Source organism: Berghia stephanieae, chromosome 2 (genome assembly GCF_034508935.2).
Source record: "Berghia stephanieae isolate SIO BIC M18660-M18661 chromosome 2, UCSD_Bste_1.3, whole genome shotgun sequence".
Lineage (NCBI taxonomy): Eukaryota > Metazoa > Mollusca > Gastropoda > Nudibranchia > Aeolidiidae > Berghia > Berghia stephanieae.
In genome coordinates this window covers 86,706,909-86,778,997 of record NC_088361.1, presented here as the reverse complement: position 1 = coordinate 86,778,997, position 72,089 = coordinate 86,706,909, and the positions used below count along the sequence as shown (strand labels likewise).

General features: G+C 34.3%; 3 protein-coding genes and 1 long non-coding RNA gene across 6 annotated transcripts; 3 read left to right on the top strand and 1 right to left on the bottom strand.

Annotated features, from left to right (window-relative positions):
* Window positions 1–6,030: 6,030 nt before the first annotated feature.
* LOC144963763 (uncharacterized) lies at window positions 6,031–8,583 on the bottom strand. Its single transcript, XR_013643701.1, has 3 exons — window positions 8,477–8,583; window positions 7,446–7,639; window positions 6,031–6,168 (listed from the first exon to the last, which is right to left on the bottom strand). It is a non-coding gene; the product is annotated as an uncharacterized LOC144963763 (long non-coding RNA).
* Window positions 8,584–12,468: 3,885 nt separating this feature from the next.
* On the top strand, window positions 12,469–35,504 carry LOC144965734 (dual specificity mitogen-activated protein kinase kinase 5-like). 2 transcript variants are annotated; one of them, XM_078901375.1, is made up of 19 exons: window positions 12,469–12,562; window positions 14,132–14,258; window positions 15,748–15,796; window positions 18,650–18,717; window positions 19,538–19,607; window positions 19,865–19,905; window positions 20,751–20,833; window positions 21,319–21,426; window positions 23,014–23,053; window positions 23,820–23,888; window positions 24,527–24,608; window positions 25,126–25,236; window positions 26,330–26,403; window positions 29,406–29,456; window positions 29,877–29,948; window positions 32,051–32,080; window positions 32,401–32,531; window positions 33,599–33,644; window positions 34,290–35,504. In XM_078901375.1, the coding sequence occupies exons 2-19, from the start codon at window positions 14,157–14,159 to the stop codon at window positions 34,371–34,373; spliced, it is 1,311 nt and encodes a 436-aa protein (XP_078757501.1). In that variant the 5' UTR covers window positions 12,469–12,562; window positions 14,132–14,156; the 3' UTR covers window positions 34,374–35,504. The 2 variants fall into 2 exon arrangements, with proteins under 2 accessions (XP_078757501.1, XP_078757500.1); XM_078901374.1 differs by having other exon boundaries at window positions 12,528–12,631; window positions 34,290–34,515.
* Window positions 35,505–40,448: 4,944 nt separating this feature from the next.
* On the top strand, window positions 40,449–52,109 carry LOC144965733 (snurportin-1-like). 2 transcript variants are annotated; one of them, XM_078901372.1, is made up of 10 exons: window positions 40,449–40,691; window positions 41,325–41,486; window positions 42,633–42,786; window positions 43,113–43,217; window positions 43,991–44,081; window positions 44,616–44,713; window positions 45,157–45,234; window positions 46,479–46,556; window positions 47,963–48,136; window positions 49,389–52,109. In XM_078901372.1, exons 2-10 carry the CDS (start codon window positions 41,329–41,331, stop codon window positions 49,674–49,676), a joined length of 1,224 nt encoding a protein of 407 aa, XP_078757498.1. In that variant the 5' UTR covers window positions 40,449–40,691; window positions 41,325–41,328; the 3' UTR covers window positions 49,677–52,109. The 2 variants fall into 2 exon arrangements, with proteins under 2 accessions (XP_078757498.1, XP_078757499.1); XM_078901373.1 differs by having other exon boundaries at window positions 40,465–40,691; window positions 42,633–42,747.
* A 12,036-nt stretch (window positions 52,110–64,145) lies between these two features.
* Window positions 64,146–67,519, top strand: LOC144965732 (uncharacterized). Its single transcript, XM_078901371.1, has 3 exons — window positions 64,146–64,407; window positions 64,730–64,851; window positions 65,192–67,519. Exons 1-3 carry the CDS (start codon window positions 64,256–64,258, stop codon window positions 65,320–65,322), a joined length of 405 nt encoding a protein of 134 aa, XP_078757497.1. The 5' UTR covers window positions 64,146–64,255; the 3' UTR covers window positions 65,323–67,519.
* The last annotated feature ends 4,570 nt before the right edge of the window (window positions 67,520–72,089 follow it).

The window sequence follows — 72,089 nt, the reverse complement described above, 5'->3', positions numbered from 1 at the left end:
ATTGTCCAGAGATTCCGTCCTATTAGATTTCATGAAAAGAGACTTTCTCAAAATTGTATTTGATACCGAATGCCAAAAATTTAGTGATTTAAATCATATTGGGTTTTTTAGTGAATAAAGTTGCACCAACAATCGTATAGGTGAAATTCTTTACAAGTAACTGTGGGATGTTGATATGTCAGGCATGACTGTGGCATTATTGAAGCAGTATTCGGGAACAGGATTAGATGGATTGCAACGGTAAGGAACGAGATGTCTTGTCGGTATTGATATGAATGTGTGATAAGTGGGAAAACACTCGGGTAGAATCATTGATGCGGAGATAGGAGTGAAAAGGTTAAGATGTCAGTCATGACTTTCACAATGTTGAAGCAGTGTTATTGTGACTAATAAAATTTGTCTTTTTAACTACAATCGGTTTAAATAAAACTTTATTTATTAGCAGAAATTCTTGTAAAACGGATATACATAGGACGATCACAATGAGATGAAGCTTGACACCACAAAAGGACAGATAGGTAGATTTAGGTGTAACCACCTGCGAGACGTTTGTGTCACAAGTGGCTTAGAAAAAGAAAGACAATAGAGAATAGGAAAAGATAGAGCAGAAATCTATCTGTGTCCAACTTACAACCGAGGTATAACATAAACAGGCCTGGGAAAAATCCCACTACTCTCATTCCAGGACACAGACAGAAATCCGCAAAGAAAGGGACAAGCGGGATAGAAAACAGACCCTACCAGCAGCCCCTCCAACCGCCCGCAAGCTGATGGTGATGAATAATATTGATGTCTAGGATAAATGTGGGAAAGTATTGTTGAATTATTGGTTAACTATGCAAATAACCAAAATTTATGCATTATGACATTTATTTGGTGCACCAATGAAAATGAAATGAGCACCAATGATAAAATAGGAAATCCAGCTGGATGCACCTTTTTGACAGACTTCCAATAAAAATCAAAACTACTTGCAAAAATAGGCAACGATTCAATGTAATACGGCAATGACGGGAGAAATAATGACATTAGTAGGAAAGTATTGTTGAATTATTGGTGAACTTTTCAATAACAAATTTATTTTGGTATAAATGCCGTATGACATTTAGCGCATCAATGAAATGGCAATGGGTATCAATGATTAGTACAGAGTGGAGTTACACCTTGGCATTGACATGACTGATACCGTATTTTGATAAAGGGTGTTCATAGGTCCGGAAAACTACATATTACAGTTTGTTTAGACACCGGCATTAATTTTTATACCTATTTCTTGTAGGCAATCAGTGAACTTTATTCCGAAAATACTATGCTGAGCGTCATTATACGCATTATAGTTATTGTAAGACTGTTAGATTAAGCAGAAGGAAATTAAAACAGATCATCGCAAAAATCAACCTTGCTCCATTGGGCATCGAACCTCAGATCTGATTAGTTGCTCATTCGCGTTACCATTACATCAAAGAGATAATCCAATAATTAAAATCCTTTTTCACAAAAAAAAGCAACGAGATTAAAGAATGAAACAATGGAAAGATGGAAAGTAGATCAAGAAAAGATCGACAAAAGAAAATATGCCAGAGAGAGAATACGAATTTATTCAAACGCCTTTGCAAAGGGAGATTTTTTATAACGACCATTTTTAAAGCCCTAACTGTGCAGTAACATTTAATGGATGCAGAAAAATCAGTAAATTGTTGAATAAAAGCCCAATCTAGGTAGCTTCCAGAACTGATCGATAACACTTTTACACATTTAACTAATGATTGTCCAGAGGTTCCGTCCTATGAGATTTCATGAAAAGAGACTTTCTCAAAATGTATTTAGATACCGAATGCCAAAAATTATGTACAGTAAATCGCATTGTTTTTTTAAAACCCCAATGCAAGATTGGTGGCAATGGATGTTGGTGTTGTTAAGGAGATGACGATAGACGCAAATTCAGCGACGGAGATCAAATAATGTTACAGTTTCAGACCTGGCCCTAAGGTCATTCGACAAGGAAGAGTCAAGCCAATCACATTCGTTCTTGTTACCAAAGTCACCGTTAGACAACATCCTATACAAATACAATCCGGTTATTCGTAGACCTCCGAGTAACTTTTATGTATGAGGTTCAATACTAAAAAAGCCAGTGCACTTCGACCGGTAGAAGTACGTTTCTCAGTATCTCACATGAATAATGATCACAATGACAGTGGAAAGAAATGCTTAGTTTGGACTCACTTGGTTTCAGAATGTCGAAGCATGAATTGGAATCCAAGTCCTAAAATATATCACCACAATTACTTCATCATCAATTCTACCTCCATCGTCACAATCCTTACCAACACCAGCCCCCACAACCATCTCCCTCATAAGCGATTTCATTATCAGTGTTCAGTAATATATAAATAGATGCAAATAAAATCCCTAAATTGGTGAATAAAAGCCGAATCTACGTAGCTTCCAGAACTGTTTAACACTATTTTAAATCACATTTAACTGATGATTGTCCAGAGATTCCGTCCTATTAGATTTCATGAAAAGAGACTTTCTCAAAATTGTATTTGATACCGAATGCCAAAAATTTAGTGTACTAAATCATATTGGGTTTTTTTTTTTGTTTGTTGCTTTAGGTCTCTTCCAACACAATTGAGGTTATATGAGAGACCGCTGAAACAAAAAAACAAGCAATCTAACAAAAATAGTACAAATGTAAATCAAAATCATAACCTAAAGATATCATAAGCTAAATTATAAATAACCAAGAACAAACAGGCAGAAGATTTACAGACAAAAATTATCCCCTGTCAAAAATACAATCACAAACCAAAGAAGCATGATAGGCTAGTAAAGAGAAGAAGAAACGACATCACTATCGGATCGTACACCCATGCGAACATCATAGGTATATGATTCAAGGGTGATGCTCCCATCCAACCACCCGCAATTGAAATATAACAAGATGCTCAAAACAAACCCAACTTGTAACCTTGGAGTATGAAAAAAATAAATATCGAATTATCCATTTTTAAAACCCAAGCTTGTATTTCATAATGCAACTATTTTAATATTTTTATCTGGGTTTCTGTTTCACATTTCTACTTAAAGTGTCATTGTTTTCAAAAGTAAGCAGCAATGTTCAGTGTAAAAATGGGGTTGTGTTTCATTTCAAGGGGTATGAAATTCTTAAGGTTGTAGTGATGCTGAATGACGCATAACGAATATTGATGAATATCGAGGTGAAAATTCAAGAGAAAATGGAAATGTCCTATCAAAAAAGGTTTTTAAATATCAATGCTGCCTTGTGATTGCTGTAAGAATGTCATTCCACAAACACAATGGCTTCCAAAAACAAAAACAAAAAAAAAAAAAAACAAAAAAAAAACTAGTTTTAAAGAGGATTCAACATGAAATAAAAAGTTATAAAATGATGTCCCTACAATATAACTGACATTGAATTTGACATAACCGGATGACCACTTGATTTTTCTTAGACAAATCTTGACAAATCTCCGACTTCAGTTGTCTAATTTTTTTCCACTTACTGACAGCTCTTTTCATTTATTTTTCAATCAATATTCCTTCAATTTTCACTTATTATTTTATTCATATTTCATTTATTTGTCTAGTTCTGCAATTATGTGTTTCATCATTTACTTCTAATTTATTCTTATCTATGTATTTCCCTTTCATTTCAATCATTTGGTGCTTTTCCCCTCTTAATTAAACTGTAAATATATTGAGTATTAAGCCAATAGCAAAACAAGCATGTGATTTATGATATGTAAAAGGATTTTTAAAGAGCGAAACAAAAATGATATTTAAATCGAAACTAAAACTAAAGAAGGTAAACTAACATAATGTCGACAAATGCATTATTCCTCAGGTTAAAGAAACAAATTTTTACTACGATTTTAACTACAACTACTACAAATATTTCAATTACTACATCTACCACTACTACTACTACTACTACTACCACGACACCACCACCATGATGACTATTATTATCACCAATGTCATCATTATCCACATTAACATTATTATCAGCATAATTTTATGATTTTCAGCATCGTCTTCATCATGCTTATTATCATTATCACAATCATTAATATCATTTTTAAGTTTTTCTTTTGTTTCAACTGCGCATACAAGACATTTGTTCATATAAGCACCAAGGATGAAGTAAGACAAGACTAGATGAAAGGGAGAAGAGAAATAGAAAGGAAGGAGTAATGTTCCTCTGCCTGTTTTCAGAATGAGAATCATAATGGCTTTGTTCAGATGAAGATGATTTACGAGAAATAGGTGCATGGTACCAGCAAACATCCTCAATCGTGTTCTGTGATGCCCACCCATTAATTCCACCACCCTATGTGTACAAATGTACTCAAGTCTATTGAGATAGTAAGAAACTGCAATAGTTTTGTCCCGCATCACACTGCAAGGAGGATGGTTACTGAATAAAAAAAAGTCTAAAAAACATGAACAAAGCCACGTCCCATTTTTGACAAAAACAGACAGATGTTATAATGTAGCCCTGGTTTCTACATCCCAGCCATGTTTAAACTGGGTGTACATGGGCATAATGTTCAATATCATAATCCTTATCAAATTTATCTACCCATCAGGCTATATTATTAAATCAAGTTCCCACTTCATAAAAATCGTCCTTTCAGTCACTGCTTGAGGCAAGTTTCATCTAGCATTGATGATTTACGAGGGAAAAATAGACTTTCATCTATGGTTTGTTGAAGACGAGTAAAAAGCAATAAATCTTGTTACAGGAGAACAGATAAATTGACAAATAAAAAGCCTACAAATTATGATAGGTAACCAGCATCAAGACGACCTCACCATACTTGAAACCGGAGTGCAACAATAAATTCAGATGTAAGATGAGAGATGACTTGGTCGCTTCTTGACAAATTTACTTGTTCGCTTCTTGACAAATTTTCATTTACATGATTTCTTGAAATGATACAATGTAGAAAAGATGATCTGCAATGAGAAGGAAAAAGGTAAAGTAACATAAGGACGACAAAGAAGTGGAAGGTATTCATTATCTATATTCATAATTATTAGTGCTTGGGTCAGAATAGAGCCATTGTGAAATTCTCATTTTGAACACATGATACCAACCCGACATGATCGACATATTTAATTTTTCACGAAGCATTAACAATTTTTAAAGCATTTGAATGTAACAATGTAATTTACAATGAATAAAATATATCTCCCGGCTCCCACTCCTCCCTTCCTCCCTAAAAAAAATCCCGACTACTTCCCTCTTGGCAAATGATCCAAGTCCAAGCTCGGTCAAAACAAGAGTAATCTCATTTTAAGAAAAAAGCAGCGTTGTTTAAGCTGTCAGTGGAAGGAGTAGGGGAGAGGAGTAAAAAAAAAAGACAGCTAGGTCTTCCCGGCCCACGGCTGGTGATTTTATATCCGATTTAAATAGATAATTTAAGACCAAATGCCGGAATCTACGGTATGAGTTTTTGAAACACGACAGGATGATAAATGTGACCCGAGGATTAAAGCGGTATTATTTCGATTATTAAGAAATTGAACTTTTATACAAAGGTCATACAATACGAGTAGAATAAGTATACCAATTTTTGGTGAGAACAAAATGAGCTTTTTTTCTATATAGCGCAATATCCACTAAACAAGCTCAAAGTTACAAGTAGAACGAGACACGACGTCTGTTAGGCGATACTACACTTTTTTTTCCGACAGGGAAGACAACGCTGCTAACGGCTAGGTACTCATTTTACACCCGATTACGGTGAGAGAATGTGAGTAAAGAGCCTTTTCCAGGGGACTCAACTGTGCGCCAAGTCAGACTCGAACCAGGACCTTCCGCTCCAAAAGCAAATGTCATACCACAAGACCACATAGCCTGACAATCTTGAAATTGAAATCTCTTAGTGGCATCTGGTTTACCCCAACATAATACCGTTTTTATGCGATGGGTTACAAATGTCAAAGTTGGACTTACTTGATCTTTATCCTTTCCACTGGACAATCGGGCTGTTCTGTATTGAGTAGAAATGAGAATGACAGCCTCTGTAAATCATTGACATTACTCCCTCTTTTCTGATGGATGCATTATTCAAATTCCCCCAGTATCTTTGGTGGTAAGGAACAAGATGTGCTGGTATGGTTTTTACAAGAGCGCTGCAAACCAAGAAAAACATGAATAAAATGAAAATAACTATGGGATTTCTATTGTGTAAAACCATCGTCTTATTATGCTGATTCCATCCATCCATCATCATCATCATCATCATCATCATCATCATCATCATCATCATCATCATCATCATCATCATCATCGTCGTCGTCGTCGTCGTCGTCGTCATCGCTACCACAAACTATCATCGCCGAATCAATTGTGTTGAAATTATATGCAATAGATTAACTTTATGCTATTATATATCTATTGTATAAAATCATTTCTCGTTTTTGCTTATTTAAAATACTTTTTAGACGCTTGCGACATTTGGGTCGTATCAGCGCCAATAAAAAAGATGCAAATTAAATAGTAAAAAAATATAAGTGCAATTATAAAAATCAAGACAAAAATAAGATGAAAGGAAATTGGTTCAAATGAACAGATGTAGACGGGTCTAGGTTCTAATTTTATTCCATTGATGTAAATAGTTTGAAATCATCTAAAAGTCTCTTCCAAAACCAACGCAGGACCCCACAGAGAGGAAAACTTTCAAATGTTAGCAAGATATGTTCAAAACAAAAATATAACTAACATCGCATGGAAAAACTATCACATACAATCTAACGCTATGCATTTGACTGTTACAAAACCAAGTTATCCTATTCCAAGAAAAAGACGGAAAGCAACTCCGAAAACATAGGGGGATTGAATACATAGCAAGTGACCCCCTGCCCACCATGCAAGGTCAAAAGACTCCACCCAGATTCTCATCTTTATTTGCCAAGATCTGCTGTACTCTGAAAAACCACTTTAAAAATTTGGCAAGAAAACTCGTTCCTTCAAATATCGGTCAATTCAATCGATCGATAATTGTAGGACGAGTTTTCTTGCCAAAATTTTTACTATTTTTTCAGAGCATGACGATAAAGCTCCCCCCCCCCCCCCCCCCCCCAAAAAAAAAAAAAAAAAAAAAAAGAAGTAGGCTAAAAAATTCAAAATACCAGTCGTTTGAATTTAAAAATCTAAAACTTTTAGGAGATAGCAATAGCAGCCCCCATATTTACCTTTATGGATCAACATTTTACCATCACAAGAATTAAATAACACTTCATAATCTAATTAAATTTTGCCGTCCGGCATCAAGTTCCATTTTAAATAAGTTTTAATGACTTAGATGCTTATGATGTTCTGAAATTTAAGCAAAGATATCGTAATTCACCAATAGTTTTTGTAGTATTAGTAGTTGGCAGGTCTGATAATGTCAATGTTGTAGACTTACCAATTTGTTTTATGACCCTCCGTTAGACAGTCGGGCTGTATTGTCTTGAACAGATGATATGAACATGACAGCCTCTGTACATCGTTGACGTTATACTTTCTTTCTTTTTTTTTGATGGATGCATTTTAAAAATGTCCCCAGTGTCTATGATGGCAAAGAGCAGGTGCTTCAGGTAGGGTTTTTGCAAGAGAGTGCTGTAAAAAATTTGGAAAAATTGAAAATGTCTGATCCCACTTCCATTTCTGTATTTCTTTAAGAGAATGTCCACACAACTAACACCGGATTTCATTTATGCATAACCATTGTCTTACGTTGATTTGTCTATACCACCACCACCACCATCATCACCACCATCACCATCATCATAGTCGTAACAATTTCGTAACATAGAAAATGATACAATCTTATTTTATGCTGTTTATATTGTGATATAAATCCATTCTAGTTTTTTTTTTCAACTAAATCGATTGCCCAGACCTGAAAAAGAACTCATCCTTCAAATACCGATTATTTTAATCCATCGATAATTGAAGTTTTCTGGTCATTTTTTTTCCCAGAACAAGGCATGATAGGTCCTCAGGATCTCATGGTTATGAAGGAATATTATTTATAGTAGAATGTAAATGTGAGCAAGGGGAGATGAGATCTGTTGCGTCTTCACGACTGTGCAGAGCATATTTTTAAAGTCAATAATAAAAACAAGGATATGTGATTCCACTGATTTTTAAAAAACACAAAATACCTCCTACTCAGAAAAATAATTGCAGCATACTCCACATAAATCAAAACGGGATCATTAATGAACAAAGACGAAGTACGTAGGTCCACTCCGTCTTTATTTTATTAATTTTTATAGTTTCAACATAATCGAATTCATGATGGGATTTTTGAAAATCAAAATTGTTGAAAACAAATTATGACGCGTCAGGTGTTGTAATTCTGATATTGTCCTTGTTTCGAGTTTAACTACTATTTTCTTTAGACAAAGATATTCATTGACAATGGCGATTTGAAATACAAAATGTTCTTACCCGCGATATATTTTCCTTTTTTGTGATGATCAAATTGATGTGGCTCTCAAGATGCATATTTGGCGGTTATGAAAGCATTACAGATGAAGGTGGGGGAGAATGTAAGTATTAAATTCTGACCTGTTTGAGACAAAAACAATATTTAATAGTAAATTTATTCGAAGTAAAGACATCATAATATAATTAGATATTTTAAAATAAAATGGGGCCATTATATTGTGAAATATTCACAAAACAAAGTGCTTTACAAGGGATCCCTAGCAGACGGCAGCACTTACATGTAGGACGAGACATGCCGCCTGTTAGGCGATAGTGCATTTTTTTCGACAAAGACAACGGTTTAACAGTCATGTGCTCATTCTGCATCCGCGTATGGTAAGAGAATGTGAGTAAAGAGCCTTGTCAAAGGACTTAAGGACTTCTCTGGGTACCTAGTCATGTGGGTATCCAGGGGAACGAAGAAGCGGATCGACTGGCAAAAGAGGCGGTGAGCCAAGAATTACAAGAGGGCATAAAATCCCACACACGGATTTAAAGATCAATATAAAAAAAAACACGTCCGAAAGGAATGGGAACGATCCTGGAGTCGAGATGTACATAACAAATTAAAACAAATTAAAAGTGACCTCGGCCCCAGACCCAACTCGGGGCTAAAAAGAAGAGACGAGGTCAAAATAACTCAACTCCGGATCGGACATACTGCCCTCACTCACCGTTTCCTTCTGGAGAGGGATGAAAAACCCCTCTGCAGAAGATGTAACTGTGACCTCACAGTTCAACACATTTTAATTGAATGTACAGAATTAGAACAGATAAGATCACAACATTATGAAAACAGGGACTTGAAGTCTTTGTTCCAGTCGGTCTATCCGCTTACAATTTTAAAGTATCTGCAGGAATGTGAACTCCTGCAGAAATTGTAAATAAATATTTTTACATAACAAACATGTAACTATTGTGATTTTATAAAGATTTTATTACAACAGTACACGTTTTGAGCAGCTATGGCCCCTCAAGGCCGATAAAAATTGATGAAAGACAGAAATGGGCGCTTAAATGACCTAAATAGTGTCGAAAGCGCCGTTAAACACCTAAAAACAAACAAACAAACAAACAAACAACAAACAACGTTTCGGCCCTTGGCCTTCGTCAGGAGACAAAAAACAGAAACACAAAATATGTAAATTTACAAAATATCACATTTCGTCAAATGTGGAAACATTGTAAATGTGAGGAAAGGGCGTCGACTGTGGATGCAAGAAGAGGCGCGAGATAAGGCAGGCGGGGAAAAAAAAAAAAGAGAGAGAGAGAAAGAGAGAGAGAGAGAGAGAGAGAGAGAGAGAGAGAGAGAGAGGGGAGAGTGAGAGAGAGAGAGAGAGAGAGGGAGAGAGAGAGAGAGAGAGAGAAAGAATGAGAGAGAGGGGATTGTGAGGATATGTGTGTGTCTGTGTGCGTATGTGTGTGTGTGTGTGTGTATGTGTGTATAGATAGTAATAGTAACTGCGAAAAGGTCTTTAAAATGGGGATGGCGGTGAGAGAGCGATTGATTGGGTGGTTAGTATATCATACCAAATATATAAATGAACAAAATGAGAGGAAGAGAGATAGATAGATAGAGGGAGAGAGAGAAATAGAGAGAGAGAGAGAGAGAGAGAGAGAGAGAGAGAGAGAGAGAGAGAGAGAGAGAGAGAGAGAGAGAGAGAGAGAGAGAGGTCATTTTAGGGCTAGTAGAAAGGAAAAATGGGATGCCAGTCAAAAAAAAAAAAAAAAAAATACAGTTTTAGAAGACATGATAGACGATGAACAACAGACCAGCCCTACAATTCAAAGGACAAGGGATGATTTTGAAAGAAAAGGATATTGGAAGAAGACAAAGTCAAGACTGCCCGGGGTGGGGGGGGGGGGGGGGGGGGGGGGCTTGAAGCACAGCCGTACTCGAGGCCAGTGATCGATGTGAAAAGTGACCAAATAGAACCTTATTTATGAAACCTAATGGTAGTGTTAGTGATTGTAGTACTGGTGGTAGTGAGGATGATGTGGTGTTGGTGGTGTTTGTAGTTGTAGTAGTAATACTGATGATGATGTGGTGGTGGTGATGATTGTAGTTGTAGTAGTAGTGGTAGTGATGATGTGGTGGTGGTTGTAGTTGTAGTAGTAGTGGTAATGGTAATGATATGGTGGTGGTGGTGGTTGTAGTAGTAGTGGTAATGATTCGGCTATGTGGTCTAGTAGTCATCATCATATCTTGTCGCGCCAGTGAGTCAGCCAGTCCCGGGCAGTCTGGTTGCATTCCTTCAGGTCAGCATTGGTGCAGTGAGGTCCCAGCGAGCATTCGGACAGGATGTGGTCCATGGTCTGTCTGGGGTGACCGCATGGGCATTCAGTGCCATGTGAGATTTTCCATTTAAAGAGGTTGGTGGCGGTGTTTCCCACCTTTGCTCTAGCTCTGTTCAACGCCATCCAGTCTTTTCTCTTGAGGTCTGTGCCTGCTGGGAGCTTTTCTGTTGGGGGCTGGAGGGCATCGTTTGCTGTCTTGTCCCATTCTACCCATTTGTCCAGGCGGGAGCATGCTGAGTGGTCTGGGTGAAGGCTCTCTACTGTGAGGAAGCTTTTCCTTGATTTGAGCCTGCTTTTGGGGCAATTGTGGTCATGAAGGGGGTGTCTCTGGTCCATTTCCTGTTTGTATTTTTGTATTTGGGCATGAGTTTCCCTCCTGATGTGTGGTGGGGCTATTCCTGTTGCACGGTAGACCAGTGGTAATGGTGTTGCTCTCAGCTGGCCCGTTACGATCCGACAGGTCTAGTAGTATGACACTTGCTTACAGATCGGAAGGTCCTGGGTTCGAGCCTAGCGCTCGGCGCATAGTTGAGTCCTTGGAAAAGGCTCTTTACTCACATTCTCTCACCATACTCAGGTGTAAAATGAATACCTGGCCGTTAACAGACTTGTCTTTGTCCGAAAAATTGTAATATCGCCTAGCAGGCGTCATGTCCCGTCCTACATGTTAAATGTTGACCAGGGACCCCTTTTAAAGCGCTTTGAGCACATTTAGTAGATATTGCACTATATAAAGCTCAATTTTTTATAAAAATATTTCAATGATGATGATGATGATATGGTGGTGGTGGTTGCAGTAGTAGTGGTAGTGATGATAATGTGGTGGTGGTTGTAGTTGTAGTAGTAGCGGTAGTGATGATGATGTGCTGGTGGTGTAGTAGTGGTAGTGATAATGATGTGGTGCTGGTGGTTGTGGTAGTAGTGGTAGTGATGATATTGTGGTGGTGATTGTAGAAGTTGAGGTAGTGATGATGATGTGGTGTTGGTTGTAGTAGTAGTGGTGGTGGTGGTTGTAGTAGTAATGGTAATGATGATGATATGGTGGTGGTGGTGGTTGCAGTAGTAGTGGTAGTGATGACGATGTGGTGGTGGCGGCTGTAATAGTGGTGGTAGTGATAGTGTAGTAGTAGTGGTAGTGATGATGATGGAGTGGTAGTCGTTGTAGTGGTGATGATGATGTGGTGGTGGTGTAGTGGTAGTGATAATGATGCAGTGGTGGTGGTTGTAGTAATTGTGGTAGTGATGAAGTGGTAATGGTGGTAGTAGTAGCAGTGACAGTGATGATGTGGTGGTTGGAATACACATTATAGGTTATTATAATACATGATTACACACATTCTCTAACTTCATTTTTTGACAGCTTCATTGTGGCATAAATATACGCAACAGTTCTGAACCATTTTATTGTGGATTTTGATATTGTTTGTTGTTTTTCTTGTGTCGTTATGTTGACATAGAGACCGAATGAATGGTAATGCTTACATTCCCAGCCCAAGATATAATGGCGCTGAATGCTTTCATTGGTGGACACTTTTTAGGCTTTGTATGTATTCTCATTCGTTTAATTCTATGGTTCCTTATAAATCTATGAAGGTTACTCTTTTTGATGTAAGTTCAAAATCTGTGGAGCTCTCCGACGCTGGTGGCAATTTAGAGTTGAATTAAAGAAATAAGAAAAGAAACTAGATCCTACTTAGGACAAACAAACACGCAAAATTAAGGAAAATGCCCCCAATCCACGGATGAACGGTATGATCAGAGGTTATAAAGTAAAATAAGTCAATAACAAAAGAGTCACGGTTGCTGCCGATTTTCTAGGTAATCCTAGCTGTCGCGTTTGTGTCAGTTTGGATTCATGAAAGTGAATGGAGTGACATTCGTCAGCAGATGCCTAGGCCTAAGACTAAGACATAAAACTAAAAGTAAAAGGACATCGAGTTCGATACATAAGAAGTCTGCTGCTGATGATGATGAGTATTGTGTAAAAGTAAAGTAAAGTTCCACAGATTATAATCACACACTTCAAGGAGTTTGTCATAACTTCTGCTTCTTATTCTTATAACTTATTCTTCTTATTTCTGACTGCACAGCAAAATACCTAATTCCAGTTCTCAGTTTCTAAGTAAGGGATGAAACATCATTTTTTCTTGGCTGTCATTATCCCCAGACACCTGTCTATAATAATGAAAATTCGTTATTCCCTGACACATATTTGAAACTCCGCTCTTTTAAAAAATTATCCACATTCCAAAATGTGGAATGTTTCCAAAATGCACATCATAGAAAAAAAGGAAAGTTTATAAAATATCTATAAAAACATAAAATTAACCAACATTAAATCAGTTGTTAATCCATATACACAATATGCGTCGACTTCGAAGTGGGTGTCATGGCCGAATGGTGTAGTCGTCTGCCCGGAAGTTTTACCAGAATCGACGTTGCGGGTTCAAATCCTGGTTCCGCCACTTTTTAAAAAAAAAATAAATTCCGTCTTCTTTTTACAGAACGTTGCAAGGGATAAATGTCCCATCCATCCTCCCCCCACCTCTTTTTTTTTTATCTCTCTCTCTCTCTCTCTTTCTCTCTCTCTCTCTCTCTCTCTCTCTCTCTCTCTCTCTCTCTCTCTCTCTCTCTCTCTCTCTCTTGGTTCCTTTCTAGTTTCTAGCAAATTGTCATATTCGTCGTCACTCCGATCTCAAAAAGTGTCTAAATAGAATAAATAATTAAAAAGCAATTAAACAGAAATATTCAAAGAGCGACCAAATGGTCAGATAGAGGAAGAAAAAAACAAACAATAATGTTTTTTAAAAATAAAAACAATTTTAAGAAATTCATGCTCAGAAACGGAACAAAAGGCCGAAAAAAAAAGGAGAAAAGAATAGACTCGCTCAAAAAAAAAAAAAAAAAAAGGATGGATGGGACATTTATCCCTTGAAACGTTCTATACGAAGAAGACGGAATTAAAAAAAAAAAAAAGTGGCGGAACCAGGATTCTAACCCACAACGTCGATTCCTGTAAAACTTCCAGGGCAGACGACTAAACCATTCGGCCATGACACCCACTTCGAAGTCGACGCATATTGTGTATATGTAGTAACAACTGATTTAATGTTGGTTAATTTTATGTTTTTATAGATATTTTATTAACTTTCCTTATTTCTATGTGCATTTGGAAACATTCCATATTCTGGAATGTGGATAATTGTTTAAAAGAGCGGAGTTTCAAATATGTGTCTGGGGATAACGAATTTTCATTATTATAGACAGGTGTCTGGGGATAATCACAGCGTTTTTTCTTCAACTTCAACTCCATTACAGTTTCAGAGACTTTGTCACAAAATCAATGATGGATGAGACACCAATGACGATCCGCATTCACTCTGACAGCGGTGAAGATATGGACTGGACTGTTAGGCCCAATGAAGTCACTTTCTTGCAGACCTTGGTAGGTTATGATTAGGTCGTCAGATTTTTCACTGTTTATTTTGGAAAATAAAAAAAAAATGTTTTGGTTGATTGTATGTATGCATCTTCTTCTGTATCCATGACATCCATAACTTGCTTTTCAATTTAGAGGGTTTAGTTAGGTTTTCAAATGCTCAAAAAAATTTTTTGGATTAATTAAGGGTGGTCAAAAAGTGACCAAATCAAATCAATTGGTGTAAATGTTGGAAATTATTTTTAACAAGAAATTTTGTATAAATAAAATAACTAAAATATTAAATGACCAGTATCATCCACTAAGACCATCAATTATTATGTCAGAAAGAAGTGGTCGCCCTTTCTCTATTTCAACGAAAACAGAGAGACACCGAAAATCTTTTCTGCCGTCCAGTATTAGGCTTTATAACAACAAGCAATAATCATTTTATATAATTATTTCTCATTTTTACTTTTTTAAAATATAAATATTAATTTATTAATTTATTTGTTTTGCAATCTTTTCAATTTTCAATTTAGAGTGACAGTTTTAACTATTTTACAGTGTTGAAATTATTCATATTAAAAAGCGCAGCTCTGGTTATAGAGCTGCTCCTTTTTTATATATATACATCCTATTTCCATTGTATTTTTATCTTATTGTGTAAATTATAACACGTCTGTACAAAAAATTTCCTTTTTGGGATGCAATAAAGTATTATTATTATTATTATTATATTATTATTATTATTATTATTATTATTATTATATATTATTATTATTATTATTATTATTATTATTATTATTATTATTATTATTATTAATTTATGGTATTTTTGATTTGATTTCTCGTATTATTTATTATTTTAGTATCCGTGCATGAGGGGTTGGTGTTTTGATCATAGTTTGTTAAAGAAATGAAAATGCCAAGACACTGAATATGATCTGACTCTAACGTTGCAAGTCGATAAAATGGTACTAACAAATAGGTGAAAATTTTGAAAGGCTTGGAATGGAAACAGTACAAACAATGGATGTTTTAGGTATAAACCCAGCAAAAGCCACCAAAACAATAAACAAAGGAACGTTGAAATCAAAACAAAAAATGTAGTGAGAATTGTAGTGTAGTGTATTTCTTGGTGATTGGAGTATGAATGAAACAATAGTGTGGTGTCAATGTGTGAGTAGAGAGTCCCTAATGTATGATAGGAATAATATGGCAGGTCATCGTATTGAGAAATGGAATATTTCTAGAAATTAATGGGAAATAAAAGAGATGATAGAAATGTAATAGACGTAGTAGTAGAAGTAGTTGTAATACAAGTTATACCGCTCCCTAAAAAATGGTAGCAGTTTTACAAAGATTGAATAGTATAAAAGTAAAAGTGTGATCAATTAACCAATGTCAATGGGCTAAATCTTAAAAAGGTAAAAAGTATAACGAGAAACGAATATCTACAAATAAAAGTGGGATTTTACAAAATATTTAAAATGCTTTGGTTTTATGATTTCAGGAAATCTTATCAAGGATTATGCCCCATTTGACCCATACTGCCTTTGAATGTAAGTATTAAAAAATTGAGAACATTGAAAAGAAAATTAATTTCATCCATTCCTTCAATTAGTTCGCAAAGTACTGGATATTTTCATTTTGACTGTACCTCAACAGGAAAAGCAAACTGTAATTTAAACATTTTTTGACACAGAAATTATATTAGGACTAAATGAAAGGTGGCTGGTTTGTTAATATATGATAACTAAAGTAAAGTAGTTGGAACTTATCGTATACAGTCATGGGTAAAGTAGAAAACGGTAGGGGCTGCCTGAAGCCGGAAATGGAGAGGCTTCGTATGGGAACAAAATAGACAATGGACGTTTCGGGTACAAACCCTTCATCACACAGCCGTTTAGTTACTTCTTCCCCCATTGGCTACCGTCAAGTAATGGAAACAATCCACTGTCAGCCACAGTGATAACAGCTGTCAAGACGGGGTGCATTGGCAATAAATTATGTCTGCAGGTAAATCTCATTGCTTTGAATATTTCTCTCAGGCAGAGAGTAGTAGAAATTTCATCAAAATACTCAATTTTCTCAGCCCGTTGTGGACGCAGCATCTTTTTCATAATTTTCAAACATATATGGATACAAAGGCCAATTTTTCATCTACAAGACGCAATTATTTTTGTTTACATCATTAAATGGTAAGTGTGTGTTTTGCTCTTTTGAATAATAAAAGTTTTTTATGAAATAAATATTAAAATTATAAGTTTAAGAAATATTTAAAAATTCAAAATATCAAACCAACACTTTTTACCATCAAGTGTGAGGGATCAGAGAAAAGTAGATAAAATTATCTTTCATATGATATATACTTTATTATGTAGATGTAGAAAGGAATCTCAATAATTATTTTTGTTATTAACAATGAGGAGAATATTTCATGATATTTTAGAAACCCAATAAAAAAAAAACTAGATAGTGATGATAAGAGACATTTATTTAATTTGATTTCATTGAATTAAAGCGGAAATTTTAGATATTTCTTAAATTTACTTATTTATGTTCTGTTCAGGTCATGGAGAGACACACTGAAGACGGTCATCACACCAGTACAAATGAAATATGTCGAATTTCTTGTGAAAGAGTACAGAGCCATGCTGAGAGGATTAAAAGACTCTTAAGTCGTTATCAACAATTGACCATAAATATAAATGAGAAATTCTGACATATTTCAATATTTTAATTTGCGAGAAATGTATCTGACTGATACATAATTTAAAGAAATGCGATGCAGGTATTGATACCTTTGGTTCTGTGAGAAAACTCTGAACAAGAAACAATACTTAATGAGGTGAATATGATCCTAATCTTTCACCAGTGATGTGCTATATGCAGTCTATATGGCACACAAATTAAAAGAGGTGCAGGTCAAGTATATAAAAAAAGTAATGGGCATGGATATCTCAAAAATAAGGTTATGAAAATTATTAGTGCTCTTTAAGATTTTCTTATTGGTTTTGATTGTCTTTAAATGAATGTCCTTATACCACAATTTTTAATGGAATTCTTATAAATCGTTGATTCTGTGATAAATATAAGTGATTTATATTTGACTATGTTTCAGGTTTATTAAAAAATTATATTAAGACAATGCTGTGATTGGATTTCAGTTTTACCTTACTCAAAATCCTTACTTTTACCTACAGGTGAACTGATATCTCAAAAACGCCTCAATCTACTGGTATAAAATTTATATGTCTACATTCTACAGATATTCAACATCATTTCCATTACTTTTGTTTTAAAATCTAAAGTGTTGAACATTTTAAGATATTCTCTTAAAAATTTTAATTCATTTAAATTTATGTATCAATTTCATGGGTTATCCCTCTTGCTTTTTAACAACATCATAATTATGATTATATAATCAATGAAAACTCTGTTAATAAGCTGTTTGGTAGTATAAACATATTTTTGCTACACTTAATAATGCCATTACTACATACTACATTAGTTTGAAATTCAGAAAAAATCGATCAAAACGGCGAAAAAATTGTCTCCCTCTCTCAGTGTAAAGCTTGTGACTCATCACTAGACTGGCTAGATTTAACTGGCGAACTAAACTGAAAGGGATAAACGCCCGTGGTCAGCACAATGGGCAAGGTGTTAGAACGGTGGTCGTATCTTTTGGAAGGAAATTCGGAACGGTCGGGTATCGATATGACAGGAAAGTGGAGTATATAGAGATAGACAGATAGATAGATACTAGCGTATTGTGTTTTTATGCACTGATGGGGTTGGGGATAGATAGATAGATAGATAGATTGATTGATTGATTGATTGATTGATAGGAAGAAAAAAAAAGGGGGGAGGGAGGGAGGGGTTGGTTGAGAGAGAGAGAGAGGAAGAGAGAATCGAGGGACAGAGAAAGTAAGAGAGACAGAGAGAGAACAGAACAGCTGGGTGATAGCTTGGTATGTGTGTATATATAAATAAATGGGTAATTAAGTGGGTAAAGTAGTTTTCCAGCACACGTCATGGGGGCAGGTATTTTGGTTATAATTATAATGGCCTGTCGGAATTTTGACTCTAAAGTGGGTTTTATTGTTAAGTTAAGGCAAACTGGCTTCACCTGTGAGCTTTCACCATACATAAGACAGGCACCATGGACAGAGAAGCTCTCTTTAAGCTTTATTGTCGCTTTGTGGTCTTCTAATATGACACTCATCTTTGGTTTGAGTCCTGCTCTGCGCAATGGAAAATTGAATCCTTTTTAACTGAAAAACAATCTTTGTTTTTTGGTTGTTTTTTTTGTGTTACATTACTTCTTTGAAATATCCTTTTTCTTGGCCTTATAATCTATTCATATGGCGATGAAACATACAATTTTGTTTTCCTTCTTTTTTTTTTTAAAGACGAGGATGAAGATGGGGACAGAATAACTGTGAGAAGTGATGAAGAAATGAAAGATATGCTAAATAATGTAAGTATTGGAGTTTTGTTTCATCATTATCTATTCTTCTTCCTCCTCCTTTTTCTTCCTCTTCCTCTTTTTCTTCTTCTTCTTCTTCTTCTTCTTCTTCTTCTTCTTCTTCTTCTTCTTCTTCTTCTTCTTCTTCTTCTTCTTCTTCTTCTTCTTCTTCTTCTTCTTCTTCTTCTTCTTCTTCTTTTTCTTCTTCTTCATCTTCTTCTTCTTCTTTTTCTGATTTTTATTTTACTAGTTGAGAATTTGCAATCATTCATCTATTTTAGTTATATAATGCTACCGTCTTCTGGAAATTAACAGAGCTTGATGAGTGAGATAAATCTTTTGAGATATGAATCTGGCAAAAAGGCAGCCAGATGGCTTTTGCTTGTCTATCAATCTGCAAAAATAATTATATATTTTGATTTCAGCTGTACAGAACAATTTTGACCCCAACCCATCTTTTTAAAAAGAATAAATTATTGTTGTTGTTCTTCTTCTTCTCCTTCTTCTTCTTCTTTCTATCATCATTATTATTATTAATTATTATTATTATTATTATTAATTGTAATTATTATTATCGTCGTCAATTATTTCAATTCGGAGAGTGGATATAATGACCAAGAGATAATCCTTACTGAAAATCAGTTGATAGATTAATTCACCAAATTTGATGTTGAATTCGGACAACTCATATTTGCATCAAAAAACATGTAACCACAAACTTTTCTCAGACCTTGTTTTGGTTCTTATTTCCCTTTTGGTTTATTTATTTTTTTGTTATTGATTTATCTAAATCGAGAGTATGTATTCATAATTGTGTATGGTTTCTTTTCAGTATTTTGGTGAAATGAGCGTTGAGGACAAAGAAAGAGGCCTTTTCCCACCACTTTTTATATTTCCTAAACGTAAGTTAATTGTTTTTTTTTCATTTTCACTCTTATATGTATTTCTGTTTTGTTTTTTATTTGTTTGTTTGTTGTTGTTTTTTTCCACCTCCTTTTTCTTTATGTTTATTACATGAAATTCAATGCAATTATTATATCATAATGGTAGTGGGTATTACTAACTTTTACAGATGTGAATCAGTCACTGTAGTTTTAACATACTTTTTCATGGTGGATAAGATTTATGTTTTATTTTTGTATTTCTTTTTTTTTTTCAGATGGTAAAACTCCACAGAATAGAAATATACATGGATTGAAGGTTAGTATGGTAAGGTATATATGCTGACTGAAAAGAACTTCCTCTAAGATCATAACTTATATAGAGGATTCATGGCCAAACATGAAAACTTGTGATGTCAGATTTAACATTGAATCTTTATTTATCCACAATAATGTCATCTCTTGTGACACATAAGCCAGGAAACTGGATGGAAGTATTGGCTGTTAAAGGCAGTAGTTAAGGGGAAGCTAGATGGATATGCATCCTTTTTCTATGACTTGAATGAAGTCTTGAAGGTTGATACCATTTGATGAAGGGAAGATTTGCACGAAATATTTTCATATAATGTGGAATTTACAAGAAAAACATTTTCAATGATTTTAGCAAAGGGCATCCATGATAAGCACCAATTGGCAGCAAGTGTCTGCATTCTATCCATAAATATATTCTGCATTTTTCCTCTACACCACCAGAGCACATTTACCGCAGTTTCTCAGTTGCTGACCGATACTTTGAACTGAGAGAGACTCTGAGACTTGCTGTCCAGTCTGTTGCAGTTAACACCAACACCTTGTCATGTCATCAGATGACATGATGGTAATGCAGCACAGGGTTGCCAGTTTGTCATTTTTAATACCAAATTACAAAAGCTTGGCTCGCACATCTTACTACAAACATTTTTCATTCTTTAAATGATTTATTGGCTTAGTCTCTTCATTTGTTAGAAATTCTCACAGCACCCTTCACGAATCAATATTTTTTTTCTCAAAGAAACTATTTTACCATTTTTTGTTTCCTTTTTCCAACATTTTAACACAGATAGACATAACCTAATTTGAGGTAACAGTATGTTCATTATTCACGACTTTTTTATTTTCTCCCAGATAAAAACAGGAAGTCAGAAAGAGGAGAAGAAGCCAGAAGCTGTAAATACAATCCCAGATCAAAATGATAAGCAATGTGCAGCGTAAGTGGAACTCTTTTTAAGCATGAAAGCAGAAAAAAAAAATCCATATTTTTTTGTCGATGACGTAATGAATATTGTTATATGGCATATCAAGTTTTATATGAATTGAGCAGCAGGATAAGGGTTAGGGGTTGTGTTAACCCCATGACACAAGCTTTCATATGATAATCAGCTTGTGACCTTTATGTTTGAGTCTTTCTGTGGGTGGCATAAATATGAGTCACTTGAAAATTCTCTTTGTTCTCTTTTTGCACCATATCCAGATGTAAAATGAGTCTGATTGATAACAGCAGTGCCTTTGTCAAAAAGAAAAATTGTAATAGCATTTATCAGATCCTACATATTTAATTTTGCTGTCAGCTCACAGCACTTGTAAGGTACTTTGAGCTTGTTTAGTGGATAATGAGCTAAATAAAACCTCTCGGTTTTTTAAAAAAAGGAACATTTATTGATTAATTTAATTTTTATATTTTATTTTATCACAGATTGAAACATGGTGGTTTTGAAAGCATTTTAAGTGGTGGCAAGATTGACAAAGAAAGTCTTCGCTACCTCGATGTGATAGGACAAGGAAATGGAGGACGAGTATACAAGTATGTATCTAATCTGTTAAAATTTTATTCTGGTGGTCAAAAATACAGTCAAACTTGTCATGGTTACTGCCTGCTGGGGTGGGTGCAAGATTTCTGGCTTAGGTTGGTTTTACAGCTTTTTGAAATGGATTTTGATTTATTTCTGGCATCTAGATCATCTCAACATAATACCAGTGTGGCTCAGCGGTATGATCTTTGCTTTGTACCCAAAAGGTACTAAGTTCGACTACCCGCCTCGTTGTGTGGCCTTGAGCAAGTCACCTAGCCCTAGCTCACTTTGCTGTGCTGCACTGTGGCTGTCGCCTGGGTTATTCCAGTCTTCCCTTGGAATAGACCCAAAAGACAAATTTCCCCTTGAGGATGAAAAAAGTGAATTTTTAAATATTTATTTATTTTTATTTGAGTCAATGGGTGACATTTCAAAATAAGTTTCAGGCTTTTAAAAAATTTGTTGGAATTGGATTTCAGGCTTTTTTGGCTGATCTACTTGCAGCCATGCTATGTGGAAATCATTGCTATAAATGGTCATTGTGGAGGAATGGGCTCAATCCTGATCTATTGATCCAGTGGCTAATACGTAGCATGGTTACTTTGAATCTGTAAAAAATTAAGGCGGTGTGGAATAGAACTGATGCCAAGTTATCATCATCATTGCCTTTATCACCCTGGGTCAGGATATAGGCCACGGACAAACAGTTTCCATCCTTCTCTATCCTGAGCTAACTTTTTTTTTATCTCATTCCATGTCTTACCACTTCTCTGTATATCAGCTTCTTTAATTCTTCTCCATGTTCCTCGTCACCTTCCCCTTGATCTTCTGCCCTGAGGGTTCGAGTCCAATACTTTCTTTGTTATAGTGATGCCAAGTACCTCAACATAATGCCACTAAAAATATCCAGACATGAGACCCCCTCAAGCTCAAGTTTTTAACATTGATGTGGCAATAACCCCAATCTTAAAGAATGAGCTATTAATTGAAACAACATTACTATTATATTTTTGATACTCAATGCATAGTACAAAGCTTTTCAAATTTGAATTTTCATTGAGTTTACAGAATAAGTAAAATATTGTAGTAACTATTATGAGAATAACAAGCAACATAAAGTAAGCTATTCACATATTTTCAATGTTTTGACTAAAATTGGTTCTTCTCATTTTTCGATATTGTATATGTTAACATTAAGAGGTATAATACTGTTCATTTTTACAAATTTTCTTATTGCTTAGCTGCGAACTGTCTTGGTAAGATCAGGGCTGTCCTGATTTGGCTATCTGGAGAAAAAAAAAAAAAAAAAAAGATTGGACTGTTGATATGCATGAAAATGACCCTGGCATATCCCAGGATTATGATTTTTGACTAGCAAATAAAACAAGAATCAGACAAATCTAAGCCTAGATTTTATTTTATAATAGACAAACATCCCTGCTGCCTTTTTGGGTCCTGATAGTAGTGCGCTTTACCTCGTTGAAAAGTTGACCACTTTATTATTGATAATTATTTCGCAATGTCCCCTCTTTTTTCCCTCCAATTTTGTTTTCAACCATTTTTATTACCTTTTCTTAATATTTACCATTCGTTTTCAGGGTTGTACATGAAGCCTCTCAGCGGATCATGGCAGCCAAGGTCAGTGAATGAGGGGAAGAGAATTTAAATAATTTAAAGGGCCTGATATTGTTGTACTACTGTGTTGAATTTGAAATGGAGGATAATTTTTAAAATCTTTTTGAACTTAAACGATCATTAATGATATAGAATAATTAATAAGAATAATGCAGTATCTTTATTTGTTGCCTTTTTTTTCTATTAACCCAAAAGAAGTTTCTTTTGGTCTTCTTTGAGTTTATGATAAAGATTCTTTTATGGTGGTTAACTTGGTTTTAATCACTCTAAAATATATAAGATGTACAATTTATATTATGTATGTTTGTAAACGGTTTTAACAATATGAACAGAAAAGCCTGATTTTCGAAACATAAGTCAAGGTGATTAGTGCAATTGTTTTGTTAATTTCTGCACTAAGTTTTTGAAGCTAATTATTGACAAACAACAATACTTAAGCAGTTGTATATCAAAGTTTGTGTGTGTGTGTGAGGGGTTGTGGGGTGTACAATTTATGTTTATTTTTATTATTTTAAAAATAAAATATTGAAGAATTATAAAAATTTGACGTTATACTTTTTGAATTCAAGTTTCCAAATGTCAAGAGAACCTCCTCTTGCCCATGATTTGGAGATGCTTAATGATGAAAATACTTTTCTATTTCTTTTAGAAATTTGTTGGTTTTTTTCCCATACTAGAATCTACATCACAAACATAACATTAGGGAAACATGGAGCAATTATGCAATGCAAATTTATTGTCTTCCTTTTTTTTTTCCTCTCTCTTTCAGGAAGTTGTATTAGATATCTCGGTGGCCATTCAGAAGCAGATCATATCAGAGTTAGAAATATTGTACAAAGTGAGTGAGTCTTTATGGGGGCTTCTTGTACTTCTTACATTGCTTTTGTGTATTAAATTTTAAAAAAAGAAATGAAACAATTACAATCAGGTCTCAAATTTGGAACTCCACAATCTGGATGTCTTCATTTTCCGGACAGATTGCGTGGGTTCGGATTTTTTCTTTTTTCCATTTTCCGAGTCGCTTTCTGTCTTTGTCTTGGATTTGGATTACTTGTTTTATATTGGAAACAATCAAATGTATAGTTATAGTTTTAGGGAGACGCATTTATTTTCCCTTGTAAATCATCTCTTTGCTATGTACTGATATATTTTTTGTTTATAATATATAATGGTTTGAGTGTATTCCTCTTAGTAGGGTCCAGTGTTTGTGTCTGGATGAGATGTTTAGGTGATCTCAAATTAAGGACACTGATAGTGCGCTCTTGGAATCCACACTTTCAATTGTAAATCTAGATTATTTGAGTATTCCATTTCTTCCTTTTTACTGGCGTTGAAATGACCTAAATGTGTCTCAAGTGCTGTAAAAGCCCCTAAAACAAACACACTTTCAAGACATGTAAAAGTCAAACTTCTCCTCTTGGTGCAATGTAGAATGATAAATAGTACTGATTTTTTAAAATCCATATTTCTTTTCAGTGCAATTCTAGGATGATTATTTCTTTCTACGGGGCTTTCTTTTATGAGAATAAGATTTGTATATGCACAGAATTTATGAATGGTAAGTTTGGTTTTTGTTTTGAATAAGTTGCAAAAAAAACCCTTTTCATTGTAGTAATAATAATTTGTTGGATGAAATAAGCTCCTTTTAGAATATCCTAATCAATTGCACACAAAGCATAATGAAAATAAAAAAGAAGAAAAATTGTATTGTTTTGGGTTTTTTTCTGATTAGAGTCAGAACTTAACCTTGTAGACATACAAACTGATTACATAAAAGATGCTTTTTAATCAACAGGAAAATTCAATACTTATATTCTTCCAACCTTTTAGTTGCAAGATGAAGATGTATATTTATTTATTTTACAAAGGGAAAAGTCGGTGATATTTCAATTATATGTTTTTCCTCCTTCTTCAGTGAAAATAATAAAATATCAATAGAATGAAATTGGTTCCTGCCTATGAAGGGTTAAATTGGATATTCTGAAATTAAGTTCTCTTTTATCGTCTGCATTTATTTTATTAAAAGTTTTTTTGTTGTTGTCTCAATTTAATAAATCTCATTTCCTAATCCACAGGATGTTCGTTAGACAACTATATTCCAGTCTCTGAGCCAGCATTGGGACAAATTTGTTTATGCGTTCTCGAGGGAATGTTTTACATGTGGGATCTCAAAATATTACATCGAGGTAACTGTTTGTGTTGTCTTTGTTGATCATCATTAGTGACCAGTTCTTAACAAAAACAGTTCAGTTTCATAATCAAGTTTTTAAAGTAAATTAAGGCAAGGTTTCATTAGTGCAGCTGTGTGGTCTTGTGGTGGGACACTCGCTTCCGGATCGGAAAGTCCTGTGTTCGAGCCTCGCTCAGTGCATAATTGAGTCCTTGGAAAGCGCCCTTTACTTACATTCTGTGACAATATCTAGGCATAAAATGAGTACCTGGACGTTAACAGCATTGTCTCTGTCCAAAAAAAATTGTAACATTGCCTCACAGGCATCGTGTCACGTCTGCATTTTAAGTGTTGCTGTTGGTGGTGACCCCTTGTAAAGCACTTGGAGCACATTTAGTGGATATTGCGCTTTAAAAAAAAAAGCTCATGGTCAAGTGAATAACATTTCAGTATAAAAATAATTCATGAATGTGAAATAAAAAAGGGAAAGGAAAATTCTACATCCGAGAGCAGTGACTAATGTATTTGGATAGTCCAGGTTGTCATATTGAATGAATGAGTTTGTCTTTTAATTCAATCCTTTGATCAATTAAAATCATATGGAACAGTTATCTTAGTTTTGTGGTTTATTGTTTTCTATGTTTGTGAGTTGCATTCTCTTTATAATAATCGTCAGACCATTTGAAATATTGATTTTATGTGACTTGTTCTCATTATAGTGATTAATTTGTTGGACATGACCAGTTACAAATACATTCCTCTAATATCAGCAAACTTGAGATAAATTATGGACAACAATTATATTGAATGTAAAACAGTTTGATTGTTTATTGCGTTACTTACACAAGTTTTGAATTTGAAAATTATGTAAAATTTTATTAATTTATCATTTTATTCAACTTTTGAAGTCCACATTTTATCTTCAAATTGATGTATATTAATCTCTCCAAATGGCAGAGAAGCTTTCTATAATATCTTTTGGAAATTTTGACAAAAATATTTTTGAACAATAGATAAACCAAACGTGTTTACATTTTTATTTAGTTAAAGAAAGAAGACTCTATACAACTAATTTAGTGATCAAATTATCAATGATTTTAAATTTGCAGATATCAAGCCATCCAATATATTAGTCAACCATACAGGTGAAGTCAAACTCTGTGATTTTGGTGTCAGTACCCAGGTGAGGACATCTGATGACTTAGAGGGATAAACATGCAAAGACACATTTTCCAAGTTATGAGAAAATTGAAATTTTAGATTGGACTATGCATCTTGTTTCAAACAGTACTCATTATTTATAATAACGTAGTGTAACATAATAATTCATTTATACAGTGCGCAGATCCACAAAGTGCTCTAAGGCTCTACACATACAAAGACAACGGGTAACACAAAACGCAAATACTAATACTACCCAAAAGCCTGTCTGAATAGGAATGTTTTTTGAAAGTTTCCTAAAATTGCTGAGCTCGGGTGTGTCTTTGATATATCAAATTTATTCCTTACTCTGAGGCCCCAACAAAGAAAGATTTTTCAGCGAGAGATAGTTTTATACAATTCAAGAAGTACAGATGCTAATAACCAGTAGACTATGCATTTTCATCCCCCAAAAGTGCAGAAGTATCAAACTATGATTTTAACTGAGAGGTAATATACATATGTTCAAGTACTGAATAATCTAAGGGGGGTAATTTTGTTTTTTACAAAATTGTGACTATACATTTTTTTTTATTCTCTTGGTCTTCATATTTTGTGATGGCTGAAACGTATTTTCTTTTATAGAAACCTGTAAATTAACTCCTTGCATAGGTGGAATGTTAGAATTATAACAATATTTATTTATTCTTTGGGGAGTAGTGGAGGGTTAAATTCCTATCTTTTGATATCATTATTAAAAGAAAGCAAACTATTTATTTCCTTCTCCCCTCTCTCTTCCTCCTTTTCTTCCTCCTCTGGTCTAAATTATGTAAAATAAAAGAGTGAACACAACTCTCATTGTAAACAGTTGTTATTGCCAGGCTTCGTTTAAATAGAATATAGTTGCTCTGTCTGGGACCCTCATCTTCATCAGACAACAGGCGCAATCAGCTCTCCCATCTTTAATCGATCGTGCAGATCTACCAACTCGCTTTGGTCAATATTTTAAAGAAAAAACGGATACCATCAGGAAAGAACTGTCATCTGAATCGATTCATACTACATTTGACAAGTTTCATGGTGATTCATAAACATATTTTTCAAAGATTACTGAAGCTGAATTATGTGATTGCATTATGTTGTCTCCGACTAAAAGTTGTGATTTAGACCCCGTAAATACGGCCATTCTAAAAAAGTGCATTGATGTAATTTTAACACCATTTACATGTATTGTTAATAATTCGTTGCAGTCAGGTGCTGTACCAGACATTTACAAAGTTGCTCATGTCAAACCTCTTTTGAAAAAACCTGATCTCGATAAAGAGAACTTAAAAAACTATCGCCCTGTCTCTAATCTTCCTTTTCTCTCTAAGATCTTAGAAAAGCTTGTTTTGAAACAATTACTGTCTCATCTTAAAAATAATTGTCTTGAAGAAAAATTTCAGTCTGCTTATAGGCAAAATCATTCGATGGAAACCGCACTTGTTAGGGTTGTTAATGATCTCCTCTCTGTTATAGACAATGGTTCATGTTCTTTGCTGAATTTGCTTGACCTATCGTCTGCTTTTGATACTATTGATCACAATCTTCTTCTCAAACGTCTTGAAATTACTTATGGCGTGTCTGGTGCAGCGCTTGATTGGTTTAGGTCATATTTGTTTAATCGTAAACAGATTATTATGGTGGATGAATATAGATCTGAGGAAATCTTTCTTGATTGTGGGGTTCCCCAGGTTCAGTACTTGGAACCGTTCTTTTTGTTCTGTACGTTGGCCCTCTGTCTAAAATCATCAGAAGTTTTGGTCTGTCTTACCATCAATACGCTGATGATACGCAATTGTACTGCATTTCCAATACGAGAAATTTACAAGAAGTATGAGCCAATAGTAAAAATTATATCCAAAGTGTTAAGAAATGGATGAATGAGAACAGACTGAAACTGAATGATGATAAGACGGAGGTGCTGTATGTGGGGAACAGGAAGTGGAAAAGTGAAACAGATTTGAAGTTGGGAGATGCCTCCATTCAAATTGTTGACAAAGTGAAAAACCTTGGCACATTCTTAGACTCTGGACTGTCGATGGAGCATCGGGTTAATAATTTGGTTAGATTTCTCTTTTTCCAACTAAAAAAGATTGCTTCCATTAGACGGTTCATATCTGAGGATGTGACCAAGCATCTGGTTGTGTCCCTCGTACTATCGAAATTGGATTATTGTAATGCTCTGTTGTTTGGCGTTTCGCAATACAATCTGAGACGTCTTCAGATTGTCCAAAACAGCGCTGACAGACTAGTATTCATGAAGCATAGGTGCGACTCTGCCGGACCTCTACTTCATGACCTGAATTGGCTGCCTGTTGAGAAAAGGATTAAATTCAAAGCTTGTGTTTTAGTGTATCGTTGTCTTGAAGGTAATGCCCCTTCCTACCTTTCGGAACTAATTGAAAGATATTCAAAACCCCACCCTTTACGTTCGGCCAGTGATTCCACAAAACTATTTGTCCCTCGAGTTTGGAAAAATGCTGGAATGAGATCCTTTTGTCATTTCGGACCCTCTATTTGGAACGCCTTACCGCAGAGCATTCGTGAAAAAGAATCTTTGTCTATTTTTAAACGTTTACTTAAAACATATCTGTTTCGATTTTAGTAGATGGTATGAGAAGCAAGATAGGTTTGGTTTGTGTTGTGTGTTGTGTTGTGTGTGTGTGTGTGTGTGCTTGTGTGTGTAAATAATTATGTTTTCAGCCTAAGTAATTTGTAATTTAAGAGCTTAGAGTCTGGTGTCTCGGAGTTATAGCGCTATATAAGTTTTCAGCATTATTATTATTATTTATCATCATCATCATCATCATTATTATTATTATTATTATTATTATTATTATTATTATTATTATTATTATTATTATTATTATTATGAAAAAGAAAGACAACCATATCTTTAAATCAATACAGAAAAATAAGTTTTACATCAATCTGTTTAGTGAGAATACATCGTTAATCCACGTTATACATTTTTGATGATCTGAAGATCTGATTTTCTTTCAGTTGGTCAAGTCCATTGCAACCACATTCCTTGGGACTAATGCTTACATGGCTGTAAGTATTTTTTAAAATATTCGTCAATGATGATGTAAAATGGAGTTTTGGCGGTGTGGTGGTTGTGTGTGTGTGTGTGTGTGTGTGTTGCTGGTGTTTAGTGGGGGAGGGGGTTAATTGTGAATTCAATAAAAAGTAGTTGTACGGGTAACTGCTAAACTGCTACTGTTGTTATCGTCTTTGTCATTGTAGTCATCATTTGCTATTATTTTTCTCTGTATCTATTTATTTTCAATCTGTTTTGAATGTAAATGTTTTTGCTGATTAAAAATACAAAAAAAAAAACTACAAAAACAAAACACAGCACACTTTCTTTTTTTTTAGATTATGTGAAAGCTTACTTTTTGCAGGATGATTTATCATAATTTTGATCACACTTGTTCCTTTATAATCTTTCTTTTTACTTTTTTGAATCCACAGCCTGAACGAATTCAAGGTAAAGACTATTCAACACCAGCTGAAGTTTGGAGTCTTGGTGTCACCTTGTTTGAGGTAATTTATTTTGATGTTAATCTTCTCCTCTTCATTCTTCTCATGTACCTCCTTTCTTCTCTCTCCTCCTCTTCCTTCTCTTTGTCCTCCCCCACCTCCTCTAATCCTCCCCAACCATCACCTCCATTACTTTAATGGCTAAGTGTAAAACACAAAGAAATTGCAACCTGCAGACCAGTGATACACTTTTTTTAAAAATTACATATGGAGAAGAAATGAAGTTTGAAAAGGGATAAAGATTATGAATTTTGACATTGTATGAAATAAATTATTTATGACATCACATTTTTTTTTGGCGGGTGATTGTGATGAAATTATTATGTTCTTTATAATTGATGGATGATAAACAAATATTCGAGAATATTCAATCTGAGTGGATGATTAATAGCGAATGTAATCACTTCAAGATTATTTCTATTGTCAGCTGCGTTATGTATACGATAATAATAGTTTCAAGATAGACTTTTTCACGGTTAAGTAAAGAGTATTCTGTGTGATTGTAATTATTAAAAAATTGGTGAAAAACATTAGATTGGAGGTTTATGGTTTGTGGTGATTTACATATATGTAAGTCTGCTTAAGAAAACCCGGAAGGATGCGGCAAGCTTCGATTCGAGATATGAGCCAACATTGAAGATAAAGTGAATTTTTTCTAAATATTTGATTTTTATGAATAATGAATAATGCTTCTTAAACCATTTAAGAATTTATTCATGGTTGTAATAAAGCTTGAAAATAAAAGTAAATGTGTTTATTTTTTGATTTTGTAAGACATGTCAGTTTATTTTTTGATTTTGTAAGACATGTCAGTCGCAAAATTCGGATTAAATAGCTAGATTTTTGTACTAAATTTCAAGTTGTTTTGGATCTCAACAACTCCATGTTTACACACCCAACCTTATCATGTTATGCATCAAACGAAAGGATTTTCACACGGCTTTCCATTCACTACAAATGCGCACATATACAGCCCTTCATAACCAAACATGTCTAGATTCCAGGAATCTGGATAGGAGGTTATATGGGTCTTGTTTATGTTGTGATCCCTAAATTCTACTTTCCTCACAACTCTACCTATCAGAATGTCTTTACCATTTTATTGATTATTACCTTTTTACATCATTTACAACATTTCCTTTATATATATACATTTAGTATACATTATTTATTACATCGGAAGATTTACGTCTCTAAGGACAAGTTAATTAAGATGGCAACTGATCAACCTCAATCGGCTCAGTTCCTTCAGTTTGGACAATCTTGCTCCAGAATCTCATTCTATCATAATAAAATGGAAATAATCTGTATTTGTCTCTTCAATGTAAATTTTGATATCAATACAAAATACAATTTTAAATAATCTGTCACACGTTTTTACTTTTACCCTAGTCAGTACGGTATCTGTTCAATTGTCTTAGTTTCCTGTACTTTTAATTATTTTTTCGTTTAGGATTAATGAAATATAAAATAATTATGTTTATATCTGATTAAACATGGTATACAAGGGTTACTTATTAACTCATCATGATATGTATGAAATATCATGCCAATATCTTGAGAAATGAGAAATATTTTGCTTATTTTGTTGGATCGCCATGCAGAACGGGGAAACAATCTGAATGTTTTTATCAGATATTTAAGAAAAACAACTTTGTTTTCAAGAGAAATATTTTATTATATTTTATTTTTCATTTAGCATCTTCTAAGGTGTCTATTCTATCTGATAATGTAAAAAATGCAGTATCTGTTGATGACAATCGTGTTATTTCAGTAAGAAATAAAGGGAAAAGATTAAAGTTTGTAAAGCGCTTTTAGCATGTTTAGTGGATATTGCGCTGTATAAAAGCTCACTTTTTTTTTTTTTTTAACTTGATTTTTCTTTGTTTTCAGTGTTTCCCATAGTAACAAATTTTATTCAGAAAAAAATTCATAACTTGGGTTCTAATAGACATAGAAAGAAAATTTAAAGTGGTAAATGATCACCACTGCATATATAACTCAATTTATGAAATTTGCACGTCCTTCCGGGTTTTCTCAACCAGTCACACATATGATACTTGACAATATTTTTTATTCACATTGTTTCATACTTTTTTTTTCAGCTCATCACAGGAAAATTTCCTTTTTACACAGTAAGATTTAATAATTTTGTTTGAATTAAGATAGAAAATATGCATTAAAACTGATTACAATTATTGTTAATGTTTTTTCTTATTATTATTGTTATTATCATCATCATCATCATCATCATTATTAGCATTACTCCTACCACTACTACACTACTACTATTGGCATTGAAATTGTGTTTTGTTGTAATATTTTATTTGTTATATTTTGATATTTTATGATAGCGTTGTTTACATGTAATGCTGTTTGTGTGTTTTAATTGTTTTTGTTTGTTTTTTTTTGTAGCTTTTTAAACCAAATATTTTTACTCAAATTTGTATTTCAGTTGAATGAAAACAGAGACAAGGCAGTGCCAATCCAACCATTTATGGTGATGAAAACAATCATTGAAGAACCACAGCTGACACTCCCGCCAGAGTCTTTCTCATCTCATCTCATAGACTTCATCAGTAAATGGTTTGTACACTCACAATAAAAACAAGCGTATTACTTAACTCACTCAATCCTAAAAATTTTTGCCACTTTTCGAAATTGGAGAAAATGTAATAAAAATGAGCATGTGCATAGATAGTTTAATTCAACTATCATTAACGTGTAAAAATTAAGAAAATTAGCTTTGATACGACGCCTCTAATTTGTCTGAGAAAAATGTAATAAATGGGGTAAAAGTAACCCCGGGTATACTACGGATATGGTCGGTATTAGGGTTGAGTGAGTTAAGACAAGACCTCATTGAAATCTATACCCCTTGTTGTGTTTTAAGATCATCAGAATCTCTTTAAATGAAAGAAATATACTGCATTAATAAATTTCACCAAAATGCTATTAACTGTACAGCTCCGCGCCTGTGGAACTCTCTCAGTTTTAGAACAAAATCGGTCAGTTTAAGACTGAGTATTACAACCTAGCAGATTTTCATAGTATTAATTTGAATTAATGGGTGATTGAATTATGTTGAAATTAAAAAAAGGTTTGCAAATTACTCGTATATCAGTCTGTAGAAAATAGTTTTACAATTTTTAGTTTTAGATTTGCCAGAAATTCTGTTCTTGATGATAAAAATTTAACACTGGCAGCACGGAACAATGTTGATCCCCAACCTTTTTCTTTTTTTTAGAATAGATTTGTGGGCTTGTTTTGTGTGTCTGTGTTTGTGCTTATGAGTTAATTGTAAAGCACTGTAGAGCACTTTAAAGTGGATGCTTAGGCTCGTTAGAAATATATTTTTAATATTGTTATTTATTATTATTATTACTACACCCTTTCACATGGCATCGTCACCTTGGCATTCCACAAAGGAATGTATAGATAATCCATCAAATACACATCTGATGTCAACAGCAAATTGGGAGTTGATAATCTTTTTTTTCTGTGTTTTTTATGGTGTTATATTTTAATATAAGTTTCATATCTAATCACTCTTTTGAACCATTTCATAACACGAGACTTGACATCAATTTCCCTTTGTGGTTGATTTTATTAGAATTTTCTCTTATTTTTTAAGTTTTTGTTTCATCTTTCAGTTTACACAAGACTCCAGAATTGAGATTAGCAGGCCAACATTTAATAGTAAGTGTGCTGACATTGATTTTTCATTAAAATTGATTTCAAAGTATTTAGTTTATATGCTCAGGAAAGTGTTATTATATTATTACTCTACACCACTCCATTGCATTTAAGACTACATCTAGTTAAGTTTACGTTTCTTAACCCAAAAGGTAATTCTTGTTTAACCATTGGGTTCAAGAAATGGAAATGGAGAATATTTGTTCAATTACCCATTCAAATGAATTCTTTGTTTTTACATTCTTTTGGTCTATCCAATTTTTTAATCAGTCTCATTGCATTTTGATTTATCTTTTTCATCTCACTCTTTAAAAGTATTTCGATATTTTAATTTTTCAAGCCTACATCCTGTCTGCAGTAGTCATGGCTACTCCTAAATTTTTGATGATGAGCACTTAGTGGAAGGTGTAAGGCAAATGTGCAGGAATTTTAGAATTTATTTAAAAGAAATGTGAATAATGTTGAAATAATTCAAGGCCACATAGAAATGATATTGAAATTGATGATAAAAAATTACATGATAATCGATCCAATATGTTGCTACTTTTTTTTATTCATTGTGTCTTGTCAGACCTTAAACCAGTTATGATATCAATAAACTACATTTAATTGATTTTAATTCTTTTTAAAAAAAATTCCCTTTTCCAGAATCATCCGTTCATTCATGGACAAAAAGGACTCGACCCGAGTATAATTGCTGAAATGGTTGCTTCCAAATGTGTATCATCTTAAAGTTATAGCCATATGATTCATTCATTTTTACTGACCGAGGGTCATACATAACAAAAATCCATGATAATGTCATACGAACAGGAGCATAAGCACTGAAAAAACGTTATGAAACCGTTCCAGACAAAACAGAAAGAAAAAAAAAACATCCCAAAAAGTCAACCTGCTTCAACTGGGGATTGAACCTCAGACCTCCTGATTACCAATCAGAAGTTGGATGCTTGACACACAATTACTAAAGTGATATAACTTACATACCTACCGAACCTCTTGAGTTTCCCCATGAAGCATAGGATGTCAACCACCTCTCTCCATCCAACTCTCCCCTGGTTAGTCTGCCATCCTCTAATCGATCTGAACGGCTTCAGTTTTGCTGACCTATTTCTCTGAAAAAAGCCTCCAAGGGAACCAACCACATGGGGTCCCTGACCAACAGCAAAACGTAACATATAGAACGAAACAAGACACCTGTTAGGCGATATTATAATTTTTTTCTGACAGAGACAATGCTGTCAATGACCAGGTACTCGTTTTACACCTGAGTACGGTGAGAGAATGTGAGTAAAGAGCCTTTTCCAAAGTCTCAACTATGTGCCGAGCAAGGCTCGAACCCAGGACCTTCTGATTGAAAGTGAGTGTCACATCACAATACCACATAGCTGCACAAACTAATAAACTTTACATCAACTTTAGTCCCAAGCCCAAACGTTGTTATGGTTGGTGTTTAATCTCTGAGATTGAACAGTAAATTCTGTTTTATGATAATAACCGTTCGATTAAAGTTAAGTCGCAAAACTCTGCTTATTATCATACTTCATGTCACAAATTTTAATACAGAGAAATAAGAAATGAGATTTTTACAATACAATTGATATGATGGTCCACCACAACCACCCTTATCATCATCATCATCTTCATTGTCGTTGTCATCATCATTGTCTTCATCATCGCAATCATCATCATCATCATCATTGCAGTCGTTGTCATCATCATCATGATCACCATCATCACAGTGTGCAGCAGAAGCATATTATATTCATATTGTTATTGTTAATTATTAATATTATCGTTCTTGTAAATATCAACAATGTTAAGACCGTTACTGAATATTTTTAAAATAAATTATTTCTGTCACACCCCTTGTTTTTGTTATTATTTGTAGATAATGAAAGACGATATATTATATGTAGTTAAGTGTTGCTGTTTGAACACAATTGGTGGATTTTCACTATAATAGCACCCTATCCAAAAGGTAAAGGACTTCTATGGGATTCATCTGCTGGGACCATTCTTATGGAAGACTATGGACTTAGTTTGTGACTTTAGGAAAAGACTTTTCGCTTTGGGAGCTTATCAAGTATCAGACTTGTGAATGGATATTGCCTCTCTCTTCAATGTGACTTTTGCGGTCTTATTTTGGAGTGGACTCTCAATCTCTCTCTCTCTCTCTCTCTCTCTCTCTCTCTCTCTCTCTCTCTCTCTCTCTCTCTCTCTCTCTCTCTCTCTCTCTCTCTCTCTCTCCTCTCTCTCTCTCTCTCTCTCTCTCTCTCTCTCTCTCTCTCTCTCTCTCTCTCTCTCTCTCTCTCTCTCTCTCTCTCTCTCTCTCTCTCTCTCTCTCTCTCTCTCTCTCTCTCTCTCTCTCTCTCTCTCTCTCTCTCTCTCTCAGTTGACGGAGGTTGCTCTCATCTTGTAACTATAGAAAGCTATGTTTGTTTTTTAGGGTTTCCCGGAAAAGGAGGAACCCGCTACCAGTGTACTTATTTTGATATTTATCTAAATGTTTCATCTTGACACAAGCACAGGTCCCCCAGTGATGATAATGACAATTTGTCAAAAAGGAGGAAAATCTACCGACCCGTCAATTAAGCCCAAATCTAATGCAAATATAACATAGCTATTCATAGTTATTTAATATATTATTGATATTATTAGTCCTAAAGCACTTCTGATCATTAGTCACATCCTGACCTTTTGCAAATATAATTTAATAAATTGTCATTTCCAGTTAAACATTTTAGAGGCCTATAATGTCGCCCGCTATATCAAGAGATTATGATAAACTTTTGGCCAAAAGACCAGGAGATATTTGTTTTTACATAACAAACCCGGCTAGTGTCTGTATTATTGCAACCTTGTGATGATGCAGCTTGTAAATAAGAATCTTTATTCAATTGCAAAACATATTCCATCAACAACGCAAATTTAAATAAGCCTTACTTTAAACAATCATTTCTTAATCGATCAGCCTAACATATTATCTCTCTTTTATCTATGATATCTATAAACCTAATACGACTGTCATCTGCATTTTTTGCGGCCGCAAATATCAGGGCGATCCGCAAATTTTGGCAAAATTCCCAAAATTGGCAAATCGTGGCAAATTTTGGGGGGAAAAAAAGAAGCGAAAACAAAATAACGAAAAAAAAAAAAAAAACGAAACTTGAGAAATGTTGCAGGTTTGCCTGGGCCCAAACCAAGGGAAGCTACTCTCTACGGATAATGATCCTTTAAAATCTTTGTAACAACGCTAATCACTTAATTAATAAATGAAAATGTAGCCTCCTTAAATGTAATAAATTGTCTTTTATATATATTTTTTTCTGTATCGCGTGTTAATTTTTACTGAAACGCTTAGTTCTCCTCGGCAAATTTTTGGGCAAATTTTGGTCTTTTTGGCAAATTTCTTGGCAAATTTTGGGGGTTTTTTGGGCAAATTTTGGCAAATTGTAGGTCCCAATTTGGCAAAAAATGCAGATGACAGATATGAAGGTAGAAGGTTGGCTGAGAGAGTCATATGGATATGAAAGAGAGAGAATTGATGAATTGATTTTTAATTTTTTTTAAATTGTTTTGTAATTAGACACAAGTTGTAATGAATTCTATTAACAAATTCAGAACAAACAAACAAAAAAAGACACGCTTATAAAACTTATAAAATCGTCAAAGCTAAAAAGTGCACAAATATTTACACCCATTTGCTCCATCCCCTTCCCTTTCGATCATCTTCTCATCCATGGCCACCATGTGTCTTGTGCTACTTTTGACATTTGGCGCCAGTGTGTCTAGACTAATGTCATAACTAAAGGAGTGTCACCAAAATTCATGCAACTGGGCAGAGGTGTCAAAAAATGATAGAAGGTATATTGGTTTTGTAACTACCACTTAGCGGAAAATGTTAGACATGACAAAAACAACGGAACATTTATGAAAAAATCCTAAAATCCCAGATTGTCATCACTGGTCCTACTAAATATTTTTTTGTTTATTTTTTTGTTTTGTTTGCAAAATCTCGAAAAATTGCAAAAAATTGCAAATTTTGCGGCCTCAATGCAAATCAGCGATTGTTTGCGGCTTCAAGCGATGAAAAAAAAAACAAAAACAAAACTGCCATGACAGCATTATCACTAACGTCAACGACATCATCATTATCATCATCATCATCATCAATGTGTCATCCCAAACACTCACTCAGTCTTAGACCATAATGTAGTTGTAATTGAGGTTGACATGTACCCGAAAAAGAATATACAGAAACAGAGAAAAATCCCTCTCTGTAGAAAAGCAAACTGGGAAGGTCTGAGAAATGAAATTACTGAAACAGCTAAAGAGCTTTTAAACATGCCAACACTTAGCATAGCACTGAAGAACCTTGGCAAAAATTCAAACGTATTCTAGAGAGAGGAATCAGTAATAATATACCACATAAAACTGGTAGAATAAAAAATAGCCTAACATGGATCACGAAGTCAATAAGAAAGATGATAAACCAGCTTGACCGGTGTTATAAAAGGTATAAAAAGACGAACGATCGCAGTTACAAAGAGAAATACACTGTTCTGAAACACCTTATACAAAAGGAGTTACGTCAAAAACATTGGGACTATGTGGAGGACATGTTTAACCATGAGAATGGAAACCCGTTTTCTGAAAAAAAAAATCTGGTCTTACATTACACATACAAGATGGACAGGAGTGGGATAGCCTCAATCAATAACAATGGAAAGCTCCTTACCACATTTTTTGACAAAGCAACAGCCCAAAATGCCCAATTTCACTCTGTCTTTTCTAAAAAGCAACCTTTAACCCTCAAATAAATTGCAGAAAACAGTTAACGTCAATGAAAACCAGACTGTGATAGAAGACATAAATTAATGTTACGGAAGAGGGCATTGCGAAACTTATTCAACGCTTGGATCCCACAAAGGTTAGTGGACCAGACAACATCCAATCAAGAGTTTTGAAAGAGCTTGCAGACTGCGCAGCACCCTGCCTCCGTTTGATTTTTCAGAGATCACTCGACACTGGTGACGTCCCGGAGAATTGGAGAACAGACAATGTAGCTCCCATTTATGAAAAAGGACAGAGAACGATTCCTTCAAATTACCGCCCAGTCTCTCACTTGTATCTCAAGCAAGCTTATTGAGCTCATCATTGTCAGCCAGATAATGAAATACGCAGATAGGTATGATATTCTATATGAACTCCAACATGGTTTTAGGTCCAGTCGCTCATGTGAAGCACACTTAATCAGCTTTATTGATGACGTTTCAAAGTCTCTCGAGAAGGGCCAAGAAACTGATATACTTATAATGGACTTCTCCAAGGCCCTTTTACAAAGTTGACCACAATATGTTATGCCACAAGCTTCGACAATATGGGATAAATGGAAAAATCAACAGATGGATTGACAACTTCCTGAAAGGCCGTACCCAATCAGTGATTAATGACCGTGAATCATCCAAGTCTGTCTCAGTTGAATCTGGTGTTCCTCAAGGCTCAGTCCTTGGTCCCGCTCTCTTTCTTTTTTATATTAGCGACCTGGCAGATGCGCTTGAATCTAAAGTTCGCCTTTTTGCAGATGACACTATTGCCTACTTGATAATAAAATCACAAGAAGACGGAGCACATCTGCAACACGACCTTGAGAAACTGGCGGCTTGGGAACAGAGACACCGCATGGAGTTTCATCCAGAGAAATGGAACGTCATTTTCATCTCCAGGAAGAAATCTCGTATCACATGCAATTTACAAGATACTAAACCACACCTTAGAGCACATAACATCAGCCAAATGTTTAGGAATGACAGTACAATCAGACTTAAAATGGGACGAGCACATTAACATCTGCACCCACTTTAGATTTATTTACATAATTTCTAGATCACTGCTGAATCTTCATCTTGATGTTATTGTTCATGTCAAAATCTTCATGAGGGAAGGTGAGCATTAAGGAAGGTTCAGATTCAGATCATCATTATCACCAACGATAAAGTTATTATGATCATTTTTATCAATCAATCAATCATTATCATCATCGTAATAATGATAATAATAATAATGATAATAATAATAATAATAATAATAATAATAATAATAATAATAATAATAATAATAATAATAATAATAATAATAATAATAATAATAATAATAATAATAATAATAATAATAATAATAATAAACAACAACAACAATAATAATAATAATAATGATAATAATAATAATAATAATAATAATAATAATAATAATAATAATAATAATAATAATAATAATAATAATAATAATGATAATAATAATAATAATAATAATAATAATAATAATAATAAAATAATAAAATAATCATCATCATCATCGTCATCGTCATCATCATCATCATCATCATCATCATCATCATCATCATCATCATCGGCTATCCTTTAAATTTGATTGATAATTATTTTCTTTAATTGTTAATTAATTAGGTTAAGGATACTCTGGGTACAAATTAGCATAAGGAGGTAGAAGGCTGTGGGGAAAAAAAACGAAGAAAAAAAAAATAGATGCTGTGGTTTCCCTTGTCAAATTGACCCATTTTGACATCGACCGACGTGCACTTTTTGCAGGTCTGATAACCTGATTCCTTACGGGCTCATTGTTGTAATGGGAATCTCAAAATATGACGCAAAATATTGTCCATTACAACAATGTTAAACTAAGTGGGTTCAGATGTCAGACTTACATATTATATTACGTACTACGTACACTTTGGCATTGACGTATGATTTTTGGCGAAAGAATAATGACCACAATCATTATCTCCCCGGACACTTCCTTCTTCAAAAGTGAAAGTAGAAATTTCCGAAGAGGGAGAGATGTAACCGTATTTTCAACGTTCTTTACTTTGTCTTTACTTTTAAATTTTAATATCAACTTCACTCTCAACGGAGAGGGATAAAAACGGCGTTTTATATGATACCGCGATAATGGGATAAACATTTAGCCTCTCAACTTGATGACATAATTGATCTCTAAAATATATTGGTTTAGAGGGAGCGACTTTTGTAGGTGAGTTGAGTTTCCAATTCTACTAGAGAGAGCTGCGCCGGGGTTACCAATACTTAGCTTCCTAACCAGGACCAACCCATCTCTCTCTCTCTCTCTCTCTCTCTCTCTCTCTCTCTCTCTCTCTCTCTCTCTCTCTCTCTCTCTCTCTCTCTCTCTCTGGGATTTTTAAAAACATGTAATGGGCAATGTTTTGCTTTGGATTGAAAATATATGTATGTGTCTAAGTCTAACCCAAGGAAATGAAATAAAGTGGTGACAGATTTTGCAATTATTGCGTTTGGCCACAAACCAGACTCACAATATTTTTATTTTGATATGATATGAGCTACTTGCCCCACAAGAAGGAAACTAAAGGGGAAGGAGAGATATAAACTCAAAGTGAGGATGTCCTTGGTATTATGTCGGGATGTACCAGATTCTAAAGCCAAAATTAATGTTAAAATTTGAATTATTGTTATTGGCACCTTAAACTGTCATATATTCATTCTCCTCAATAAAGCATAAAAACTGAATGAAAGTCTGATCTGGCTATAAATTTCAATTTCAGCATATTAATAATCTCGACATGATACCGTTTTGAGGTGAGGGGTTACAATTTTGATTTTAAAAATTACTATTTTAATTCTTTCTCAGCACCATGGACGATCTGGTGAAATCATTAGAAGGAAGTTTTCATGTTACAAAGGAGCCAAACAGCACAGCATGTCCTCACCCAAGATTCTCCCAGTTCAAGCAAAAGAGATCCAACAGTGATCAAGAATCACGCAGAAAGCGATTACTGGAAGTACAGAAAAGGTTCTTATTTCAAGAAATGATCTTATATTGATTACGATATTATGTTTATTTGTAATGGCATTTTTTACAGTGGGGTAAATATATATCGAGCCTCATTTACCGCAGCTCTGCTTACTCCTCAGTAGATTGAATGAACTTTCAACTTTGCTTAGCAGCTCTGCATTTTTCATGGGTCGAACTTATCACTTCTCAGGATTTACACCAAAAAACAGTAAAATATGATCTCAAATTTAGCTCAAAAAATGAAAATCCTCACAGAATTGTTTTATTATTACTTCTTTTCGATGCTCTTTTTTTGTATGCATGGAATATTGACTTTCTGGTGATATAGTTTTGTTGATTATAGCACTGTTATTGCTATATAGTCTAAGTCCTGCTCGCGGGTGGTTGGATGGGAGCATCACCCTTGAATCATATACCTATGATGTTCGCATGGGTGTACGATCCGATAGTGATGTCGTTTCTTCTTCTCTTTACTAGCCTATCCTGCTTCTTTGGTTTGTGATTGTATTTTTGACAGGGGATATTTTTTTTTCTGTAAATCTTCTGCCTGTTTGTTCTTGATTATTTATAATTTAGCTTATGATATCTTTAGGTTATGATTTTGATTTACATTTGTACTATTTTTGTTAGATTGCTTGTTTTTTTGTTTCAGCGGTCTCTCATATAACCTCAATTGTGTTGGAAGAGAGATAAAGCAACAAACAAACAAAAATAAGTCCTGCTCTGAGAGGCGCATAGTTTAATCATTGGAAAAGGCTCTTAACTCGCATTCTCTCATCATAAAATGAGTACCTAGCCATTAACAGCGTTGTCTCTGAAGAAAAAGACTGTAATATTGCCTTACATGCGTCATGTCTTGTCCCCTTGTAAAGCATTTTGAGCATGTTTGGTGGATATTGCGCTATGTAGATGTTTAATTTAATTTAATTCAATTCAGAATTCACATAAGTTAACATGTTTTTTTTAGTGTAAGGCTTTTTTTATATATAGGTCATACTATAGTTTTGACTAAAGCTTATATATCTTTTGAGTCCTGCTTTTCTTTGATTTGATATTATGCTGGGAGGGGGGACTTAATGGATATTTTGGCTTGATATGGCTTGCACATGTAATGATAAGAAATATTTAAATAATAATTTACAGTAATCGTCTGGACTATTTGAATTTGGTGAGAAAATTGGCTGATGGTGATTGGACAGGCGATGGTGAAGACACAAAGGACAATGAAGAAGAGGAAGAGTCTATGGATGTGCAGCAGGTGAAATTGAAAAAACCGGGACGATTTTACAGAGATCAGGTACATGATCTCTAAGAGATATCCTCCTACTCCTGCTCCTCATTCTCCTCTTTATCCTCCTGCGTCTCTCTCTCTCTCTCTCTCTCTCTCTCTCTCTCTCTCTCTCTCTCTCTCTCTCTCTCTCTCTCTCTCTCTCTCTCTCTCTTTCTCTCTCTCTCTCTCTCTCTCTCTCTCTTTCTCTCTCTCTCTCTCCCCTCCCCCCCTCCTCCCTCCCTCCCTCCCTCCCTCCCTCCTTTACTCCCTATTTTTGTTGTTTTTATCTCTTTAATTATTCTGGTGTTATGTGTGTCTATATAAATTTCTTGATTATCTGTTTTTATCCATAGTTGATGATGTCTGAATGGCTGGTGGAAGTCCCTCAAGATTTTAGAGAAGAATGGTTGACTGTCTTGTGTCCTGTAGCTAAGCGTTGCCTGGTCATAGCCTCCAGGGTATTTCTACATTTCATTTGTTTTCAGTTCTGATTGGAAAAATTTACGAACAGCATTTGTTATACAACTGCAATTTGATATTCTGAGGAAAATCAAGTTGTGTGTGACCATGGCCATAAAGACTATTCATTACAATAGATTAACTAATAAAGGCAGTGTCAACATGCCTATTCGTGCACAGTACTGACATAGCGAGACTGCCTCAACAAAGTAACTTTTATATGATGTGTATTATCAAATTATATGATTTTAGAATTTTATTTGACACTTTAAGGTGTATCTAGCATATAAAAACAAATATGACCCAAGCCAGTGTACAGTTAGACGGCCTCGAGTCGTAGTTAAACATTGACTTAATTATTCGGAATTACTTACTTTAAATGGAGGGACATGATATACTCTTAATCTCGTGTTATATCTTACCATATTCGTTAATAGAACAGATGCTTAAGTCTCTCTTTTCAGTTTTACCTAGATAAATAGGTTGAGAAATTATGATTTAAAAATTAAAAACAAATCAGGCTTGCCATAATTAGTAAAAATTTCAAATTCCTTAAACCAATCCTAAGCCCATAAAAATTGTTGAACAAAATGAAGAGAAGACCATAATTCTTAGCTAATGCTTTGCTTCAACAGGAAGGACCTCGGAACCAAAAAAAAAAAAAAAAAAGAAATTGATGGTAAAGATGATTACTAAAGATGATACTGGTTGGTGTTTTGAGACCAAATTTATTTTGACAATTAATTTCATGTTTACACTAAATATTTTACAGGGTAAAACTCAGGTCTACACCAAGAGTGGATATTGTATGAACAAATTTCCAAGTAATTTGCCTGGAGGTCACTTTAAGACATTTCATTCACGTGAGTGTTTTCTTATATTATTTTTTCTCATTTTCTTCTTTCTTTTTCTTTCATAATCTTTTTTTTTTTTAAATCTTCTTTTTCTTTTCTTCTTTACTTAATTTTTATTTTATTTTGAAAGCTCAGTTTGACTCTAAATATGATAATTGCACTAAATTGACCTACTGGATAAAAGTGAAGACTGCAAACTTGTCACATCAAATGTGGTCTTCAGTCATTTTTAATTTGACAAGTGCTTTAAATGTATACTGAGGTGTCTCGGCAATTGAATGTGAACTCCCATCCCCCCCCCCCCCCCCACCCTTTTCCAAACAAGAAATAAGATAAAACCCCTTCATATAACTGTATAAATTGACTATAGGTGCATTTACTTTTGGTATGCATATATAGCCTGGTGAGTAGGCTGATGCCTTATTGTAAAGCACAAGGAATGATAAGCTTTGAAGATATATATTTGTTATTTTAACCAATTTTGCCTTTTTAAATTTTATTTCTTTCTATTTTCTTAGTCATAATTTTAAAAATATTTTTCAGATGGTACAATTTTAGACTGCTTGTATGATGAATCAGCTCGAACATTTTACGTCTTAGACTTGATGTGTTGGAATGGCCACCCAGTTTATGATTCTGAAGTAAATATTGATAGTTATTGCTTATGCCTTTCCATATTTTTACACTTGTTTAAAACCATATTTTTACACTTGTTTAAAACCATATTTTTACACTTTTAAATCTCATGATTATTTGAAATTGACTATAGATGCATTTACTTTTGAAATACATATATAGCCTGGTGAGTTGGTTGATGCCTTATTGAAAAGCACATGGAAAACAATAATGATACGCTTTCCGGGTTGAAGGTGTATATTTGTTGGACAAAACAAATTTTGCTGTATTATATCATTGAACAGAATTCATTCATTTTCTCTCTCATTGTATGATGTTGAATTTCTGTTGTTTATTTGGATTTTGAACGTTTGGTTGTAAAATAAAGACGCTAGTATTGACGCTTTTATACCTTTATCCTTTTTTAAAAAAAATAATTCATTTTTGTTTTGTTTTTTTTTTCCTGCAGACAGAGTTCAGGTTCTTCTGGCTCCATGAGAAATTCAAAGAATTCACCTCTCTTCAACAAATTTCAAAAAACAATCCTGTAAGTAAAACTTTTATTCCCTCTTCCTATTTCCTTTTTTCCCCATCCTCCTCCTTTTTAATTATTTGTCTTCTCCATCTCTTTTCATTTGTTTCGTTATTTTACACTTTTACTTTTTGTCAGAAATGAGAGCCTTTTTTGATGGGACTCAGACTTATTTTTTTTTTTTTATTTTTTTTATTGTCTCCTTTATTTATTTAATTGTTCTAGTTAGCACATGGTATGTTTAGTAAAATAAAGATTTCAGTCAAGAATTGCTTTAAATAGAAAACATACAAAAAAACAAAAAACCTATCAACTCAATACACAAAGAATCCAATGCTGTTACAGGGCACTCACAGTATTGACTTCACTTTTTTCTTCTCCTTTCTGAGTTTTGTGAAGCAACTATAATGTTTAAAGTTTGAATGCTTCTAATCACTTATAATAATCCTCCCAAAGAGAAGGCAGTCAACGCTTTAGGACATAAGATTTTGATTTGACGTATAAAGGAACCAATTTACAAATATTGTGGAGCATGATTCGAAAAAAAAAGAAAATAGGATTCTGTACTTTCATATTGTCTCATATCGTCTTTCAAAGGTTTCCATTCTGTTCAATACTGTTCACAATGCTGCATTGTATCTCCACACTTACCACAATGGGTTTTTTCCGTAACATATGACAGTAGCCACCAGTTAGACTTAAACACTTAAACATTTTTTTTTCCACAACCCCTTCTTATACATGTCCATTCCATGTTTAAAGAATTAGGATCAGGTGGCAAAGGAAATGATTATATTTACCGTTCTATGTTAAGTGGAAGGTTGTTTTAAAAAAAATATTAACCAGATGGTGGAATAGGAGATGGGGGTGAAGTGGCCGAATGGTTAAGGCATTGCACTGTGACCCAGAAGGTACTGGGTTTGAGCCCCACTTCAGGCACTTTCGTTTTTCTCCTTGGGCAAGATTATTAACCCCCAATTTGCTTACTTTGGACATGGGTGATTCCTGTTGACATCAGACATCTTTTGTGATGAATTATCTATATTCCTTCAAGGAATGCCTAGGCGACGATATCTTATGATGTCATGACGGAAGGTCATAATTTAAAAAAAAAAAAAATTTAAGATGGAGGAATGCATAATTTGCAACACTATACTAATGGCAATAAGATATGTTCCTTTGTCATGTTTATTTTGCTTTTGAAATGAATGGATTATTCTTTAATTTTTTATTTTTCAATATTTTCTTCCATCTACCAGTATAAATTTATGCCGCTCCCCAGCTTTCAGTGTGAGGAGACTTCATTGATCGGTGCTCTTGAAGGAGCAACATTCGAGGTTTGTTTGCCATTCAATTGTTTTTCAAAATGGGATCCCCCACCCCAATCTGGTAACATGCTTTAATGGACCAGAGGTCGAATAGTGAACTTTTAAGTTAAAGTTATCAGAAATGTGACATTTTAGTTCTTTGGAACTTTAAGAGATTATATTCATTCTTTTAATTAGATTATATATGGATAAAATCATTGTCTTATACTTTTTGGCTTTACATTAAAAATTCATGAATTAAATCACCCCATCTTAACACCATTTTGAGATGATGGGTCGCAAATTAGTTTTCCTATTAAAGATTGACACTACATATGTGGATGTCCATGGAACCCACAAGAAAACTGAATCAAATGTAATGTGTTGTAAAGTGACCAGGTGTCATTAATTTTGATCTTAACTAGAGTTGAGTTACTTTTACATTGGCGTGTTTAATACATTTTTAAATGTTGATTATTCGAGTCAGCCTTTTTACAATTACTTTCTATTTTAATGAAAATTTTTATTAATATAAAATTACAGGTTTAAGTGAAAATAAAATTTTACCTTATATGTCGTTTTGTTGACTTAAGATAAAAAAATTTACCTTTGTATGAAGGGTTGTCTTCCATGAATTTTGAAATAGTTATGGAATATTTGATTTTAGACAAGGAATCATGGTTGCTTCATTTGGAGTCAAGTAGGATAATATGTTTTACCCCAGGACACAATACTTGGGTTATAGTTTTGCATTCATTGTTATCCATTCGCTCACTGGTCAGGCTTAATGTCACTTGACCATGTGCCACTTACCAATAAATGCCTCATTAACTTTCTTATCATTCAACTTTTCCTTTCTATGATCTAATTCTTTTTCAGAGTTTTTACTATACAGTATTTTCAGCCACATCCAAGGAAGCTACCCTTTTTAAACATGAATAAGAAAAAGTTATTCTTCAGATCATTGAAGTCCATAGGGCTTGAGTTTTTTTCCAGGTTTCTGTAATGTTAAATGTTGACTATTATTTCCCCTTTATGACAAGATACTGGTATTTAGAAAAGTAATCTCTACCAAATCTATCAGACAAGTCTATTTTAAAAAAAAATAAAAAAAATTAATGCTTGATTTGTAGCAAGAAATACACCCCTATCAGGTTTTGAGCTTGGCCCACTTGCATGTGATTAGGGCATTTGATCAATTGAACCATATTGACTCAACTTCTTTTTTTTATTTCAAAACATTCAACTTAAGTAGCAGTTTTATCAGTTTCAACAGTGAAAGATTAAAAAAGAAATGCTACGGTCATTCAGATTCATCATTATGAGTTTTTGTAATTAAGTATTGAATGATGTGTTATTTATTTCAGTCCTACTGTCCTTACTCTGGTTCTCTGTAATTTTGCAATTTAATAATTTTCTTTTCTTTTTTTTTTCAGATTGATGGCCTTCTTTTCTACCATAAAAGATCTCATTACACATTTGGCAGCACTCCACTGGTGGTCTGGCTAAAGCCTTACATGGTGCCAGAGATCCTAGGCATTCCCGTCCCGGACAGTCAGATGAAAAGTATGCCAGCTGGCTATACCAATTATGCTGAACACATGAGATATGTAAGTTGTACGAATGGGTGTGGTGGGCAGGAGGTCACTTGCTGTGTCTTCTATTCCCTTCAATCTGTTTTCCAAGTTGCTTTCTTTGTCGTTGTCTTGGAATGAGATTGCTTGGTTTTGTCCTGGCCCCTTGCTGGAGTCCGTAGCCGAGAGAGAACAGTCAAACAGTCAAATGTTTAGTATTAGTTTTGGGAGAGGACTTTTTTCCCTTGTAAATCATCTCTCTGTTATGTATTGACAGTTATATTTTCTGTTTTGGATATATTCTGTAAACATTTGATTGTGTTCGTCTCAGTGGAGTCCTGTGATGGTGTCTGGATGAAACTTTTAGGTGATCTCAAACTAAGTACACTGTTACTGTGCTCTTGATATCTACATCTGTTCTCTATTTGAACCAGTCTTCTTTGTCTTACTTATTTTTGAGTATCTTTACTAAAATTTTCTAGAATTATTTCCCTATCTTCCTTTTTACTGGTACTGAAATTACATAAATGTGTCGCAAGAATAGTAAACCCTTTAAAAACAAACATTAGTTGTCTGAAGTAACTCTGTCATTACTCCAAAATTAATACTTTTTCTGCTTTCCTTAGGAACTAATGGCAGTCTTCCTCTTTTTTTCCCTTTTTTTTTACATTTGAGTTTCAAATGATAAGATGTTAAAAAAAAAGAATTATAAGAGAAGTCCAGAGTTTGAGGTTGTACTTCAACAAAGTGTATGACCAGTAAAATGCTATATTTGTTTTATGCTATTATTTATAAGGGGAAAAATGTCAGTTTGGCTGGTAATTAAAGACAATTTTTGGCAAACTTATTTCAGCTGTTCAAAATTTGGAGATGGAAAAAATACAAAGAAAACCGTCAGAGCAATTTGACCGAACTAAATGAAAAGATGGAATGACTGTTTATATTGAACATGTTTATATAAATCTGAAATAATTATGTCCAATTTGCAAGTTTGTTAAACCACCATATTTAGGACCTTATGCATGAGATGACCCACGCTTTTTAACTATATCCACTTGTACAAAACATTTGTTAACCAATGTTAATAAAACCTTCTAATATATGACTCAATGTTTTATGTCAAAGAGCATTAGAATAATATTGTCCATTTCAGCCATACTCTTATTAAGACTTTGATTATCAATAAAATTATTTTAAAACAATTTTATTTCCTTGCTTTTTAAACTATTAATGTAATGATAATCCTAAATAGTCTGGGTTTATTATTTTTTTCCCCTCTTTTTTTCAGGTTGAGAAAATGCGAGAAGACAGGAAATTAAAGACAAACAAAAGTAGTAATCAGAAAACCTCAAAGAAAAAGACCAATCCAGTACAGAAGGGAAAACTTAACAACGTGGAAATGGAGGATGAAGAACATGTTGAAGGTGGAGAGGGAGAGGAGGGCGAAGATTTAGGACAAGAGACAATGGAAGGGAACCATTTAGACATAGAAAATGAGGATGTTAAAAAGCACAATGAGGAGGATGTAATGGGAGAGAATAATGGAGATGTATCAGATCCCTCTAATCCTATTTGATAATTACTCATGTCTTAGAGATACGATAATTAACCCACCTAGTCAAACTGGTATTTAGTTTGAGTGAATCAGATGTCTAAAAGTGAAATTTAGGTTAAACTGTTTAGAAATATGAAATGGGTTAATGCAACTCATAAGAGTATTTTTAATCTAATTTTTAAAACACATAAGCTTAACATTTTCATTTTTTTAATCTACAAATTCACAGTGCTGATGGTTTTCCTCGGATCCGTGGAAATCCGCGATTTTGGAGTTATTGGGGGAATTTCCCTCTTTTTAAAAATCACATTTCTCTCAATCAAATGTACTGGTCGTGAGAGACTTGATGTGTGTTGGAATAGATAGGTGCAGTTTCCCACTTTCCAGAAGTGAGTTATACAATTGATGGTTAATCATCTCAATTGCTCAAAAAGTTGGGGCTATTTCAGTAAAAAGAAATTGGGGTTAAAGGCAATAGTTCAAAATTTTTCTCCTTTTTTTTTTTTTTATCACCATCAGCACTGAATTCAATTTTCAACATTGACATCACTCAAGATCATATTGAGACATTGGGTCACATGTTAAGGATTATCATAAGATAGTTTGGTAGTATATTAATAATATACTATCCAAGTATCTTATAATACTGTTATTATTAGATTGTTTTATGGCGAACTGCTTTAATTGGAAGGGTCATTCATTTTTTCCTCCAGCTATATCTGTTCTGGCTGTCTGATGTGTAATCAGAATTTGAATGTTACTAGAAGCGACTCGATTACGAGTGTTTGAATTCGAGGGTGGAGAGAGATGTTGAATGTGGCAGCCATTGTGGGTTTTTAGACTGAATTAGTTTGATAATCTTTGCTTGATTCGGGAAGAGCATTCCAGTCTTTGATAGTGTGGGGTGCAAATGAGTACTTGAAAATGTTTTTTGCAGAATGGTGTTCAAGTTCAAGTGTCTTTGAGTGGGATAAGTTTCACCTGAGGTCCTAGCTAGAACCCTTCACTGAGAAAGGGGTAGTCAGATGTAAACATGTTTTAAAAATTTATTTTGAAGATGATTTTTATTTAAAAAAAAAAAAAAATCTTAGACTGTGTGATTGTCTGATGGAAATTGTTACGTTCTTGGCTGGGGTCTGGTACCAATGTTTGTGTAAGCCTTTGGATGTGATTTTAGGTTAGACTCACTGGTATTGTTTGGGTAAGATTTTAAGGTGATCTATGTTAATTACATATAGATTGATACCGAAGTCTTCTTCTGATCTCTTTTAAGCGCTGATCTAGTCTTTGACAATCTCACCATCTTTGTTTTAATTGATTCTAAGATAAGTGGAAATTGTTCACAAAAATATACATGTGGATGGTGTTGCTGGGTCCTAATCAGAGGCGAAGTCCTGAGGTGGGACGTAAGTGAGACAAAAGACTAGCTTAGGTTTGCCAACTAGTGAACACTTGTATGCTCCCAAGATGGGCAGGAGGTTGCTTGCTGTGTCTTCTATCCCCCCTTTTTCTGTTTTCGAAATTGCTCTCTGTTTATGTCTTGGAATGGGATTACTTGATTTTTGTCCTAGCCCAAGCCAGGGTCCTTGACTGGGAGGGAAAAAGTCAAATGTATAGGTATAGTTTTGTGAGATGCATTTTTATTCCCTTGTTAATCATCTCTCTGTTATGTACCCTTAAATATTTTTGTCTTTTAGATGTATAATAATTTGTAAACATTTAAGTGCATTCCTCTTAGTGTAGACCTGTGCTTGTGTTTGGATGAGAATTTTAGGTGATCTCAAACAAAGTACAGTGATAGTGTGCTCTTGGAATCTACATCTGTTCTCTATTTGAACCCTTCCCCTTCGTCCTACTTTTTCTCGTTTGCTTTCAATTGTAAATCTATAACTTTTTTGGCTATCCCATTTTCTTCCTTTTTATTGGTACTGAAATGGCCTAAATGTGAGGCAAATATTATAAAACCCTTAAAAACATGAACATGCAACGCATGTGTGACTCACAGTGCCATCTTAAGCCAGCTTTATATATCTCGCCTTGTCCCACCTATCAGGGCTCATTTCTTTCCTTCATGTAGTTGTTATCCAAGAGATACAGGCGTTTATGAATCCTAAACCTTTAATTTGTGCACCAACTTCAGTTGGCACGGATTTGAACTAAAAGCACCATGAAAAAGACCTGAAAGCACAATGAAAAAAAAAAGAAGCTTTCAAACTGAAATTTGTTACCTATTCCCATGCTAAAACTATTTGATGTTCGTATTATTGATTATTTGTATCAAGTACCACAATTTACAAACAGTATGAAGTTGGTGAAGCCTATCTATAATATGTGCTATATTTCAATAATAATTTGTTTTTTAATTATACAATCAAATAACGAATATTTGTCATCATTTCATATATTATTATGAATTTGTATATACATGAATAAAATGACTATTTCAAGACATGATTATTGCTTTTCTTGTTTATGTAAATTAGTCTTTTTGTTGTTTTGTTTTGTTTTTTTCCTTTGGTTGATTTTTTTTCTTGTTTTTTTTTCCCCTTGTTTTAAATGTTATTGCTTATACTTATTCTCTTTTTATCAATAAACCAGTATGTAATGCTTACAGTTGTTTTCACGCTATCGCCCCCCCCTTTTTTTTTTTAACTTCATATTTGCTTTCCAAGAATGAATGAGGAAGGAATCTTGTAAAGTAACTCTTATTCTGAACACCAAGGATTTACACGAACTTATGCTCATCTCGTCTTGAAGCTCAGGCCATCGACCTCAGACATTTTTTCTATATTTTCTAAATATTATATTCTTTTTCTCCTAAAAAAAGTTACTTTTGCAGGATGAAAAACATTTTCAATTTTCTGTGCTGGAATCTACACTCTGTTTATTTGTTTGTTTTGGACAGAGTAGGCCTTGTATATATCATATCTTCTGCAGAATTTCCTTGGTTGAGTTGGGGGTTCTATAATATTATACTGCAGGCTATCTGCTATTGCCTATAAAATTAGCATATTTCACGACTGAGTTCTTGATCTCAAATGAGACCATTCTTTTTTGCCCAGGCTCCGTCTGGAGTCTTTTTGTGTAGCTATGTAGTCTTGTGTTATGACACTCGTCTTCAGACTGGACAGTCCAGGGTTCGAGTTCCGCTCTGAGTGGCGCATGGTTGAGTCCTTGGAAGATGATCTTTACTCACATTCTCTAACCTTACTCTGGTGTAAAATGAGTACCTGGCCTTGAACAGCGTTGCCTCTGTCTGATAAAAAAATGTAATACCGCTTAACAGGCGTCATATCTTGTCCTATGTGCTAAGTGTTGCTGTTGGTTAGAAAATTCATGTAAAGCGCTTTGAGTACTTTCAGTGACAATGCTTTTTTTTTTTTTGCCGTGAGGGATTCGAGCTGGGTGGGGTTCCTGACCTCCCATAGTGGGCAGGGGGGTACTTGCTGTGTCTGTTTTCCAATTGCTTTCTGTCTTTGTCTTGGAATGAGATTACTTGGTTTTGTCCACCCTAGCCGGAGACCTTGGCTGGAAGGGAAACAGTCGAATGTATGGTTATAGTTTTGGGAGATGATATTATTTTCCTTGTAAATCATCTCTCTGTTATGTAGTGTTATTTTTTCATGTTTAACACATGATTTGTAAACATTTGAGTGTGTTCCTCGTAGTGGGATCTTGTGCTGGTGTCTGGGTGAGACTTTAAGGTGATCTCAAACTAAGTACACTGATAGTGTGTTCCTGGAAACTATATCTGTTCCCTAATTGTACCTTTGTCTTTCTTTTTCCTTAAGTCCTTTTAATTGTACATCTAGAATGTTTTTACTATCCAATTTTCTTCCTTTTTACTGGCGCTGATATGACCTGAATGTGTATCAAGCGCCGTAAAACCCCTAAAAACAAACAAAAAACAAGGGATTCACTCAAATGGATGCATCTTTTTTTCTTTTTTTTTTCCTCTGAGACTATATATTTATTCGTCCCTTACATAAGAAATCTATTTTTAGTACTTAAATGTTTAATTATTTATATGTCCTCCATAGTTTTTTCAATGTATCCATTTTTGGAGAGGTGTCTTAACACTTTTTATTTATGGCTATGTGGCCTGGTGGTATGGCACTCGCCTTATGATCGGAAGGTCCAGGGTTCGAGTCCTGCTTTGAGCGACATATAGTTAAGTCCAACTGGGCGGGGTTCCTGACCTCCCATAGTGAGCATGATTTATTAAAAATGATTTACGTTGGGTAATGAGTGTTGTGTGCTTTAACGTGCAGCTATCTGGTCTGGAGGATCGGAATGATTTTTTGTTGTTGTTTTTTTAAACAAAAAGCACAACACAGAGCTGCTCTCATTCTCACCCAATCCGGTCACTGACTATCCTTAAGGTTTCTCGATATTTATCCAGACTTTGTGATCGTGGCTGCTTTACTATATTATATTAAATTAATAGAATCGGAATATTAGATCGCGACTTAACATCCGCAAAGTGTTTACAAAATCGGCACACAAAAAAAATGCGTAACGTTATTTGATAATTGGTATCATTTGCATAAATGACATTATGATTGACCGTAATTCGTAATTTTATGTGTTAATGATATTGGTAGTATTTTATACTTAACCTATGCCGGTCCCATGCATCGCTAAGAGGAAAGCGTTTCTGACTTTATATATATATATATATATATATATATATATATATATATATATATATATATATATATATATATATATATATATATATATATATTTAGATTTGAGCTTTTATATAGTGCAAAATCCACTAAACGTGCTCAAAATGCTTTACAAAGGGTTCCAGACCAACAGCAAAACGTAACAAAGAACGAGACATGACACCTGTTCGGCGATAATACCATTTTTCCCCGAAAGAGACCACGCTGTTAATGGCCAGGTACTCATTTTACACCTGAGTACGGTGAGAGAATGTGAGTAAAAAGTCTTTTCCAAGGACTCAACTATGCGCCGAGCGAGACTGGAACCCAGGACGTTCCGATCTGAAAGCGAGTGTCATACTACAAGACCATATAATAAAAACGTCTTATTTTCTGAGAACGGCAGTATATGCTTTAATGGTCTGAAAAAAAAAATGTGTCTCTCTCCTAAGGGCACAATAATATTAGATAGAGATACACCTTTTACGCTATGCAAATAACCAACTGGTAGATTTTTGACTTGTACAGACACGGGATTTGTGAGACAGACACCCCCAAAGTCGCTCGGAAAAACACGATTGTTTACAAACAATAAAATGAATGAAGTTGACTCTATTCTTTGTGATTGCCTCCTTTTAGTTCTTTCTCGATTCTTTCAATAAGACTTGATCTATAAACGTTTAAGGTTACACTTAGTGTTGGGCGTTGGTACGACTGATGAGGTGGGTAGAACAGGTGAATATTTTACTAAAAACCACACTATTGATAGTAATAGCTGTGAAGTACTCTTACTCTTAGTTTAGCAATCGTTGCCATTGTAAACTAAATACATAATGGGTGTTCGGACTGTCCGAGTCAGGTCAAGGGGCGTGGTTAAGTTTTCTCCCACAACGAACTGTTTGGCCTTATGGCCATTATTCTTTCTTTTATGTAAGCAAATGACGGGATGATATGGAAGTGTTTATTATATTCTCTAACATCAAGGGACAAAACTCGGCATCAAATGGGCTACGAAATTTACAAAACTGGTTATAGTTGTTGATAAAACAAAGCTCCAAATGCTTTAAACAGATGTGCTCGTATTCACAAGTTTACCTGTTCGGTATTCACGCATTTAAGTGTGCGGCTTTGTGGTCTGGTGGAATGGCACTCGACTTCAGGCATGTAAGTCCCTGTTCCGAGCCCCACTCACTTTGGGGTGGCGCAAAGTTGAGTCATTGAAAAAGGCACTTTCCTCCCATTCCCTCACCATGCACTGGTTAAAAAAAAAGTCTGATGAAATAAATAACAGGGGTCGTGTTCCGCCGTAAACGTCTTGCTGTTGGCTAGGGACGCTTTGTAAAGCGCTTTGAGCTCATTTCGCGGCATGGGTGCCAGTCCTCCCGTTCATGCCGGATTTCCGGCTTTGCAATATCGGTAACTCGAAAATATCAGGTTAAAAAATATTAGTCGATGATTAATGAAACAAATAGTTCTAGTCATCGATAAATTGTTTCCGGTAATATTATTTCATCAAAAATGACCCCGACACGACCTGTCTGACAGGTCTGCCATCCAAAGCCACTTATGGGCTTAGTTTAACATTGTTGTAAAGGGCAATATTTTATGTCATTTTTTGAGATTTCCGTTACAAAAATGAGCCCATTAGAAATTGGGTTATCAGACCTGCAAATAAGTGCACGTCGCCCTGATACAATTTCTTGTTAATGTAAACCAATTCGCAAAACTGACAATCTCATTGGTTGAGGGAGCAGACGCTAAATTAAGCCTAATGCGCATGTCAGTTATAAAAGTTTGCGTTCCCTCTTTTCGGCGTTAACAACCTTTTGATATTAATTTACGTCTCAGGTTTCAGTCCCTTTAACCGCTAACACCGTTGTTTAGTGGATAATGTACTCTACTAAAGCTCACATTCACCCCCCCCCCCCCAACCCCCCCTTCTCCGCCTTTCTTTTGAAAAACCTTTTTGAGTTGTAACTTGTAGGCACCAAAGAGTTTGTCGACGAGAGCTGTTTCGTCAATTTAGCATTGCGTCTTTTACACTAAACACTAAAGCAATAAAGGCAGAAGAAACAAAACAAAACAACAATGCCAAAATCAAACAAAATAAAGAACAAACAAAACACGAACAAAATAATAAAAGAAAAAGAAACATTAACCCCACGCAAAAAAACAAAAACAAAAACAAAACAAAACAAAACAACAAAAAAAAAAAAAAAAAAAAAAAAAAAAACCAAACAAAACAGTAAAAAAAAAAAAAAACAAGATTTAAAAAAAAGCAAACAAAAAATTTTTTTAATGACCAAACCCCTAAACAACAAACAAAAAAAGAAAAACCCCAAAAAACAATAAATACATTTTTTTAAAACAACAAAACAACCCCCTACCTCCCTCCCCCTCAAGAAAAAAAAAAAGAAAATCCCTCAAAACAACAAACAAGAACAAAAATCACAAAACACAACCCAAAAAAAAAAAAAAATAAAGAAAAAAAAAAAGAAAAAAGAAAAAAAAAAAAAACAACAAAAAAACAAACAAAGTTTAGAATGAATTACTTGGTATACCGTAAATCTCGCCCAATCAGAACTTAAATCTTATGTTATCTCTTAATTTCGTTTTAACGCTACTGTGATATAAAGAAAACTAAACGTGCCCATAGCCTGAAAACAACGATATCAGTCTTAGTCTTGGTGTATTTATTTATTTGTCTGTTATTTTTTGTTTTTGTTTTTTAAAATTATTTTTTTATTGGTTGTGTGTGTGTGTGTGTGTGTGTGTGTGTGTGTGTGTGTTGAACGTTATAGATGCCGTTTAGGTAAATAACGATATTTTGATTGACATAACGATATATAAATCAGCAGACTCTTAGTTAACTTTTACCTTCTCTTATCTTTCCAGCTCTTGTTATCAATCCGTGCCATTCTGTGGTAGAAAATTTCACATTTTTTTTTCTCGCTCTCCAGAACCAAGAACTCCTCAATTGACCAGGCGATCATAAATTAATCTCAGAGATTGTTTATTTACCAACCGCCCGAAGGGGACAAATATGTTAAAATGTTATTAGTTGTGGATAGTTCCGATTCTTAACCGTCGTTACCTTCGGAAAAATATGTGAGAACGGGTACCTGCTGTAAACATTCTATTACCCGTGAGAGAGAATCGTCTACATATTATTACGAAGATGTCATGTAGTTCATAAGTTTGATAGATTGCCTCGAAGGCCAAGTAGCTCGGTACCATAACAAATATTGTTATCATAATAATCTGGATGGTGCCAGTGTTCTGCACCCTTCACCTCAACCCCTAAGAAGATAGATAGAACGAAGATAACGTCACTCAGGCCTTTGTTATTGTTTTTTGCCATCCATGTTTGTGAATAATTCTCACTAAACTATATTAACCAGACAATAAACGTTCAAGGCTACACTTTGTGTGTTGGTCTGTTATACTTCGGATGGCAATGTTGTGAGATTCTTAGCCAAGCGCATACTATCTATACACGAAGCGAAAGGGAAAATAACCACTCCCCTCGGACAGTCGTCCGAATGTAAATAACACGTTTAAGAACAAAAATGTATTTTACCCTTCAACAATTGTAATCTGATTGAACGAGTCTAGTGAGAACTAATCAAACAACTAGCCGTCTAGAGACAAAATAACCAACTGGAGAGTGATGTCAACTTCCTTCTTTTTATTGTTTGTAAATAACCTGCTGTGCTTGTCAGAGCGGGCTTGAGGGTGTGTCACAAATCCCGTAAATACGTATTTTGATTAGTCAAACATCAGTAGATTGGTAAAAGCAAATAAGTTTCAAAAACTAAATGACGTCCTCAGTTTTATTAATTGATATTTGACATTTTAAAAGTTGCATATTAAGAGAATGATAATGATAATTAAAATGATAAGATAATTGTAATACTCCATCAGATAAATAACTGTGAAATTGAAGGTATGCTTTACTTTTAATAAACGAAAACAGATAATGTAGACGTTTCGGGTTTCCCCTTTGTCAACAAAACAGGATGAATGAAACACTACAGACGAATGAGATAAACCAGAGAAAGGAAGCTAGGATCACATGACTGAATAAAATCCCTCAAAGAACCGTAGTCATCGTTCACTTATAGCCTGACACTGATAAAAAAAAATTACGTCAAAAGATAAGTCTTTTGCCACAAAAGAAAACAGATCGTGAGTTGTATTCAACCAATGGAATCACGTGTTTCCTTGAGCTCTATTATGGACAACTCACTAGACGTTGAACACACCTAAAAAAATGACGTCAAACGATTTCCTAGTTGATTTTAGTGTCAGGCTATATAGTATATGACGTTGACGTCATTCAGGTCTTTGTTATTGCTTTTTGCCATCCGCGTTTATGAGCAAATCTCACTAAACTGTATTAACCAGGCTATAAACGTTTAAGGTTACACATAGTTTTGTGTGTTGGTCCGTTATACTTCCGGATGGCAGTGTTGTGAGCTCCTTAGCCAAGCGCATACTATCTATATGCTAACGATGGCTTCGCAAAAAACGCTCCAAGGATTTTTTTCACAAGGCATAGACAGATTTCAGAAATCTATACAATTGTTGTAGATGCTCCATACGTGGGTGGATATAGATAGAATGCGCTTGGCCAAGGAGTTCACAACATTGCCATCCGGAAGTATAACGGACCAACACACAAACTCTGTGTAACCATGAACTTTTATAGTCTGGTTAATACAGTTTAGTGAGAACAACTCACAAACGCGGATGGCAAAAACAATAAGAAAGGCCTGAGTGACGTCATCTGCATACTATCTATACTGTGCTGCTGGATTATGACAAGAGCCATGTTGAGCTTGAGCTTGACTTTGAGCATTTTTTAAATTTAGCATTTTATCCACTAAACGCGGTCAAAGCGTTTTTCAAGGGGTCTCCAGACAACAGCAACACTTACATGTAAGACAAGACAATGACGATTTATAGGCGATATTACAATATTTTTTTCCAGACAGAGACAACGCTGTTAAAGTCAGGGTACTCATTTTACACCTGAGTACGGTGAGAGAATGTGAATAAAAAGCATTTTCCAAGGACTCCCGCTCATAGCGGGATTCGAACCCAGAGCTTTCCGAAGGCGAGGGTCATACCACTAGACCACATAGCCGCACATTTTGGCAAAACATAAAAAGAAGAGAGAAAAAAAAAGAAATAAATGTTTACCTCTAATAATGATCGATGAAAATAACCTTCAAATTGTCAACAATTGTCCAGCCTGAATAATCAAAGTAGATTCAGAAATTTTGACAAGTTCAGGGTAATTCTATTGATTTTATATAGGAAGAAAAATATTATCTGACAAAAAGGGAAACAAATAGAGTAGAAATAAAAAACCTCCAATCTCCCCCCCCCCCCCCATAAAAAAACAACAACAAAATACTTGAGTTTTTATACAGCGCGATATCCATTAAACGTGCTAATAGCGCTGTGCAAGAGGTCACTAGCCAATAGCAACCCTGAACATGTAACGCGAGACATGACGTCTCTTAGGTGATGATACAATTTTTTTTCCGACAGAGACAATGTTGTTAAATAAATCTAAAGGCCAGCTTTCGTGGACTGTAAAAAAATTAATGTAAAAATGAATAGCTTCGAATAAACAACGATTTCAGACCCAATGACCTTGTTCAGTCATTAGCAACTACCAACAATTAAAACGTTAATACATAACTGGAAATCCAGACACACGCACAAAAGCAAATAAATCTCAGCCCTCTGCCTGGATTTTAAGTGATGTACTAACATTTTAACTGTGGCTGAAGAAAGATTTTGAGCACGAAACGTTCCGTGCTTGATATATTTTGTTCTTTTTATTTACTTTATGAAGCTGTTATATTCATTTTTTGTACATTAGTTAATCTTTTGCAGTTTACCATGAGAATTTAGGTGTAGGTACTAATTTCTCTAACTCATTTGTCATCATCGATCATACCATTTTTCAGCTTGACATTTGACATTATAGCTTTTTTTGTTCATACTATTTCGCAAAACAACATTATGCGATGATGAGTAACCTCTGGTGGCCCGAGTAACCCCAGCTGGTTTCCCAAATAACCCATGCTGGTCGCCGATGTAACCCTTGGTGGCCCAAGTAACCCCATATTACGTTACACCATAGCAATCAAGATAGCATTGCGTTACACCCATTGGTATCATCTCACTATATGAACTGTTTAATTATACATTATACAGCTATTCTTATAAAATTGTATGTATACATAATATAATATATTTTATAAATCTTTAACCCCTACATTAAATTCATTTCTGACGTACTCTAACAAAAAATCCCCAACAAATTCAAAGGTTTTGGCCAGAAAACTCGTCCTTCAAATGTAGATTGGTTAAAATAACTCATATATTCATAAAGCTCTCAAACTCGAGACTTCTGATCAGAAGTCTTACGATTGGGATTTTTTAAAGATGTCTGTCATTTTAATCGATCAATATTTGAAGGACGGTTCTTGTGGTCAAAAAATTTTAAATGTTTTTTTTTTCTCCAAAAGTACGGCAGAACTGTACATGAAATATTACATCTATTCTACTTTACTGAATGACTGGTGGTAGGTAGGACACTCGTCTTCGGACTGGAAGGTCGAGAGTTCGAGCGGCCCATAGTTGAAAAGGGTCTTTACCCACATTCTCTCACCTTACTCAGGTGCAAAATCAGAACCTGGCAGTCAACAACGTTGTCTCTGTCGAAATGTAATGTAAGATCGCATAACAGACGGCATGTCTCGTCCTACCTGTTAAGTCTTGCTGTTGGTTAGGGCACGCGAGAGCACGTTTAATGGATATTGCGCTATATAGAGACTCAAGTATAAATTATAGTTTCAATTCGTTTTTCCGACCTAATTTAGTACAATAGTTTCGTAGGCGGGTAAACTGGGGAGGAGGAGTTGGGGTGGTAGTGGTTGAGGAAATGAAAACTTCAACGAATCTGAAACGTTTTATGTATGAGAAGGGAGAATGGGAACGCACCTTTTCCATTATACTAAGTACTGAGTAAATCACTTGAAATCTAAGTGGTCTTTATGAGTTCGTACGGGCAAAAAGAGGAAGAAAGAAAACGCTACCGCTATGTAATTTGAGTATTTTGAACTCGTATCTGCGGCTAACAACCAATTTAGTCGAAAGTCTTAAACTTAAATTTCCAGAGTCTTCAGTATTTTGGTCACAACCAATATTCCTGAATTATCCTAAGTTGACTGATTATTATTATTATTATTATTATTATTATTATTATTATTATTATTATTATTATTATTATTATTATTATTATTATTATTATTATTATTATTATTATTATTATTATTATTATAATATATTATCATTGTTATTATTATCATCATCATTATCATCATCATCATCATCATCATCATCATCATCATCATCATCATCATCATCATCATCATCATCATCACCATCAACATCATCATCATCATCATCATCATCATCATCATCATCATCATCATCATCATCATCATCATCATTATTATAATAATTATTATTATTGTTATTATTATTATTATTATTATTATTATTATTATTATTATTATTATATATTATTATTATATTATTATTATTATTATTATTATTATTATTATTATTATTATTATTATTATTATTATGATTATTATTATTATTATTATTATTATTATTATTATTATTATTATTATTATTATTATTATTATTATTATTATTATTATTATTATTGAACCCCCCCCCCCAAAAAAAAAAAAAAAAAATTTAAAAAATTTCTCGGCATTTCGTAAATTTTGATTAACCTCTGACATATCAAAAATAATAGCCAGGTAAATGGTTTGTCACAGAAAATATTTTTTCCATAAATAAGGAGCTGCTAAATTTTACGACATTCAGAACACTAATCGATATGTACGATATGAATTACGAATTTCCACTTACATCAAGAAGTAGGCCTTGTTGACGCTCGTGTGCATTCCCCAGGTATTGAAGACTTTTAAAACATATTTCTATACGGACATATAAGTTTATGAGAGTTTGTGATGATGATGATGGTGATGATGATGATGATAATGATGATGATGATGATGATGATGATGATGATGATGATGATGATGATGATGATGATGATGATGAGGACGATGACGATGATGATGATGATGATGATGATGACGATGATGACGACGACGACGACGACGAAGACGATGATGATGATGATGATGATGATGATGATGATGAAAGGGAAGAAACTAGATCGTAACAATAGGAGGAAGTTCATATATCTATCTGTGGTAGGTTCGTAAATATTAAGACAGACAGCATCAACACTTACAGCTAAAAAGTCATAAATAAATTTCATATTCTTACTTCTCATCCACCAAAATAACTGCTCACCCTTTCTCCTTCTCTTTCATTGAGGCTATAATAGTTCTTTCAGAGAACTTTCGCTTTTTGTATGTTTATTACTTTACCTTTGTATTCAGTTACCTGTCGTGCTCTGGAAAACCATGTATTAACTCTCAAACGTTCCACAAATAGAAACCACGATCACCGGTGATCGTGACAACGCCCCCTTTTTCATAATACCTGGATACCTGGATACCTCTGTATAGAGCTTTTAGACTTGGTGTAGTCTCCTTCGCTCCTCCTCATCTATTAATGATTGGACCAATTTTTATAATTGAACTTGTTTCCTAGGGTGTTGCTTATCTCCAACTCTGCTTTGAATTTATTCAAATTTTTTGCTGATACTGTGGTTTCTTGTAGTTTATTCCAGTTATTTACAATTCTAGATGAAAAAAAGTTCCTTCTTTCATTTGTTTTAAAACGTTCTTTTTTCAGTTTCTTGCTGTTTCCTCGTGTCTGAATGTTCTTGTTTGGTTTAAGGAATCCTGCCTCTACCCTGTCTATTCCCTTTACTATTTTATATGTTTGGATCATATCTCCCCTTCTTCTCCTGTAATCTAAGGTCGGGAGATTTAATTCTTTCAATCTCTCACAGTATGTTTTGTCTTTCAGGTGTGTGATAAGTTTTGTTGCTCTCCTTTGCACTCTTTCCAAACAGTCTTTGTCTCCCTCAAACTTCGGATACCATATGCAGTTAGCATATTCCAGCTTTGATCTAACCATAGTCTTGTAGATGGTAGTCATGTGTTTTGTTTTCAGATTCTTGAAATTTCTTTTCACTATTCCGAGTGTTTTACTAGCTTTAGATTGAACATCTTTAATTTGCTTCTTGAAGTTTAGCTTCCTATCAATAAATACTCCTAGGTCTTTTTCCCCATTGGATTTCTGCAGGGGTTTTTCTTTCATTATATAGTTTGCTTCTCTGTTGTTTTTTCCTAGGTGAAGAACTGCACATTTATCTACATTGAACTCCATCTGCCATATTTCGGACCATTCTTCAAGCTTTTTCAAATCTTGTTGTAAGGTGTTTCTTTCTTCTTCTGTATTAGCTACTCCATAGAGCTTAGTATCATCGGCAAAGATTTTACATTTAGATGATAGATTGTCTGGCAAGTCATTGATATAAATCAGGAAGAGAACTGGTCCCAGTACACTTCCTTGTGGAACTCCACTTGTTACCAGTCTCTCTGTTGATGCTGTTCCATTCACTATCACTTTTTGTCTTCTATCTTTTTTTTTCTATCCCATTTTGCGGTAAAAAATCGCCAGATTATGTGTTGAAACTATTATTTTATTATAAAATAATGATTTTCATTCAATAATTCATCACAATTATGTTAAAAATGTAAAAAAATGTTACGAAATAACGAGAGATACGAAAGCTAGGTTGCTAACGACTCCATCCGTTACCTTCGATCCGCCATTTTGTTTCGGGAAATCTTTCTACAACTCCAACTCACAATTTATCAAATTTATATTATTTAAACTTTTTGCACCATGGCAAATCTCAAAGAGTCTGAAATTTATGACATCCTCTTCAACGTGGATGTAAGTGATGACGAGGATGATGATGAAATTGAGTCTGAATGGTCTCAAGAATTCGACCTGCCGTACTCGCCAAATATGGGATCTGACAGTGAGAACGACGAGTAAGTATTTTTCAGAAATCTTCTCAAAGTAACATCAAACGATCACATAATGCCCATGATATGTATATTTTATTCAACTTTATTATCTATTTCATTAATATAGTACAAAAAGTATTTTTTTTTGGTTTATAATTGTATTTATGAAGTGCTTGAGTTTGACTAGGACGAGTGAAGTGTTGTGTGTTGAAAATGTAAACAAACATGGAGGTCAGAAGACGGTTAGTTCGGCCACTTGAATGAGATATAGAAATGATTTGTATGTCTTGATTTGATGTGTCGACAGTTTGTATAATAAAATATTGTTCTTTTTTCTTTCTTCTAGCGAGATTCGGATTCCGTGTGAGGACTGTGGAATGAAACTGGGAGACATGCACAAGTCCCTACTCCTACTGATGATACTGACACTGCCACTGCCACAACTAGTTCTGCTTTTCAAAGAAAAAGGTGAGAACTGACCTGATATTTAGTTGTTCTTATAGAGCATTTATATTCATATTGACTGTTTTGTGTTTTCTGATGTATTATTGTTGATATTATGTTATATATTCAGTTTTGGGTCTACAGGAAGATTATTTATAGTATTTTTACTCTACTCAACTCTATGTCAAGAAATATTATTCCAGAACTAGTGTGTGATGTAAAAAAGGGAGAGTGATAAAATATTTTGATATTTTATATTTATATGTGTAATTAATTGCTTTTTCCTTTCAGAATTATTTTTCATTTCCTTTGTTTTCAAAGTACTTCTTTTTATTTTAATTCTTGTTATTATTATTTTCTTCAGGCGTTCGGATCATGATGAAATCCCTGGCCCATCACAGCCGAAGAAACTATGTGTGGATGGTGATCCCGAGAACAAAGTGCCACCTTTTCTCCCTGAGCGAGTCCCTGGTCCACGCCTGCCTGATACGGTGACTCGCTTAGATCACCGAGAATTTTTAACGCCTGTAGATTTTTTTCGTTTGTTTTTTACTCAAGAACTGTTGTCTTTGTTTTGTGAGTGGACGAATGATTATGCGAGTATGTGTGCGGATTCGAAACCGACGTTGTATAAGAGGTGGAAGGATGAACCTGTGAATGTGGATGAAATGTATAGATTTATTGGTTTGTTGATGTACATGAGTTGTGTGAAAGTGGAGCGTGTTACTTTTTATTGGTGTGTGGAGACATTGTTGAATGGTTTGTGGGCGCGTCGGTTTTTGTCAATTTGGCGTTATAAATGTCTTATGAGTTTTTTAAAAATAAGTAATTTTAGAACAGAAAATAGAGATGATAAATTATGTAAAGCTAGATTTATGATGGATTATATTCGTAGAAAATGTATGAAATTGTTTCAACCTTATCAGAATATTTCAATAGATGAGAGGATGGTTAAAAATAAGAGAAGGTATAGCTTTAGAATGTATATGAAGGACAAGCCAACAAAGTGGGGAATGAAATTGTGGGTTTTAGCAGATTCAAAGACAGGGTATACACATAATTTTGATGTTTATTTGGGTAAGGTAGGGGGTAATACAACAAATGGTTTAGCTTATAATGTGGTTATGCAGTTGCTTGTTGGCTTGTTCAATCAAGGATATCATTTATATGTGGATAATTTTTATACTAGTGTCCAACTTTTTAAAGATTTGGTTGTGAAGAATGTGAGAGCTTGTGGGACAATAATAGTTAATCGAAAAGGATTTCCAGTTAGTCTAAAGAACGTTAGAGAATGGGAAAAGAGGGTTAAGAGGGGGAGTTTAGATGGCATAGGATGGTGATATTTTAGCTTTACAGTGGAAAGATAATAAGACAGTTTCATTTATATCTACAATACATGATGCAAATAAGGAGGCAGTAGTACAACGTAGGAGTAAAGATAATGGGGTTTTCAGAAAATTAGATGTTGCACAGCCTGAATTAGTTAAAGATTACAATAAGAATATGAATGGGGTAGATTTGTCTGATCAACTTATTGGGAAATATAATAGTCTTAGAAAAACACACAAGTGGTGGAAAAGTTTATTTTTTCATTTTATTGACATTGCTAGGGTTAATAGTTATATTCTGTTCAAAGAATATAGAGCTAGGCATAGTGATATTGAAGAATTACAGAGACCAAAACAGTATAATCAGTTAGATTTTACTCTGGAGTTAGCCAGGCAGTTAGGCGGGATAGATGATCTAGAGGGTCCACCAATTGCTTTAAATACAAATTGTAATTGTAATTGTAAAAGTAAATCTAAAGCAAATAGCAGGAATAGTGATAATAATGATATAGATGAAGAAATTAAGTTAATCCATCCAATTTTACCAGATGCTTCTTCAAATTCAAGGGGTGATTGTAGGTTATGCTTAGATAGGGGGAAAGTACAGAAAACTAGACATAGGTGTTTATATTGTAAAAAATGGTTTTGTTTACAGCCGGATAGAAAATGTATGTTGTGGTATCATACAGTTCTTGAGTAAATTATTTGATTTATTATTGTATTTTAAAATGCTCTTTGTTTTTTAAATGTTAAATTGTATGTATATTTTTATTTTATTTTGTTAAGGTACTGTTACTGTGAAATAAAAATATTTTCGCACTCTGCGAATAATCATTCGTTTTCGCTCTTTGCGGAAAAAAAATACTATTCGCTCTCTGCGAATACATTTACATATATATAAATAAATATATATGTATACTGAAGTCCTTTATTATATTTATCCATGTATTATCAATTGGATCAGTAAGAAGGAACTTGTGTATTTTTTTGGTGTGTATAGTTCAGTCTTTGCACTAAACAAGTGACACACAAGTGAATTTTAAAATAATTATATAATTTTACTTTTGTAATGGAATTATTACCCCAAAACCTTTTCACAATGTTGAAATGTCTTCTTGTATCATGTGTTTAGGTCTGTTGACCAAGAGATATCCAAAATATGCCAAAGAAATGCTAACATAAGCAATTTAGAGACATTTTTGTGAACATGTAAAAATTATTGGATTATGCCCCTTGTTTGAGTAAATGTGTGGATACATTTGAGACCCCACCAGGTGCTCAATTTATGCATTACATACTTGAGTTTTGCATAAAAGTTGTAAGACATGATGTATTTTTAGAAAATAAACTTGTTTTGATCATAATTTTGAACAGTTATTTTTTTCCTTCTTGGCATTTGCAGAAAATGCAGTTTTTACTTGAAAATTTGAGACCCTACCTTGACACATAAATCATATTTGTGTCCAGGAAAGTGCCTTGAAATTATAAAAAACTTTAAGAATGTGAAACTAAAACATCTGACGAGCAAATTGATATATAACATGCCAGCATTAGCGCACAGTGAGTGAGTTCAGGGTATCCTAATGTACCTGCACCCCCTCCATTCACAATTTTTGCTCAAAACAGTGGAACGTTTGAGAGTTAAAACATTTGGCCAAAAAAATTCGACCTTAAAATATCGACCGATTTCATTGACCCTCATCGGGCATAAACTGTTAAACCTGGGATCTCGCGAGGCCTTTGGGCCAGTAGGTCTTGGGTTCAAGTCCTACTCTGGGCGGCGGAAAGTTGAGTCCTTGGAAAAGGTTCTTCACTCACATTCTTTCACAGCACTCATATACAAAATATGTACTTGTCGCTAACAGCGTTGTCTCTTTTGAAAAAAAAAGTAATATAGACTAATAAGTGCAATATTTGGACTTACATGTCAAGTATTGCTGTTGTCAGGGGATCCCTAGTAATGCGTTTTTACCACAAGTGGATATAGATAGAATGAAGTTGAAGTCACTCGGGTCTTTGTTATTGTTTTTTGCCATCCACGTTTATGAGTAATTCTCACTTAACTGTATTAACCAGACTATAAAAGTTCATGGTTACACATAGTTTTGTGTGTTGGTCCGTTATACTTCCGGTTGGCAATGTTGTGAGCTTCTTAGCCAAGTGCATACTATATCTATAAAACGCTAAGTAAACGCTCAATTTTATTGGGGCGGAGGGTAAAACGGTTTGAGAACATTTTAGTGGATATTGCGCTTAGCGCATGTTTTCCATAAGGGTCTAACTTCTACAAACGTCTCTTACATAAAACCTTGCTGTCGTTATCAATCATCACAACTAGAATCAGATCTTTGACTTTGGTCGAAGATAATTAAGAGAACTACTAACAAACAACGAACGGCCTCTTGACTGAAGATAAATTATGGTGATGTGATGGTAGGAAGTTTTGAAGTGGTTAAATAATTGAAACCCTCATACACAACAACAGTTCTTCAACAGCTGCTTGGATTGGAAACTTGTAGCAGTTAGGGAAAAACACGACAGGAATCTGCCATGTTAGGCAACTGCCACTTAGACTGTCACTTACTTATTGGGAAGTATCCGGCAGGACCGGTGGGTCAAATGTAATGTTATCCAATAAATAAATAGATAAATAAATAGATAAATAAATAAATAAATAGATAAAAGTGAACGTTTCAATATAGAATTTCCACAGTTACCCATTCTCAATGCGTTTCCAATTATTCCCTCAGCAGGCTAAATGAAACAATATTTCCAATTCATACTGTGTAAGTGGCATGTTAGGCGTACTGACAGTCGGACAGGTTATTTCAATGTCAAATTTTATCATATTGAAATGCTTTAAAAAAGTGTAGGAACCGATGTTTTTTTGTCTAAAATGCGGGGAATGGTGAAATCTATCAAATGAATGTATCTTTCATCATATTGGTTTCAACAATTTTCAACCGTTGGGGGGGGGGGGGGGGGGGGGGGGGGGGGGGGGGGTCATTTGGGAGCTGATCTTTGTCACCCCAACTGGTATTAGTCACCCCATTACACGGTATCTCTTGTTTTTTGTTTTTGTTTTTTTTCATTTTGCGATATATTAAGGATTATTTCCTTTAGAATCTCTTTCTTGATGTATTATTTCATTGTGATTCATTATCAACTGAATAAAACTATATGGAATTTTTTTTGTCGGTTGATACTTAAAACAAAGTTTAAACTTCAATTTAACTTTCAGAAAGGTAATCTCAAAAAGTGGGAAATCCGATTTAATGAGTTTTTGGAAAACACTCTTAAATTATATTCTTACAAACAAAATGGTTAGGTGGGCCAATGTAGTCATAATCATAAAGATAAAAGAAGATTTATGATGTTAAAAGAATTTAGTCACCGTTAAAGAGTTAAAGATAGTTACAAAATGAAGGGTACATTGAAAGAGCAATAAGTAGTTACTAATTCCTATTCTAGAAGATTTCTTGGTGTTCTAGTCTGCCGTAGTATGAAAGAACACATATTAACAATGTTGACCAAAAAGCTTATCCTTCAACTGTTGATTAATTAAAATGACCCTCTCTTGTCAAAAACTCTGAAACCTGGGACTTCCTTAAAGACCCACATTGAAGTCCCGGGTTGGGGAGTTTTCGAATGACATTTGAAGGACTTGTTTCCTGGTCAAAAGATTTAAAATGTGTTCCCCCCCCCCCCCCCCAAAGAATGGCAGTATTGTGAGGTGCATCCGGTATAAATTTCCCATTCGTCATCATTGTTGAGTACCTTCATTCTATCAATTACTTTTTTGTCAAATCTTTCAAGTAAAAAAGACGAAGTGCGGTAATGATTTCTTTGTTTCTATATGTTAATTTTCCAGATCGTTAAAATGCTTAACTAGGTAGAAGTGAAAAAACAAACCCTATAATAATTAATCTAGGAATTTATTGGAGTAAGAAAGACAGATGTATTTTCATATACTTTCAGATTGAGTACAATATATTTTAGAATGATGAAAAGATAAAAAACCCCCACCATTTTTCAAAGATTTTTTGAGGTCATGAAGGGTATTGAACTTTGTGTTTAAACAATAAATTGAGTGTCATCGCGGTGCAATGAAGTAAAAAGATACTTCAGTTTCAACAGTGCATTACCCAAAATACCCTTCGAAAGAAATGTTCTTTTTACTGCTTTTTTTCTAGAAGCTTTCTTTTCCAAATGAAGTTGAAATGCTGAAACGATAGAACAATAGTTGACCTTTACCCTCTCCTTACCAACAATAGGAAAATCGTCACATTCGATACAACCAGCATTTTTCTTAGTCAAATTTCTTTTGTACACCATAAAATTTAAAGAAAATGAACGGTGTGTTGTATCTAGAGCATGTTTTCCCTAAAGTTATTATGTATCGCAAGAACTTGCTGCTATTGTGATTTAGTGATAAAAAATATTTGTTAGTTGGGTGTGAAGTTTTGGGGAAAATCCTGAAAATGGCTGGTAAGGAGAGATTTAATTTCATTAGAATCAATAACGATATTAACCAGCTCACCACCAGTAAAAAGCTCGGTTAACGCACTTTTTGTGGATTTACTTTAAATCAATTTTATAAAGTTACTATTTTTTTTATGCCATATGAATGTTTTAAAATCGATTGTCTAAAATCATTTTCTCAAAGATTCAACTCTACGGAGCAAGAATAAAGTATAATTTATACTTTGAAAAAAAAAACAAAAAACAAACAAACAAACAATCTTTTTAAAAATCTTGGCCAGATAACTCGTCCTTCAAATATCGATCAATTAAAATCCCTCACCTTGTCAACAACAACAACCACCCCCCCTCCCCTCAAACCTTCCTGTATACTTTGTAAGCAGTGCCACAGTTCTAGATATATTTCCGAAGAAATCATTAGAAATAAAGTATTCATCAAGACAAATAGCGTGAGCGTACTTACTTTTAACCAGTTAACTGTCATGCTCTGGAAGGACACGTATTTAAAATTGTGGCCAGTAAACTAGTCCTTCAAATATCGATCGATTTAAATAACCCGCATCTCTCAAACCTGGGACTTAAGGAAGACCTCGTATGGTCCCAGGTTTAAGAGTTATTCCCAAGATTGGGTTCATTTAAATCGATCGATATTTAAAGAATGAGTTTTCTGGCCAAATTTTTAAACGCGTGAGATTCGTGAGTACGGCAGTTAAAATGGTTAAAATAAAAATATCAACACGTTTCATTCGTCCATTCTTTGGAGAAAGGGGAACTCCCAAGAATTTAACACCAATCATTGTTTCCGTTTTAGTATTTTCTTAAAAGTTTTTTGACCTTCAAGAAGCAACTTTATAGTTAGTGTGCGCTGGGCTAAGAAGCTCACAACATTGACATCCGGAAGTATAACGGACCAACACACAAAACTCTGTGTAACCCCGAACGTTAAAAGTCTGGGTAATACAGTTTGCAGAGAATTACTCATAAACGCCGATGGCAAAAACCAATAATAAAGACTTGAGTGACGTCAACTTCATTCTATCTATAAATGAATTATCCTTTATACTACTCAGGAATTAAGTGAGTTTTTGGCTCGTAACAGCATTGTCTCTGTCTCCCCCCCCCCCCCCCCCAAACACACAAAAAATACATAAATAAAAATAAAATTAAAGTGTCTTGCAAATTATGTTCTGTCTCGCCCGTCATGTTTAGCGCTACTGTTGATTTTGACACTTTGTGAAGCATTCTGAGCACATTTATTGGATATTGCACTGTTTAAAGATTTTAAAACTACCCTCAGATGCTTAATAGTGATTCACGCACATTATTTATCAACAGATCAACAATTACCTCTGACCAGCCAATATTCCAACAGTGAGGGGGGCTACATAGTAGATACTTTTCAACATCACTCATATTCGAACTTTTGAGAAATAAACAAAATTAAATATAACA

Excerpts from the sequence above, each read along its gene's own strand:
- LOC144965734 (XM_078901375.1), top strand. The coding sequence starts at position 14,157 with ATGATGGATGAGACACCAATGACGATCCGCATTCACTCTGACAGCGGT. Across the intron at positions 15,797-18,649 it reads GACCCATACTGCCTTTGAAT|ACGAGGATGAAGATGGGGAC; the intron begins GTAAGTATTAAA and ends TTTTTTTTAAAG. Across the intron at positions 23,054-23,819 it reads AGCGGATCATGGCAGCCAAG|GAAGTTGTATTAGATATCTC; the intron begins GTCAGTGAATGA and ends TCTCTCTTTCAG.
- LOC144965733 (XM_078901372.1), top strand. The coding sequence starts at position 41,329 with ATGGACGATCTGGTGAAATCATTAGAAGGAAGTTTTCATGTTACAAAG. Across the intron at positions 41,487-42,632 it reads TTACTGGAAGTACAGAAAAG|TAATCGTCTGGACTATTTGA; the intron begins GTTCTTATTTCA and ends AATAATTTACAG. Across the intron at positions 48,137-49,388 it reads ATGCTGAACACATGAGATAT|GTTGAGAAAATGCGAGAAGA; the intron begins GTAAGTTGTACG and ends TCTTTTTTTCAG.
- LOC144965732 (XM_078901371.1), top strand. The coding sequence starts at position 64,256 with ATGGCAAATCTCAAAGAGTCTGAAATTTATGACATCCTCTTCAACGTG. Across the intron at positions 64,408-64,729 it reads TCTGACAGTGAGAACGACGA|CGAGATTCGGATTCCGTGTG; the intron begins GTAAGTATTTTT and ends TCTTTCTTCTAG. Across the intron at positions 64,852-65,191 it reads TCTGCTTTTCAAAGAAAAAG|GCGTTCGGATCATGATGAAA; the intron begins GTGAGAACTGAC and ends TATTTTCTTCAG.